Here is a 72,089-nt window from a genome sequence, read left to right as displayed (position 1 = left end):
ATCTTGCATCATACTCCTAAGTAAGGTCTTTTGGGACAGAGTTATGACAAAAGCTTACAGATTGTTGCTGCTCAACCCACTTGTAGAAGAAATAGGAACACCCTCTCCCCATTACAACATGCAACTCAGTCTATAGGAACACCCTCTACCCAAGTAAGTTCAAAGAAAATATTAACTTGGGGTCAAGATAAGCATCTCAAAAAATAAGTATAATTGAATTTAGTGGACTTTGTAATAAACGATGTTAAGTGGCATTTTCCAGAATGAGACTAAATAATATTAACTGTAATTTAGTTATATGAGAGTACTTTCAAAAGTTCATGGAAATGTATTTAAATAATAAAAAAAACAGCTGAGCACAGATTTTTTTTAAATTTTTGAATACAATTCTCCTTTTAACCCAAATTCCATGAACTTTTAAAATTATCATTGTATGTATGTATGTTATAGAAATATATTTCTTATTAGTTTAAGATGAAAAAATCTGAGAATTTCAAGTTAAATCTATTAGAATGCTTGGAAATATTAAGTATTTAATATACTAGGTTGAAGTCTAAGACAAAACTTTCCTTCTCAGTTTCTGCAAAAGCTAATCATTTATCCAAATTCAGTTTACATATCAAAACTATGTCACTGGGGGCCGGAACTGTGGCATGGTGGGCTAATCCTTTGCCTGTGGTGCAGTCATCCCATGTGGTTGCTGTTTCTAGTCCCCGCTGCTCCTCTTTTGATCCAGCTCTCTACTATGTCCTGGGAAAGCATTAGAAGATGGCCCAGATACTTAGGCCCCTCCACCTGCGTGGGAGACCCAGAGGAGGTTCCTGTCTCCTGGCTTTGGATCAGCCCAGCTCCTGACATTGTTGCCATTCGAGGAGTGAACTAGTGGATGGAAGACCTTCCTCTGTTTCTCCCTCTCTATGTAGCTCTACCTCTCAAATAAATAAAATCTTAAAAAAATAATTTTTCAGCACTATGTTACTTAATATATTTGATATGTGTAAAAAATTAATTATGAATAAGGCATATAAACTGAAATGTTATTGAACATTTTCATATTTAATTTCTTATTGTCCAGCATTGAGAAGGAACTACATTAGCAAACGACAAAAAAAAAAATGTGGCTTGTACCAATGGAGTCCACAATCTATTAGGAGAAGGAATATGAAGATAGATGGCTGCTGTTTATGCAGGAGGATATGTAAATGAGGTACATATCTTGCATCTCCAGATGACAAAGATGAAAGGAGTTAACATAAGGTGGAAATTAAAAATCAGAGATGCATTTAAGGACAAACAGGATTTTTTCCCTTCAATTCACCAATCATAACTCTACCAGTAGAGATGTGCAAAGGGAAAAGTACATACAAAAGCAGGGAAGCATGTAAAGGCAGATCATATTTGAGGATTGCAAAACAATTACTCTAGTTAGATTACTGAGTGTTGGTTGTGACAAATGAGAAGAGATGTGGCTAGAATTTGAATGTAATGCATAATGGACTATAATGTAAAAATTCAAATAAAATATATTTTCAAGCGTAATTTATACTCTACCTTAGACATAAGGTGAAGTATCAAAGTGAACATGAAATTGGGCAGACACTACAGTCTTTTTTTTTTAAATTAAACTTTTATTTAATGAATATAAATTTCCAAAGTACAGCTTATGGGTTACAATGGCTTCCCCCTCCCGAAACTTCCCTCCCACCTGCAACCCTCCCCTTTCCTGCTCCCTCTCCCCTTCCAATCACATCATGATTCATTTTCAATTCTCTTTATATACAGAAGATCAGTTTAGTATATATTAGGTAATGATTTCAACAGTCTGCCCCCATATAGCAACACAAAGTGAAAAAAAATACTGTTGGAGTACTAGTTATAGCATTAAATAAGACTGTACAGCACTTTTTTTTTTTTTTTGACAGGCAGAGTGGATAGTGAGAGAGAGAGAGAGAGACAGAGAGAAAGGTCTTCCTTTTTACCATTGGTTCACCCTCCAATGGCAGCTGCGGCCCACGCATCGCGCTGATCCGATGGCAGGAGCCAGGTGCTTCTCCTGGTCTCCCATGCGGGTGCAGGGCCCAAAGACTTGGGCCATCCTCCACTGCACTCCCGGGCCATAGCAGAGAGCTGGCCTGGAAGAGGGGCAACCGGGATAGAATCTGGCGCCCCAACTGGGACTAGAACCCAGTGTGCCGGCGCCGCAAGGCGGAGGATTAGCCTGTTAAGCCATGGCGCTGGCTATGTACAGCACTTTAAAGACAGAGATCCTACATAATATTTTTTTAAAAAAATTAATTAATTTTCTATGCCATTTCCAATTTAACACCGGGTTTTTTTTTTTTTTTCATTTCCAATTATCTTTATATACAGAAGATCGATTCAGTATGTAATTAGTAAAGATCACATCAGTTTGTACCCACACAGAAACACAAAGTGTAAATATACTGTTTCAGTACTAGTTATAGCATCACTGCACATTAGACAACACATTAAGGACAGATCACACATGGGATGTAAGCACACAGTGACTCCTGTTGCTGACTTAACAATTTGACACTCCTGTTCATGGCGTCAGTAATCTCCCTAGGCTCTAGTCATGAGTTGCCAAGGCTATGGAAGCCTTTAGAGTTCACCGACTTTGATCTTTTTCCAACAGGGTCATAATCAAAGTGGAAGTTCTCTCCTCCCTACAGAGAAAGGTACCTCCTTCTTTGATGTCCCCGTTCTTTCCACTGGGATCTCACTCGCAGAGATCTTTCATTTAGGTCTTCTTCCTTTTTTTTTTTTTTCTTTTCCATGGTATCTTGGCTTTCCATGCCTACAATACTCTCATGGGCTCTTCAGCCAGATCCAAATGCCTTAAGGGCTGATTCTGAGGCCAGAGTGTAGTTTAAGACGTCTGCCATTCTATGAGTCTGCTGTGTATCCCACTTCCCATGTTGGATCTTTCTCTACCTTTTTGATTCTATCAGTTAGTATTAGCAGACATTAGTCTTGTTTGTGTGATCCCTTTGACTCTTAGACCTATCAGAGCCATCGGTTGTGAACTGAAATTGATCACTTGGACTAGTGAGATGCATTGGTACATGCCACCTTGATGGGATTGTATTGGAATCCCCTGGTACATTTCTAACGCCACCATTTAGGGCAAGTCTGATTGAGCATGTCCCAAACTGTACATCTCCTCCCTCTCTTTTTCCACTCTGAAATTTAACAGGGATCACTTTTCAGTTAAAATTTAAACACCTAAGAATAATTGTGTGTTAATTACAGAGTTCAACCACTAGTACTAGAACAACAACAACAACAACAACAAATACTAAAAAGGATAAAGTATTACATTGTACATCTAGAGTCAGGACAAGAGCTGATCAGGTCACTGTTTCTTATAGTATCCATTTCACTTCAACAGGTTTCCCCTTTGGTGCTCAGTTGTTGCCGATCAGGGAAAACAAATGATATTTGTGTCTTTGGGACTGGCTTAATTCACTCAGCATGATGTTTTCCAGATTCCTCCATCTTGTTGCAAATGACCGGGTTTCATTGTTCCTTACTGCTGTATAGTATTCTATGGAGTACATGTCCCATAATTTCTTTATCCAGTCTACTGTTGATGGGCATTTGGGTTGGTTCCAGGTCTTAGCTATTGTGAATTGAGCTGCAATAAACATTAATGTGCAGATGGCTTTTTTATTTGCCAAATTAATTTCCTTTGGGTAAATTCCAAGGAGTGGGATGGCTGGGTTGTATGGTAGGGTTATGTTCAGGTTTCTGAGGAATCTCCAGACTGACTTCCATAGTGGCTTAACCAGTTTGCATTCCCACCAACAGTGGGTTAGTGTCCCTTTTTCCCCACATCCTCTCCAGCATCTATTGTTGGTAGATTTCTGGATGTGAGCCATTCTCACCGGGGTGAGGTGAAACCTCATTGTGGTTTTGATTTGCATTTCTCTGATTGCTAGTGATCTTGAACATTTTTTCATGTTCCTGTTGGCCACTTGGATTTCCTCTTTTGAAAAATGTCTGTTGAGGCCCTTGGCCCATCTCTTAAGTGGGTTGTTTGTTTTGTTGTTGTTGAGTTTCTTGATTTCTTTGTAGATTCTGGTTATCAACCCTTTATCTGTAGTATAGTTTGCAAATATTTTTTCCCATTCTGTTGGTTGCCTCTTCACTTTCCTGACTGTTTCTTTTGAAGTACAGAAACTTCTCAATTTGATGCAATCCCAAATGTTAATTTTGGTTTTGACTGCCTGTGCTCCTGGGGTCTTTTCCAAGAAGTCTTTGCCTGTACCTATATCTTGCAGGGTTTCTCCAAAGCTCTCTAATAATTTGATGGTTTCGGGTCATAGATTTAAGTCTTTAATCCATGTTGAGTGAATATTGGTCTGTAATTCTCTTTCAGTGCTGCATCTTTTCCGGCTTAGGAATTAAGGTGATGCTGGCTTCATAGAAAGAATTTGGGAGGATTCCCTCTTTTTTGATTGCTCTGAATAGTTTGAGAAGAATTGGAGTTAGTTCTTCTCTAAATGTCTGGTAGAACTCAGCAGTGAATCCATCTGGTCCTGGGCTTTTCTTTGTTGGGAGGGCCTTTATTGTTGTTTCAATTTCTGTGTCAGTTATGGGTCTGTTTAGGTTTTCTATGTCTTCCTGGCTCAATTTAGGTAGGTTGTATGTGTCCAAGAATCTGACCATTTCTGATATATTTCCCTGTTTGCTGGCATACAAGTCCTTGTAGTAATTTCTGATGATTCTTTTTATTTCTGTGGTGTCTGTTGTTATGTTTCCATTTTCATCTCTGATCCTATTGATTCGGGTCTTTTCTCTTCTTTTTTTAGTTAGTTGGGCCAATGTGGTGTCAATTTTTTTACTTTTTCAAAAACCAGCTCCTCGTTTGGTTGATTTTTTGTAATGTTTTCTTTGGATTCAATCCTGTTGATTTCTTCTTTGATTTTAATTATTTCTCTTCTCCTACTGGGTTTGGATTTGGTTTGCTGCAGATTTTCTAGATCTTTGAGATGACTTGAAAGCTCATCTATTTGGTGCCTTTCCAATTTCTTGATGTAGGCACCTATTGATATAAAATTTCCTCTTAACACTGCTTTTATTGTATCCCATAAGTTTTGGTATGTTGTGCTGTTATCCTCATTTACTTCCATAGAATTTTTGATTTCTCTTTTAATTTCTTCTATGACCCATTGTTCATTCAGGAGCATGTTGTTCAATCTCCATGTGTTTGCACGTGTTCTAGGGATTCCCGAGTTGCTAATTTCCAATTTCATTCCTTTGTGGTCTGAGAAGCTGCATGGTATGATTCTAATTCTTTTGAATTTGCTGAGACTTGCTTTATGGCCTAGTATGTGGTCAATCCTAGAGAAGGTTCCATGTACTGCTGAGAAGAATGTATAGTCCTTAGATGTAGGATGAAATGTTCTGTAGATATCTGTTAGATCCATTTGGGCTATAGTGTCATTTAAATCTACTGCCTCCTTGTTGATCTTCTGTCCTGTTGATCTGTCTATCTCTGAGAGTGGAGTATTGCAGTCCCCCAGTACTATTGTATTGGGGTCTAAGTCTCCCTTTAAGTCCCTTAACAAGTCTTTTAAATAAGCTGGTGCCCTGTAATTAGGTGCATATACATTGATAATCGTTATATCTTCCTGTTGAATGGATCCCTTAATCATTATATAGTGCCCCTCTTTGTCTCTCCTAACAGTTTTTGTGGTAAAATTTATGTTATCTGATATTAAGATGGCTACTCCCGCTCTTTTTTTCATTTCTGTTGGCATGGTATATATTTTTTCCAGCCTTTCACTTTCAGTCTGTATGGATCATTGTTGGAAAGATGAGTTTCTTGTAAGCAGCAAAAAGATGGGTTTTGTTCCTTAACCCAATCTGCCAATCGGTGTCTTTTAACTGGACAGTTCAGGCCATTAACATTCAATGTGACTATTGAGAAGGAGTAACTTTGCCCTGTCATTTGCCAAAGATTTTTTCTAATATATGGTTTGAGATTCCTGTGATCTTTTGGTGTGAGGTTTCCTTCCTTTATCTTCTTTCATATTGGTTACCGTATTTCTGTGTTTCTGTGTGTAACACATCTTTAAGCATCTTTTGCAGGGCTGGACGAGTGGTGACAAATTCTTTCAATTTCTGTTTGCTGTGAAAGGTCTTTATTTCACCTTCATTCACAAATGAGAGCTTTGCAGGATATAATATTCTGGGCTGGCAGTTTTTCTCTCTTAGTACCTGGGCAATATCTCGCCATTCTCTCCTAGCTTGTAGGGTTTCTGATGAGAAGTCAGCTGTGAGTCTAATTGGAGATCCTCTGAGAGTAATCTGGAGTTTCTCTCCTGCACATTTTAGGATCTTTTCTTTGTGTTTCACTGTGGTGAGTATGATTACGACGTGTCGTGGTGAGGATCTCTTTTGATCATGTTTATTAGGGGTTCTATGAGCTTCCTGTACTAGGATGCCTCTGTTCTTCTCCAAACCTGGGAAATTTTCTGCTAGTATCTCACTAAAAAGGCCTTCTAATCCTTTCTCCCTCTCCATGCCTTCAGGAACTCCTAGAACCCGAATGTTGGGTTTTTTAATAATATCCTGTAGATTCCTGACAGTATTTTTTAGATTTCTGATTTCTTCTTCTTTTCTTTGATTTGACTGTTTCCTTTCCTGTCCTCTGTCTTCTAAGTCCCATATTCTCTCTTCTGCTTCACCCATTCTGTTTTTAAGGCTCTCTAATGTGTTTGCCATTTGATCTATTGCGTTTTTCATTTCATTGTGGTTTTTTTGTCACTATCACAGTTTCCTTTTCTACTAGTTGTTTCATTTCATTTTGATTCCTCCTTAATATTTCATTTTCACGAGAGAGATTTTCTATCTTGTCCATTAAGGATTTCTGTAGTTCAAGAATTTGTTTTTGAGAACTTCTTAATGTTCTTATCAATTTTTTGAGATCTGCTTCTTGCATTTCCTCTATCTCTTCATCTTCATAATCTTGGATTGGGGTGTCTTGTTCATTTGGGGGCATCATAGAGTCTTCCTTGCTCTTGTTACCTCGGTTTCTATGTTTGTTGTTTGGCATGTTGGAGATAATTTATGGGTTTTTTTGTTTGTTTGTTTTGTTTTTTGGCTGTGGTGTTTTTTTCTCTTATACTATGCCTCTAAGTGTGCTGTCTGCTTTGATGGATCCTTAGGGGCTGTGATGGGTGTGGCCAGAGAGCTATGCTTGATTCTTCATGTTTAAGGCTGTGCAAAAATTGACTCACCCAGATTGTTCACTCCCTTGCTCCTTGCTGGATCGCTCTCTCTCTCCAGACACTGCAGTCTTACCTGGTGACTCCAGATTTAAAGATCAAATTTCCAGCTTAAGAGATGTCTAGTTATTTCAAAAGGGAATTTGTATATTTATAGAAACACCAACAAAGATTTTAAAAAGCTAATATAATAATAAGTAGCAGTAGTGACTAATATAATCAGTGGTTGTCTTCAATTTAAAAAGTTGTAAACATATGTTTATGTATGTATTGGGAAAATGATAGAAAATATACATATACTCAGAAAAACTGTCTTTGGTTTCTGTGTTTAGGCTTTGCAAAGAATATGACTTTTGACGCATTCTTGTAAGATTTATCTCCCCATTTGTAAATATAACAAGAAATGTGGTAAACAACTATAAGGCATATTATTATATTGATATAAAATTATCCATTTCCAGCATTTTCATTATTGTAACCAAATGTAAAGATTGTATGCAATGCTATAATGATTTAACTGATACAATTCATGAACCTAGAGTCAAAGAATAAAAACTTCTAAGTATATCATCATTGCAGCGATGTGCATCATTATTTCGCACAGGTATGGTGACAGTTCTGTTAGAAATACATCACTGTAGAACAGTATTTTATTCGTGCTAACATTTATCAGTAAAAGTAGTTTTAAATATTTGAAAATTAATGCTAAATTTACATAGTGTAATACACACAGCTTTGAACAATTTGAAGACTGAGGACAAATGAGTTATGTGTATCCTAATAGCTCAACTTTATAAATGAAATTTTGGTTGGGGGAAATGTGTGTTTTTCATATAATACTTCCTTTGGCTCTTCATCTCATCCCCCTACACCAAGTGAAGTAATAACTAATATTACATTAACACTTTCAGATTAAAACTAAAGTTTCTTTTCAAGATAATAAGATATCAAAGTCATATATGGAAATGTTAAACTTGACCGACCTCTCTCTTTTTCCAGACTTGCTGAAAACAAATGGATCAGAAAAATTGTACTCAGGTGACAGAGTTTGTACTCGTGGGTCTCACGGATCGTCAGGTGTTGAAGATGCCCCTCTTTGTGGTATTCTTATCCATCTACCTTTTCACAGTGGTGGGCAACCTGGGCTTGATCCTAGTCATTAGAACAGATGCAAGACTCAATACACCGATGTATTTCTTCCTTAGCAACCTGGCTTTTGTTGATTTCTGTTATTCTTCTGTAATTACCCCCAAAATGCTTGGAAATTTCTTATACAAGCAAAATATTATATCCTTCAACGCATGTGCTGCTCAACTAGGCTGCTTTCTGGCCTTCATGACAGCTGAGTGCTTGCTCCTGGCTTCCATGGCCTATGATAGATACGTGGCTATATGCAACCCTCTCCTCTATATGGTTGTAATGTCTCCAGCAATCTGCATTCAGCTTGTAGCTGCCCCCTATACCTATAGCTTCCTGGTCGCACTATTTCATGCCATGCTAACCTTCCACCTCTGCTACTGCCAGTCCAACGTTGTCAATCATTTCTACTGTGATGACATGCCCCTCCTGAGGCTAACTTGCTCAGACACTCACTCCAAACAGCTCTGGATCTTTGCCTGTGCTGGTATCATGTTCATTTCCTCCCTTCTGATTGTCTTTGTCTCCTACGTGTTCATTATTTCTGCCATCTTGAAGATGCGCTCGGCTGAGGGCAGGCGCAAGGCCTTCTCCACATGTGGCTCCCACATGCTGGCGGTCACCATATTCTACGGAACCTTGATCTTCATGTACTTACAGCCCAGCTCTAACCATTCTCTTGACACGGATAAGATGGCCTCTGTCTTCTACACAGTGATCATCCCCATGTTAAACCCCTTGATCTACAGTCTCCGGAACAAGGAAGTGAAAGAAGCTGTGAAGAAAGTGGTCCTCCATAGAAACTGGGCTTTTATGTTCATTAAATTAAGAAAATGATTTGAATATTGATAGACTACTCTTTATGTTCTGATTTTTCCCCTCTATAAAACTGTTAGCAATGGCTGTTTCTAATATGTGATCTTACACAGATCTGATCCATATAGACAAATTTTCTGGAGATTTCTACTCAGGATGTGATTTCAGATTGAAAGCATTTGTAAGAATTTACACATCTTCTCTCAGTTTTCAAGTAAGAAGAGCATGGAAAGTAATTGTGTAGTCCACAAAAACATATAGCAATTTTTCTACTTCTCAAATGAAAAAAAAATTACAAAACCATCGTTAGGTACATTATTATCAGGATATATAAGTAATTACAGGCAGAGTGCAGACACCAGTTCACGCGGTCTTCCTCCTTTAATCCTCATTTCGGAATATAAATCTATATTAATAATAATCCATGTGAAAACCCTAGTTATATATTCTAAAATTTTTCCTGATTTCCTAACTTCTTGCAGAGAAGGTGTGGCAATATAAACTGCCTCATATTGATACATTTAGCAGATTATCTTTATTACAGAGGGCAGTGCTGCATGTTACCCTCATCTATGTCATTGACCAAAGCCTGCTACAGTCCTGGAAGTCCCATTTGATATCTAAATACCAACTCTAAATGAGGTGATTTCTTATGTCTATGAGACAGCATAGCATTACTTTCCAGATCATCTATTTTTTTTCTTTTTCTTTTTCTTTTTTTTTTTTTTTTTTTGACAGGCAGAGTGGACGGTGAGAGAGAGAGAGAGACAGAGAGAAAGGTCTTCCTTTGCCGTTGGTTCACCCTCCAATGGCCGCTGCGGCCAGCGCATCGTGCTGATCTGAAGCCAGGAGCCAGGTGCTTCTCCTGGTCTCCCATGTGGGTGCAGGGCCCAAGCACTTGGGCCATCCTCCACTGCACTCCCAGGCCACAGCAGAGAGCTGGCCTGGAAGGGTGGCAACCGGGACAGAATCCGGCGCCCCGACCGGAGCTAGAACCCGGTGTGCCGGTGCCTCTAGACGGAGGATTAGCCTGTTGAGCCTCTGCGCCAGCCCAGATTATCTTTTTAAAGATTTAGTTCATGGATAGGAACCTTGGGAGTGGAGCAGCAAATTCCAAACAAATTAACAAATTAACAAATGCAAGTTAATTGAAACCCCATAGAGCATTTCATCAATAACAGAGATTGTATGCAGAGTTGGCCTGGCTATTACAATACCCCTGGGATGACTGCATCACACATCACAGCACCTGCTTTTGGGTTCATAATCCACTCTTCAGATTCTGTGTTCCTCCTAAAGACTGCTTTTCTGGTTCCTACTCCAAAGCTCCAACTGTTGCAGACATTTGGGTAGTAAATCTGTGGATGGGAGTTCTCTGTGTCTCTTTATCTCTGTTTCACTGTCTCTCTCTCTTTTACTCTCTTTAAGAAAAATATTTTTAAAAGGATTATATGCAACCATGTGGGACAAAACATTTATAAAATGGTCATTATTTATTAAGGTATAGCATATAACACAATGAACCCATCAGACAAGTAGTCTAGTGAAAAGCAGATTTCAACTTCTAGTCAGACAGTGTGGTTAGAACCCAAACACAGCATTGTACTTTCTCAATGCTCTTATCAGTCTATTTCAGTTAAACTATACTAATGTTACTCAATTTATAGTCTTAAGATTAAACCACATGAAAAAGCATAAGTGTTCATTGTAGGTACTTGTATATCATCTCTCTTCCTTCTTTGAGCCTTAAGATCGGAATTCTGATCATAAACAATCTAATTGTAAGCTATGTGAACAGGAAGGAGCAACTGATAAATGAAGATTATCACAACTGATAAGACAAAGGGTTAGTGTGATAAATTTTTCTTAAAATGCATTTCACCTTTTTTTCATTAAGCATGTTTGATACTTCCTGTTTTCTGAGAGTAGGACAAACCTCTTCTAACATGTTTTGAGTTTGTAACCTATACACAGAAAAGTGATACTTAACTTTCAAGGTCATTTCAGATTTTGCCACATTAGTTCCCTGAGGTTAACATGGCAAGATACAGATTTATTTTTAATTTTAGTATACTCTTTTAACTTAACATCTTTTTTAACCTATTCTGCTTCTTCATATAAATTGTGTAAAGCATATGAGCTTTTCATTCAAATAGAAATTATGATACTTATTCTGTCCTGTGTTATTTAGTTGCTTATTCCTTGAAATAAGTGCTTGTTAAGGCATAAAAAACTGCTAGTATAAAGATAAAAAATTGATTTTCTTATAATTTTAAGAAATTTCATATTTTTTTTAAAAATTATAATAAAATCCAAAACTTAATAAACAAATATCTTAAATAGGTATTTTCCTATCTGATGACATCAGATAATGTCCAAATCTGATCATCTGCATATCTGGTAATAAGAGAAATGGATATAATTTTAACTAAAATAAGTTGATCACTTATACATTTCATCAATGAGATTAATAAACTTTACCTTTCTTTTTAGAGTTACTTATTTATTTGAAAGGCATAGCTACAAAAAACAGGGAGAGACAGAGACATAAGTCTTCCATTCGCTGGTTCATTATGTAAATGGCTGTAATAGAAGGGCTGGGCCAGGTGGAAACCAGGAAACTGGAACTGTATCCATGTCTCCCACAAAGATGCAGGTGCCAAAGGACCTGGATCATCTTCCACTGCTTTCTGAGGGCACATTAGCAGGAAGCTAAATCAGAAGCTGAACAGCCAGCAAGACTCAAACCCACATCCATACAGGATAATGGCATCACAGTCAGTAGCGTAACCTGCAATGCCACAATGCTGGCCCCAAAACGTATTTGATTTTGAAAGTTATATTTTCGGCCGGCACCGTGGCTTAACAGGCTAATCCTCCGCCTTGCGGCGCCGGCACACCAGGTTCTAGTCCCAGTTGGGGCGCCGGATTCTATCCCTGTTGCTCCTCTTCCAGGCCAGCTCTCTGCTATGGCCCGGGAGGGCAGTGGAGGATGGCCCAAGTGCTTGGGCCCTGCACCCGCATGGGAGACCAGGAGAAGCACCTGGCTCCTGGCTTCGGATCAGCATGATGCGCTGGCCGCATCAGCCATTGGAGGGCGAACCAACGGCAAAAAGGAAGACCTTTCTTTCTGTCTCTCTCTCACTATCCACTCCGCCTGTCAAAAAAAAAAAAAAAAAAATTATGTTTTCAAGAGTAACTGCTTACTTAAACTTTCACAAATAATGAAATGAACATTTACTGACTGTTTATTATGTCTCAGAAATTTGGTGATTTAAAACAATACTTGATAATTTGCACACTAGTACTATAACAGGTATGACAGACTACTTTATAAGGGAGAGAAGTAGGACTGTGGACATAGCTTATGTACACACACACACACACACACCTCTATGATTAACCCAATGTTTGAATCTTGCTTTACTTGATCCTAGAGTTAAATTTCACAGTTACTTTAGCACACTTCCAAATATGGAATAAACAGAAAGATTTCAGTTTAAAATCCAATGACTCCCAATATGCCACCCAAGAGTAGATAATTTTAAAATGTTTTATAGTTCCCTAAATCACTACAAGGCATAGATGCAAGGGAGCCTCAGCATGTAGCATACAATTGCATTCAGACATGGTACTTCCTGTCCTTGGAAAGGAAGTGACCACCAATGACAAGGCAGAGAACCATCTCCCAGGGTAGCCTTTGTAATTTGTTTGTTTGTTTGTTTTTCCATTTAAGCGATGTTAAGTTCAAACATCTCTTAAAATTTCATGACTTTTAATAGGACCCTGCCTTGACCATTCTAGTCAAGTGTAGGGATATATTCCAAAGCATCAATGTCACCTGGCATTTCCAATTTCCAATTTTGTTAATGGACAAATCTCTACATGGCACTTACCAACTCAGAGACCCATTTTTCTATCCCATGAAAGAAATATTTTCAGCATTTGATGATCTTTAAAGGTAACTCTGTCCTTTTTCTTATGTGAAACTCAGTATTAACCTGAGAATTTGCATTACAAGCAAAATTTAAGTAGCAAAGGTGACATAAAATCCATATTGTTAGCTCATATCTTTGGACCATGTGAAGTAGACTCTTGTAGAAACTCTGACTAATAACCCTAGGCCAAATCATTCTTGTAAGACTCTTCAATGATATTCTACTGAGTATTCATTACTACTAGAAACACAGATCTGTATACTTTGTGCTTTTTATTTATTTACTTAAAAGACAGAATAACAGAGTGTGTGAATGGGAGAAAGAGCAGGATACACACACACATACACGCACACACACGCACACTCAGAGAGAGAGAGAGGAAGAAAGAGAGATAGAGAGGGGGAGAGAAAGAGAGAGAGAGAGAGAGAGAGAGAGAGAGAGAGATTCTCCAACAATTGGTTCACTTGCCCAATGCTCAAAATACCCAAAGCTGAGTGAGGCCAAAACTAGGTCACAGGTACACAGTATCTGTATCCCCCACATAGATAGCAGGGAGCCAAAGTACTTGTGCTACCATCTGCTCCATTCTTAGGTTCTTTACCGGGTAGCTGGATGGGAAGCAGAGGAGGTGGGACTCAAAATGGCCCTCCAACATGGCATGTCTCTGACCCAAGAGGTAACTTAACCCATTGATCCAAATATCTGCTTACTACTAGTCTATCAGACTACGTCATCCACATTTCACACATTTTATTCTCTGCCAGGTTACTCATATCTTCCCAGGATTATGTATATATTTATATTTCTTTTTATGCTTGTTTTTTTCATGAAGAGGTTGTCAAATATTCTGCTCAAAGCTTTACTCACTGAATGATTAGATGTCAACAATGTCTTTCATGGTCACCAATGATGGTCTTGTATTGAATCAGTGTGAAGTCATTTCTGATTTATTGTTTTAGGGCACTCTTCTATACAGATTCCCCTTAAATATAACCAGCACTTTCCCTGGAATGACTGCTTCTGGATGGAAGGACTCAAACTTTACTACACATGGCACTTAAAAACCTATTACTACTGTAGATGTTTGGATTGATTTCTGGTGTTTCTATTCTGTTCCATTGGTCTATCCATCTGTTTCTGTACCAGTACCATGCTGTTTTGATAACAACTGCCCTGTAGTATGTCCTGAAATCTGGTATTGTGATGCCTCCGGCTTTGTTTTTGTTGTACAAGATTGCTTTAGCTATTCGAGGTCTCCTGTGTCTCCATATGAATTTCAGTATCATTTTTTTCCAGATCTGAGAAGAATGTCTTTGGTATCTTGATTGGTATTGCACTGAATGTATAAATTGCTTTTGGGAGAATGGACATTTTGATGATATTGATTCTTCCAATCCATGAGCATGGAAGATTTCTCCATTTTTTGGTATCCTCTTCTATTTCTTTCTTTAAGGTTTTGTAGTTTTCATCGTAGAGATCTTTAACGTCCTTGGTTAAGTTTATTCCAAGGTATTTGATTGTTTTTGTAGCTATTGTGAACGGGATTGATCTTAGAAGTTCTTCCTCAGCTGTGGCATTGCCTGTGTATACAAAGGCTGTTGATTTTTGTGCATTGATTTTACATCCTGCTACTTTGCCAAACTCTTCGATGAGTTCCAGTAGTCTCTTAGTAGAGTTCTTTGGGTCCCCTAAATAAAGAATCATATCATCTGCAAAGAGGGATAGTTTGAGTTCTTCCTTCCCAATTTGTATCCCTTTAATTTCTTTTTCTTGCCTAATAGCTCTGGCTAAAACTTCCAGAACTATATTGAATAGCAGTGGTGAGAGTGGGCATCCCTGTCTGGTACCAGATCTCAGTGGAAATGCTTCCAACTTTTCCCCATTCAATAGGATGTTGGCCATGGGTTTTTCATATATTGCTTTGATTGTATTGCGGAATGTTCCTTCCATACCCAGTTTGCTTAGAGTTTTCATCATGAAAGAGTGTTGTATTTTATCAAATGCTTTCTCTGCAACTATTGAGAGAATCCTATGGTATTTCTTCTGCATTCTGTTAATGTGGTGTATCACGTTGATTGGTTTTGCAAACTTTGAACCATCCCTGCATACCAGGGATAAACCCCACTTGGTCTGGGTGGATGATCTTTCTGATGTGTTGTTGTATTCTATTGGCCAGAATTTTATTGAGGATTTTTGCATCTATGTTTATCAGGGATATTGGTCTGCAATTCTCTTTCAATGCTGCATCTTTTTCCAGCTTAGCAATTAAGGTGATGGTGGCTTCATAGAAATAATTTGGGAGGATTCCCTCTTTGTCGATTGTTCTGAATAGTTTGAGAAAAATTGGAGTTAGTTCTTCTTTAAATGGTAGAACTCAGCAGTGAATTCATCTGGCCCTGGGCTTTTCTTTGTTGGGAGGGCCTTTATTACTGTTTCAATTTCTGTCTCAGTTATAGGGCTGTTTAGGTTTTCTATGTCTTCCTAGCTCAATCTAGGTAAGTTGTATGTGTCCAGGAATCTGTCCATTTCTGATAGATTTCCCTGTTTGCTGGCATACAAGTCCTTGTAGTAATTTCTGATGATTCTTTTTATTTCTGTGGTGTCTGTTGTTACGTTTCCATTTTCATCTCTGATCCTATTGATTTGGGTCTTTTCTTTTTTTAGTTAGTTGGGACATTGGGGAGTAAATTTTGTTTATTTTTTCAAAATAACAGCTGCTCATTTGGCTGATTTTTTGTAATGTTTTTTGGATTCAATCCTGTTGATTTCTTCTCTGATTTTAATTATTTCTCTTCTACTACTAGATTTTGGTCTCCTTTGCTGCAGATTTTCTAGATCCTTGAGATGAATTGAAAGCTCATCTATTTGGTGCCTTTCCAATTTGTAATAGTGGGAAGGGTCAATCCTACTCTACTTCTTAGTCTGCATACTCATTGATTTCATCAATGTTGTAAGATGTACTATTCCAATGAAAGAAATATCCTAAATTTCCTTAGGCACTGCATGTAGGAAAAGCAAATCTATAGCTAACCTTTAAATTTTTAAGCTACAATTTAATCACTATTTGCATGCATCTGAGCAGATGATTGCATTTCAGATGAAAAGCTAGATCTTCATGTAGTCCAAATCATGATTTGATAGCCTCTCAACGTTTGATAGCAAATTAATTTCTTTAATCCCATGCATACTGTAATACCTTAACTAAAACTGAAATGCTGAAATATAAAAGGCAAATAAAAACTTTTTAAATATTTTGTGAGTTAATCCATATATGTTAAAATGATTTTGCTGTTACATGTTAATTCTTTATTACACTTGAACTCAATTTCTAAGCAAATTGAGTCCCAAAAGATCAACCATAATATAATCACTCAGGCTTGTGATACATCATTATATTTTTGGTTCACAAATTATTTAAGGTGACTTAATTCAAGGAAAATAGTCCATGGGGACCAACAGATGATACAAAATATAATGACTCAAGTATTGCTAAGTATTATTGATGATCACGGGGTTTTCCTCAAGATATATTGTACCTTTTTGTATTCTATTGAGGACTAGTCATAAATAATATGTAGATATGAAAAAGAAAAGGTAATTGAGGTGCTATGAAGGGGTTTAAACTTCTTTCATTTAATCAATTATTCCACTAGTGTAATTAGAGTTGTTACAGATTGATGATTCCTGGTAAGTATTGGAGGAAGAAATAAAATGATCTTTGCTTACCAGTAATTTTAAAATGTAAGTAGGTTGCAAATACATTAGCAAGTGACTAAATTGTTGGATTTAACAATTGCTGGTTAAAGATAAACCTGCAGAAGGCTTACAAAAGAACACCCAAGTAACAGAGTTATGTAAAGCCTAAGCAAAAGAAACAAATACAGGAAAATGAAAGTCTACAGGAAGATGTGAAAATCCAGAGACTGTGGGAACTTGGACATGAGAAAATAAGGTAGTTTTATGATGAAAGTTGAGACATTTATGGTACCCAATGCTACAGAGATATCACCATTGGATTGGGAAGAGGGAGGTGTTGATGAACCTACAGAGAGTAATTGCATTGCAATGGTGAGATAAAATGTCAGCATCCAACAGAGGAGATATAAATCTGAATAAAAAAGTGAGCTTCAGTGAGTTCTTCAAGGCATCTGGTACCAAAGTAATGAAGAGTGGAATAGGAAAAATGAGTAAAGGTAGGGGAATAGAATTTGGAGGTCACCAGTGAGGATTTTTGTATATACTGTTTTTTACGTTTATGGGAGTGAATAAATTAGCATGGGAAAAAGATTTAGGAGCTAGAAGAAAAGCTAGAAGAGTGTAGAAACCAAAATATAAGTTTATATAATAGAAATAGGGTGTCCTCTACTCACCTCCTCCCAAGGTGCATATAGTAGATGTGGGAGCAGTTAATTTTGTGCAAATGGTTAAGAATTACTAGAGAAGTTATTCATTTTATTACTTTAAGTCTGTCTCTCTCTAATGTCCAGAAATGTTAGCATCCACAGATAGTGTAATTGGCAGGATATAATGAAGGAAACATGAGGGAATTTAAAGGATTTGAAATAAGTAGATAAATATTGGGAGACAGACCCATGGTTCAGGAGAAAGCAGGTCAAGCTATGTGCCTAGTTCATTGTGAAAGTGATAACTTCAGAATAATTTGCATTTGACTCGATGTCGTTCTTGGCATTTCAGATATAATCCAAAACAGGTAAGGAGTAATTAGTAGCTGTAAAAGATTAGTGATACGAGTGAATACATGCAGATTGATAGGATCATAACTGAAGTGAATAGGTAAGAACAAAAGCTTGTAACCCTAAAATAATGATTTAATTTTGTGTATTTAGTATGTGATCAATTTCTAGATAAAAGAATTGCGTGATGGAGCCTTGGGAGTGGAAAGCTCAAGTGGAAGGTTGGTGGTTAATATCAAGATCAAGAATCTGAGAAGCCATACATTCATGGTTATGCAAGCTGCACTAACATGAGGATATCTACTTGAATGTGTTCAGCAGGAGACTGTGGTGGATCAGAACCATCTCCTAACATCTGCTTGGTCATTGCAAACAGGAACCATTGCTCAGAACATGTACTCTGAAAACTTTTACACTTACTTCATGGCTAAAAGCAATCACTCAGTAGTGTCAGAGTTTATCCTCTTGGGGCTTACAGATAATACAGAGCTTGAAGCCATTCTCTTTGGTGTATTCCTAGTAATCTATTTAGCTAGTGTCATTGGTAATCTCGGCTTGATTGTGTTAATCCAAATCAGTCCTCAGCTTCACACGCCCATGTATTTTTTCCTCAGCCATCTGGCTTTTGTTGATTTTTGTTATACCTCCTCTGTCACCCCAAACACTCTGGTGAATTTTTTGCGTGAAGTTAAAAGTATAATGTTTTATGCTTGTGCTATTCAGGTATGCTGTTTCATAACATTTGTTGTTTGTGAAATGTATCTGCTCTCAATCATGGCATATGATAGGTACGTTGCCATCTGCAACCCTTTGCTTTATGTCATTCTCATGCCTAAGACACTCTGTACTCAAATGGTTGCTAGCACATACATGTATGGATTCACCGTGGGTCTTGCACAGACCGCGGTGACATTCAATTTGTCCTTTTGTGGCTTCAATGTGGTCAACCACTTCTACTGTGATGATGTTCCCTTAGTCGCTCTGGCCTGTTCCGACACTCACATCAAAGAGTTGATGCTGTTAATCATTGCTGGGTTCAATACTCTTTGCTCTCTGGTGATTGTGATAATTTCTTATGTCTTCATCCTTTTCGCCATCCTGAGGATTCATTCTGCAGAAGGAAGACAGAAAGCGTTTTCTACATGTGCTTCCCACCTGGTCTCCATTACAATATTTTATGGTACAATAATTTTTATGTATCTGCAGCCCAAGTCAAGCCATTCTCTGAACACAGATAAGTTTGCTTCTGTGTTTTATGTAGTAGTGATTCCCATGTTGAATCCATTGATTTACAGCTTGAGAAACCAGGAGGTTAAAAATGCACTAAAGAGAATTACTGAAAAGTTGTGTTTGGCTGTCAAATAAGTTAAGAATCATTGAACAAAGAAAAGAGGACTCTGAATTGTGTCTTATAGAGTCAAAATTCTGGTAAGTAATAGAATAGAACCAAATTCCTAACTTTGAGAGTTTGAACTCACTGAAGATGTGTCTCATCCACTATTCCATTCTCAGTGGTAATTACCACCTTAAATTTTATAAATTTATAATTATTAATTTTCATTGTTGAATAAGGAAGATAGGAGAGAGAGAAAGGAGTGGGGAATCAGCATTTTTAACTACATCACTTTTGTCAGTAATTAAAGAAACAGTATTGTTAGGTAGAAGCAAGATCTGAACTCTATTATGCTGAGAAATTTTATTTATACTAAAATAGACCAACTTCTACTATTTCAAATTTGCTGCATAATCAGGAAAAGATATCAAAATTCAAAACTAGAATTTTGTTTTTAATATTCTTCATAATTTCCCTAGCTCTCCACATCCTTTGCATTCTGCTTGAAAGGGTAATACTAACATTGACCTTGATTTCATCATTTAATGACATTGATACTTTATCAGTTTAGATGGTGTCATTTCACATTTTAATTCACTGCCTGCTCTGAGTGTGTGGTTAGAAATTACTTTTCAAACACTTTGGCTGGTAATTTTAGCTTTTCCAATTAGTGAGTTGTTCTGGGTAAATTATTTCACATATTGGTACCTCAGTATCCTAATTTGCAAAATGCAGTAGCAATGATTCCTTTCTCCTTCACTGATTGGGAATATCAGTAAGGTTATAAATATGAAGGCCCTGCACAGTTCTTAGCACATTAGTTAGTGTGTCTCGAATGATGGGTATTATACTTAATTATCATTGTTATTGTATCATAATTACCTTTATAAGATCTACATAACAAGATAATAGCCCTTTTGAAAATAGGTAGCTACATTATATTCTTCATTTTAAAGTCAACAGAATGAAAGCATAAAAGTTAAGGGGTTATTTTATTGTAATCATTAAGGAATTTAATTATTTTAAATTTCCTTAGCGTTTGTTGAAGACTTTAAAATTATGTCTTTAGGTTCCTCTCTACATACTGATTAAAATATACATTTTCTTTAAAAATAAAAATGAATCCATTTTTGCTTTATGTTTCAGAGATTAGATTTCAATCTTATGAACTAATTAAAAGTAAAAATAACTTACTAATGTTGTTCTTGTGTCAAAAGCCTGGTAACATCTTTTAATTGAATTACCTTAGTTAATGTTCACAACCCCCAACTGAGATGGGTTCTTAATGAAAAAATACAAATCGATTTATGAAATTCACTATAATATATTTAGCTAATAACTAGAAGAACCAGGATGTTCATTAAATCTTTTGCAATCATAAGCTTAATTTTTAAATAACTATCTCATATTTCCAACTGCCATTATATAAAGTTACAATTTAAAAATAAACTGAATGGAGATTTGCAAAAACATTGTCTGAAAACAATATTTAAATTAAAATTCTTCAGAAGTTAAAAAATAAAAATAAAGGTTAAATGCACCTGAGACTGGCATAGAAAATATATACCCAATATTTCCCCTATGTTGGTCATCAACTCTGAGAAAGAAAGTTAAGGGAGATGTCACCCCATGTAGGACTCAGGACTCCTTGCCTTCATCATCCCATACGTCACTACTCTTAACTCCAGATGTTTCTGAGGGACTCTCCTGTGCCCTCAAAGCCAGATTCTTAGCTGACCCTGAAGCTTAGCCATATTTTACTGCAACATTTTAAATCAGTGAATCTTGTTTGTTAATATGTGACTTCATGGATTAGAACATAAGAAAAAGAATCTCGACAACTTAAAAAATGAAAGCTTTTAGGACAACTGATCTGAATTTTCTTGTCTCAAATTAAGACTTTTGGGAGCAATGATCTTCGATGGTCCTTAACCTGTGTGAATATATACCTAGAATATGATCAGGTCATTCCCTATACTAAATTACTTAAAACTTAAATCAAGTGTCAAAAGGAAGGCCTGAGGGAGCAAAATGTGTCATCCATGAATACATAAATACTAGTGGCTCTTCTTTATAGGAAGCAGGATAATATTACCTTGATGACATCAAAAACATTGAAGAATGTATGCAGACTTCTTTGAACTAATCCTTCAGAGATGAATTGAGGACATGCAAGAGAATGGTAAGCAGAGAGAGGCAGTTAGGAGGTCACTTGGGATGCTTACTTCCCATAACAGATTTCCAGGAATGAAGTCTTGGATCTGCTCCCAATGCCAGCTTCCTGCTAATGTACACCTGAGAGACAGTGATGACGGTTTAAGGAAATGGTTCCCAGCCACCCACGTGGAGACATGGATTGAAATCCTAGCTCCCAATGTTGACCTGGGCCAACTAATAATATATGTAAAAAATGATTATCTGGAATTTTAGTCAAGGTAGATCACTAATCAGTGCACATACAAAAAAAAAAAAAGAAAAGAAAAGAAATCTTTGCAAGAAGACGTATTAGGCATGGTTCCTGTGGCTAACACACACCACGTCTCCACCAGGTGCCAACCACTGTGCCAAGGTAATTAAACATCTGACTATCTAAATGTATTTGATCTAAATGATCAAATACAAGCTTGAAACATGAGCATTTTTCTTATTCTGTTAGTAATTGGAGCTTTATGTATCACAAAGCTATGAGTAATGAAATGCAAATTTGCGATCAAATGTTTCTTAAAACAGGTAGGTATGTTCTGGGGCCAGTGCTGTGGGGCAGCAGGTAAAGCTGTTATCTGCAGCACCTGGATCCCAAATGGGCACCAGTTGAAGTTCTGTCTGCTCCACTTTTGACCCAGCTCCTGGTGATACATCTAGGAAAGCAGAGGAAGATAGCCCAAGTTCCTGTATCCCTGTCACTCACATGTGAGATCAGAAGTTCCTAGCTCCTGGCTTCAGGCTGGCTCAGTACTGGCCATTGCAGCCAATTAGGGAGTGAATCACTGAATGGAAGATTCTCTCTCTCACCCTTTCTCTCCCCCCACCCAACTCTGCCATTCAAATAAATAATTTTATTTATTTATTTTTTTAACTTTTATTCAGTAAATATAAATTTCCAAAGTACAGTTTATGGATTACAATGGCTCCCCCCCCATAACTTCCCTCCCATTCACACCTCTCTCATCTCCTGCTCCCTCTCCCATTCCATTCACATCAAGATTCATTTTCAATTATCTTTATATACAGAAGATCGATTCAGTATATACTAAGTAAAGATTTCATCAGTTTGCACCCACACAGAACATAAACTGTAAAATACTGTTTGAGTACTAGTTATAGCATTAAATCACTATGTACAGCACATTAAGGAGAGAGATCCTACATGGGGAGTAAGTGCACAGTGACTCCTGTTGTTGACTTAACAAATGGATACTCTTGTTTATGGTGTCAGTAATCTCCCTAGTTGCCAAGGCTATAGAAGCCTCTTGAGTTCGCCGACTTCAATTTTATTCAGACAAGGTCATAGTCAAAGTAGAAGTTCTCTCCTCCCTTCAGAGAAAGGTACCTCCTTCTTTGATGGACCCATTCTTTCTACTGGGATCTCACTCGCAGAGATCTTTCATTTAGGTCTTTTTTTTTTTTTTTTCCAGAGTGTCTTGGCTTTCCATGCCTACGATACTCTCATGGGCTCTTCAGCCAGATCCAAATGCCTTAAGGGCTGATTCTGAGGCCAGAGTGTTATTTAGAACATCTGCCATTCTATGAGTCTGCTGTGTCTCCCACTTCCCATGTTGGATCGTTCTCTCCCTTTTTTATTCTATCAGTTAGTATTAGCAGACACTAGTCTTGGTTGTGTGATCCCTTTGACTCTTAGACCTATCAGTGTGATCAATTATGAACTGAAGATGATCACTTGGACTAGTGAGATGGCATTGGTACATGCCACCTTGATGGGATTGTATTGGAATCCCCTGGCACATTTCTAACTCCACCATTTGGAGCAAGTCAGATTGAGCATGTCCCAAATTGTACATCTCCTCCCTCTCTTATTCCACTCTTATATTTAACAGGGATCACTTTTCAGTTAACTTTAAACACCTAAGAATAATTGTGTGTTAATTACAGGGTTCAACCAATAGTATTCAAATAAATAATTTTAAAAATCCCAAACATGAATATTTTTATTAATCTGGACTACATATCTCTTTTTTCACTTTTTTTATCACCCTTTTGGCTTATATCCAGATACCAAAACATCATAGGTAGACCAGAGTGCCAGATGCTTTTATTTATATAAACCTGAGACAAATGAGCAGCACTGAACTTGGTGTTTTGACTGAAGAACTGGTTTCAAGAGATGAGCACAGCCACCAGGGACAATCCTTGGATCCGTTTGGAGGCTGCACTGAACATGGATTTTTCTGTTCCAGAAGAAGTAGGATGACTTGTTTATCCATACATTTGACTCTCTTAGCTGATGCTAAGAGAACAGTTTGCTTTACCTCGACAGGTAACCGATAGAAGGGAAAGGTATGAAGACATCCACACTTTAAGCATTGCTGCCATATTGATTTCCTGAAGCTGAAATGTGAATGAAAGGGCAAATGATGAGTGTCCTTCCAATGAGTCATTAAGATTTAATAGGCCTGAATTTCCTTTTTTTAAAAAGATTTAATTATTTATTTGAAAGGCACAGTTACAGACATGGAGACAGAAAGATAGAGAGAAATCTTTCATTCACTGCTTCACTCTCTCCAATGTCTGCAACTGCCAGAGCTGGGTCAATACAAAGCCAGGAGCCAGGAGCTTTATCAAGCTCTCCCAATGGGTGCAGGGGCCCAAGCACTTGGGCCATCTTCCACTGCTTTCCCAGGCCATAGTGGGGAACTGGATTGGAGGTAAAGCAGCCGGGACTCGACCTGGAGCCCACATGGGATGCCTGCACTGCTGGCAGTGGCTTTACCTGCTATGCCACAGCGCTGGCCCCAAGCCTGAATTTCTTGACCTGCACAGAGAGATGCTGTATCTGTTTTCCATGTCTGCATTGTGTGTATCTATCTACACAAATGTACACTCATTTACAAAGTATGGTAAATTGAAACAACAGCCTTCCCAGTTTAATCCAATAACCATAGAATTCACTCAATATAGACTCCAACAATACCTCATGGAGTATATCTGAGTCATTTACAAATCAAATGCAGAGGAAAAAAGAAACCCTTTGTTATGCAAACTTCAAACCATATTCTACATAACGACTGCAAGTTTCATAATCATCCAAAATGGAAAAATAATAGAGTATTATGAAATCACTGGTACAATTAATTTTTATGAAAAGTCAGAATAATTAAAGTATGTCAAATATTTATTTTAATTGCATTGTTATGATCAACAAAGATGATTGAATAAATAGTAGGAACAAATGACATAATGACAAGGTTATTTCCAACTGAACAAACATGCAAATACACTGAAGGAATTCATTTAAAAACACAATTCTTGAAAATAATGTTTTCCAATTATATTTTAAAATATGATATAGACACATTTAAATGCAATTATAAAAAATAAAAAAATGCAATTATAATACCTTCTATTCTTAATACTCATAAGGTTAAGAAAATAAAATTCAGGTGGACTTGAATTTGCAATTAGAATTTTCATGTTAGTAATTATGTGACCTTAGGAAATTTATAAATAATTGGGAGCTTGAGATGAAAACCTATATATCTCTGATGTTTGTTGATGACAATGAGAACTACTTGTTAAGTTTGTAACAAATAATAAAAAATCTATCCAGACTTTATACCTTTTACCAGGATAAGCCTTTGAGTGCACACTTAATTAATATTTAACCTTATATAATAAACATTTATGTAGCTAACACAAAGCACATTATTGAATATTGTTGTAAACATTTTTATAAATATGTAATTTTTCAACCAACCAGTTGAGTTCTATTAATTCCCAGAATTCCTAACAAACTAACACAGAGTTTAGGTCAAGTTTCTCAAGTTGCAGGGCAAGTAAATGAAAGAAATAGCATACATCCAAGTTGTCCAAATTGTCCTGTTCCGGAGTCCTGAGGCCTAGCAAAAACATGTGGCGGCCTTCACTCTGCACACCACATGAGTCAGTGTGTCTGAGTTTGTATTTCAACAAGACTTCAGTCATATCCCAAGGCTGCATGAGCCTCAATAGGACTCTTTAATCACACTGATTTGCCAGCATCTTCCCTGACCCTTGTAGAAAATGTCACAATCTAGGAAAATAACAGGCACATATACGGTTGGTTTAAAAAAATTATAATAAAAAGTTTTATTTGTTTCCCTGGTTGCATTTAAATAGACATTATTATTTTCTTAATTTTAATATCTTTAACATTTCACAACCTTTATCCAAGGCTTTCTTTGAGGCATCTTTCACCTCTTTGTTCCTTAGACTGTAGATTAGGGGGTTCAACATGGGGATGACCACTGTATAAAACACTGAGGCCATTTTGTCTGTGTCCAGGGAGTGGTTGGATTTGGGCTGTAGGTACATAAAGATCAGAGTGCCATAAAATATTGTAACAGCCACCATATGGGACCCACAAGTGGAAATAGCCTTGCGTCGCCCCTGGGTAGAGCGGATCCTCAGGATGGCAGCGATGATAAAGATGTAGGAGGTGAGTACAATGGAAGAGGAACAAATCATATCAAAGCCAGCAAAGGCAAAAATCAGAATTTCCTTCAGGCGTGTGTCTGAGCAAGCCAGAGCTAAGAGGGGGAGGTCATCACAATAGAAGTGGTTAATAACATTAGGGCCACAGTACGTCAGACGGAAGGTGATGATGGTATGGAATAGGGCAACGAGAAAGCTGTATATATATATGGAACCGCCACTAACTGAATGCAGACTCTTTTTGACATCAGTGTTGAATAATGCAAGGGACTACAGATAGCTGCATAACGGTCATAGGCCATGGAGGCTAGGAGGAAACATTCAGTGATCATGAAGGTGAGGAAACAGCCCAGCTGTGTTGCACAAGCAAGGAAAGGAATTGTGTTACGTTGCACCACAAAGTTCACCATCATCTTCGGTGTAATAGCAGAAGAGTAACAGAGATCAACAAAGGCCAAGTGGCTGAGGAAATAGTACATGGGCGTGTGGAGCCGAGCATCAATCCGGATTAATGTAATTAATCCAAAGTTGCCTACAACTGTGACCAGATAGACAACTAAAAACATCAGGAAGCATGGAACCTGAAGTTCTGGCCTATCTGTTATTCCTTGGAGAATAAATTCAGTGACATAAGTGATATTAAAGTCAGCCATTTATTACAGCGGAGTGTGTGGATTTTGCTGCAGTTGAGAAATAAAAATGATACTTCCCAGGATCCTAACAGAGTTAGGGAAGGTGATCACCGATGTCTTCCAGTTTTGAATTATGTCATCATGGGGCAGAACATACAGCTTACCTCTCTAACGATACACCATTCTTGCCCCAAAGAGGTGCTTATTTTCAGAACAGTCTTCTTGGGTGTTGCTTTGCTTTCTAATTTTAGAAAATAAGGGAGTAGGCTGTTAAAAATTGAGTATTATGAAACTTCTTAAGGCAACTAATATCAATTTCACTGTTTTGCTGGAACTATTTCTATGCATTATATAAATACAACAAAATATAATTTGTAATTTATGAGCAGAACTATAGTTATAGTTCCTTTTTTTGAAGATCTATTTATTTTACTTGAAAGGCAGAATTACACAGAAAGGGAGAGACAGAGATCTTCCATCTGCTGGTTCACTCCCCAAATGGCCACAATAAAGCACCAGGAGAGACTGAAGCCAAGAGCCAGTCAGGAATTTTTTCTGGATCTCCCACATGGATGACAGGGCCTCAAGTGCTTCCGCAGCACTCTCAGGCACGGTACCAGGCAGCTGGAGTAGAAGTGGGACAGTCAGGCCTTGAACAAGCACCATATGGGATACTGGTGTTGCAGGCGGCAGCTTAACCTGCTACAGCACAGATCTGGCCCAATTTTCCTTCATTTTTTCAATTCTGTGCATGCTCCCATAAAATATATCAAAATAATTTAACATACTTATGTATAAAAATAACTTATATCTACCAATATCTACTTCCTTTTTCTATATAAAATTCTCCTTTGTATTGAATAAGTAGTTTGTGCTATAAAAACTATAAGAACATTTATAAGAAGTGTGGTAAAGCATACAATTTTATTCACATAAAAAGTAAAAGGATTTGGGATATTTTCCATTATAAATTACACTGAAGTTTTAAGTTTTTATCCAGGGGTCCAAAGAGTTAACAGTTTATCAAATTGATCATTATTATAAGTTATATGTGGATACATATATTTTACCATACATATGTGTTAATATATTTCAAGAGTTCAAAATATCTAAGGTCACTACTCTAGTTGGTTGTACTTCTAGCAACTTATATAAGGAAATATTCAGTTATAAACAGTTTTATGAAAATGTATAAAAACTAGTGCTATTTTATGTATATTTCAGAATAATTATAATTATTTATATTTCTACAAGCCCTGAAAAATATTAGTTTCATTAAGCACAATATTAGCCAACCTAAATTTTATTTTTGCTCCTGACTTTATAGTCTACAAAGTAGAACCATAAAATATTAAAAAGAAGGAGGTCTTATAAAACTATACTGTATAAACTCTTTATATATTAATTTTAATTTATTAGTACTGTTATTATTTAATCTGTCGTAATTGAGCACTGTCCCTATGAGACAAATACTGGTACATACATTAACTTGAGATAGTCTCCTGCATAGCCTATGACAAAGGTTGTTTCTTATCACCCTTGATTAACAGTTGAGAAAATCCAGGCTTATAGCCATGGTCATGGAGAGTGGACAGTGTCGGAAGGATATGATTGGGTAGGTTTAACTATAGAGCCTGTATTTCTAAACATCACTATGTTGTCCAAAGTGCAGTGGCTTTCTCCTTCACCTTAATCGCTGCGTTGTAGGAACAGGTTAGAAATGGTCCATTTTCCTACAGTGTCAGGCTTAATGTTTAGCACAGAGAAAATAAGACAGCTGCCATTTACTGAATCTTGTAAAATTTTTCATTTTACTCAGTCGAGGTAAAATTGCTAACTCTTGGATTTTTTAAAAAAAATTAAGCGTGTAGTGCTTTCCTTCACAGCAAAAGCTGTTTCATTCCAGCCTGTTATGAATTAAGGATTCTCAGCCTTGCATATAGGACTTGAAGATACATGACATTTCTCACACAATCTTTTATTTCAACTCCAGCTATGAAGTTATGATTTCAACCCTAATTTAGGGTTATTTTAAGTTACTATACAATGTAAAAGTGATTTCAACCCTAATTTAGGGTTATTTTAAGTTACTATACAATGTAAAAGTAAAAATAAAGTAGACCAGCATACACAAAAATGATGTAAGGAAGGTTTTTTTTTTAAGAATTCATTTTTTCTTTTTATTTAATAAAGGCCACTTGCATGTTAGAAATTTTCATGTTACTCATTTTGTACAACTTAAAAATTTGTTGTGCAAGGTACATGTGCAATCTGACAAGTTAAATTGATCAATGGTAACAATAACTATGGTTGATATTTACTATTTAAGTATAATATTGAAGTACTACAAATAAAATATTTTTAAAAAATCAGCCATGTGTAAACACCAGTACCTTGAGAAATAATCCCAATGATCGCATTGGCAAGCAGAATTCAGCCCTACTGTCCAGGTTATTTGTTTCTCTTTTGATATTGTTGGCCTAACCTTTGGTTGAATTCTTTGAGTACAAGATTCCCCCAGCTAGAGGAATTCAAATTTTATTATGGAAAAACTAACCAAGAGGCATTTCCACAAGAATAGTCTTAACAAATGCAGCTTTCAGTTCTTTATTTCCATGGATTTCTTTTCTAAAAATGATTGGTCTGAGAGTATGCAAATGTTTTGGTTCCTTTTTTGTCTCCCCTCTTTAAAATCTACCCTTCTCCCATTGTACAAATGAAAGGCATACTTTCCATCTATCTGAAGTCTTACTAGGATTTATTGCTTCAAAGTAAGCAAGTATTCTAGTTTCCAAATAATTTAAGGTATTCAGATTATTATTTCTGTTAAGACATTATAACATGGCTCCCATCATATCAGAAGATACATTTTAAATACAAGGCAAATTTAGGTTTTATCATTATTAATCAAAATTGAGAAAATAGAGGCTATTTTAATCATTTTGTGATATAATATATTTACCTTCAGGTGTAAATTTAGCGTCACATAGAATATATATACACTTAGGTGTATATACAATATATCTTAAAATCCCAATGTTTATTACATGAAAATAACAACTGTACACCCATTAAAATGGTGGAAAGTTTTTAATACTAACTTAACCATGTAACTTGAGGAAAATATCTTTTCTAATTATTTTAAGGATGTCAAAATTAATCAGTAATGATCACTTTGGTCCTTTATGTTAGTTGGTTAATTCTTTAACACTAAGCAGTTTCATTCATTTGCTTCTATTATTTACTCCTTAGAGTCTATTTTGCCCATCTAGATTCTCAATACATAATTGAAGAACAAATTGAATCCCTGTTTTGAAGGCTTTACCTTAGTTCTTAAGAGCTAGGGATTTGCCTATGATGTTTTAAACATGTAGGTTTCAAATATTATACCAATGCTTTGCACAGAAAAATTATTCAATAACAGAGAAAAGAAAATGATCATTAAGAAACCTCCTCTCATCTTTCCACTGATTTATTGATACAAAAAGTTCCTATTTTCCTCACTGCCTACAATTATCTAGATCCTACCTTGTCCCTTATCAGTGTTTATTGGGCTTTTCCAAGTCAAGCATCCTTCTTCCCGGGACTCCATTAAGACTGATTTCTAAACCAAAGCTCAATACAGGGTTGAGGCATTCTGCGCACCACCGCTGTGTGCCAGGCACTCAGACATAGACATTCCAGCCGTCAGATACCACCTCTACATGTCCCAAAACACATCAAAATGACACAATATGGCATGAGAAAAAGGTTGGGAAGAAGCGGTTTCAATCTGATTGCCTTGGGACCCCGGTTAGTGCCAAACACTTTTTCTGAGAAGCAATATAGAGTAAATATTTTACCAGTATTCTATTTCATGTAAGTATTAAACAATTACATTGTGTATCCATTCCTTATTTAAGAGGGAAAATTTTATCTTATATTCACTGTTGTTAAAGGCCAAGGATAATTTTTTATGAAGACCAGCTCTTCTTATAAGAGAAGTTTAGATGGAAAATTTCACCAGTCCCTGTATCTCTTCTCCATCATCCTATTTGTGGGCAACACTGTACTGCAAGAGAGAATACACATTCTAACTTTCATGTTAATGTATCATGAGTGCGTGTGTGTGTTTTAAGAGACAGAAGGAAATGAGGAATAATAAAGTGGCATTTAAAGATGTAAATATCCCTTGAAAGCTCTGAAAAGAAGAAATATGAAGCTATCAAATTACTTTAGGATGCATTCTGATGCCACTTAATGCCATAGTTCTCCAAGGAAGAGTTTCTGATGAAGAAGTAGGGTGCAAGTGTAGGTTTGGCTCTTGGGCCCATATGCAGACTCCATCTGACTCACCTGCTTAGCAATGATCCTGGCTCCCAGTGAGCTTACCCTGAGGTTATTTTGGCTATTTATTGTAACCTAGGTCCCTTTGGATCTAAACTTGAATCCCCTGGGGTATCTGGAAGCTGTATTATTAACTCAAACATTTCTCTAAATGTAACATTAGTTGGGTAAATTATATTGGGAATTTTAAAATTCTTTTTAATTCTCAGTGTTTGTGAGGACTCATACTTCAAATATACCAATTTAATTTCACAAAGGCAGAGGTGGGTTCTAGTAATAAAACAAAATATGAAACCAAAATATTTAGATCCTTTTTGATTAAGAATGCAAGCTCTGTGAGGTGATAACATCAGCACTTAAATTCTGAGTAGTTTGTTCATGACATATTGAATAAAATCTATATTTAGTTTAAGGCTTGATTTCCCCAATTTTAAAATTAAGGAAAATTATATTTTCTTTGTAATTTTCCTAAGTTAGAATGAGTTAATGTATGTAAAACTCTAGCAAATAGTAAGTGTTCAAGAGATGCCTACTTTCACCATTACTGTTAAATGTTGTTCTGGAAGTTTTATCCAGAATCATTAGAGAAGAAAAAGAAATAAAACAGATACAATTTCAAAGAAGGAAGTCAAATTATCCATGTTTGCAGATGATATGATCCTATATATAGGGGAACCAAATAAGAGAACATTGGAACTCATGAGTCTGGCAAATTTTCAGGATATAAAATCAACACAAAAACTCAATAGCAGTACCATGCATAAGCAATGCCATTACTGAGAAAGAACTTGTAAGATCAGTCCCATCACAATAGCTACAGAAAAATGAAATACCTTTGAACAAAAAAAGAAACAAGGATATGCAAGATCTCTACATGGAAGATTATAAAACATTAAGGAAATAAATAAAAGACACACAAAAAATGGAAAAATATTTCATGTTCATTGGTTGGAAGAATTAGTATCATCAAAATGTCCATATTACCCTAATCAATCTACAGATTCACTACAATTCCAATTGAAATATCAAGGACATTCTTCTCAGATCTAGAAAAAACAATCCTAAAATTCATATGGAAACACAAGAGGACCCCAATAGCTAAAGCAATCAAACAAAAAAATTAAAGGTGGGGACATCACAAAACCAGATTTCAAGACATTCTACAGGGCACTTAAAATCAAACAGCCTTGTACTGGTACAAATATAGACATGTGGACCAATGGAGCAGATTTGAAACCCCAGAAATTAATACACACATCTTCCACTAACTAATCTTTAGCTAACAATCTAAAATCACCCCTTACAGAAAGGATCATGTCTTCAAAAATTATTTTTTTTTGGAAATTTAGATCTCTAAGAACATCAGTATGAAACAAGACCCCTTCCTTACACACTGTACAACCACCAATTCACAATCAATCATGGATCTGAATCTATGACTGACACCATCAAATTACCAGAGAAAAACATAGAGGAAACACTGCAAGACATGAACCACAATGCTGGTCCCATGTTTGTTTATAGCCACATTTCTACTATCACTGAGTCTTAAGTTTATTCCTCTATCTTAGATATCACCTCTTGGTTTTAGAGCTCTATACCCAAATACCTACTAATGTCTAATATCTAATTGCATGACTCAAATGCTGGACAAATTCTACATGCCCAAGACTAAGTTTTCATTGTTTACCACCAAATATGGTCATTTTCTGTGTGCTTTTTCTTTCTTTTTTTTTTTTTTTTTGAAATTTTGGTGAATTGCATTATTCTCCCTCCTACTGTTCAAGTCAAATATCTGTATTCATCCTTCACCCATTTGTCTTCCTTACTTCCCATATGTTATTTCTAATGTCCTGTTGGATATTCTCCTTATCTATCCTTTCTAGACATCTCTTTTGTGATCTATATAATTAGTTGTTAATGCATTTCTTGAAACACAAATCCACAAACATAGAGACCTTCAGTGACCTTCAAACATTCTTAGAACTGAGGTCCAGTGTCACACGATTGTCTTCATGATCCTTCATGATCTGACAGGTTTTCCTCTCTATTTTGTTCTTGCTCCAACTGACTTTTGTTTGAGCCATCTTAGCTTCTTTTGCTTTTTCCGATATCCTAAATTTCCTCCTGTCCTAAAATTTGGTTTATTTTTCTTTCTGTATAAATGCTATTCTTGTCTTCATCCTTGCTTTTATCATTTGCTTTGGAACTCAAATTAAGCACCATTTACCAAGATTCTTTCACTGAAATCTGATCTAAGTCAGGTTTTACTCTTTATTCTCTCAGCACTGTACTTGGAAAGAATAATTATAACTTATGATCATATGGTCCTGAAACAGACTGTAAGACTCATGAAGCCAGAGATGATATCTATTTGCTCAGTGCTGTTCCCTGACTCATACTACTGATCCTATTATAAAAACATTAAGTTAATGCTTAAATTAATTTATGTATCATTAAATCTAAAAACTACTGTAGGGAATAAGTTATAAACACACGCTAACAGGTCCAAATGAAATAATAAGCTACTCCCTAAGCCACACCGACATTTCTCCTATTTTACATGTTGGGTAATTTCATTCTTTAAAACAAGTAACCGTAGTAACATAATGTTCCTTCTGGATATGAAATGCTGTGAAGTCTGAGATTGACTTCAAAACAGCATTTGTGGGCCAGCACCGCAGCTCAATAGGCTAATCCTCTGCCTTGCAGCACCAGCGCACCGGGTTTTAGTTCCCGTCGGGGCACCGGATTCTGTCCTGGCTGCCCCTCTTCCAGTCCAGCTCTCTGCTGTGGCCCTGGAGTGCAGAGGAGGATGGCCCACGTCCTTGGGCCCTGCACCCGCATGGGAGACCAGGAGAAGCACCTGGCTCCTGGCTTCGGATTAGCGCAGTGCGCAGCAAGCCGGCCGCAGTGGCCATTGGAGGGTGAACCAACAGTAAAGGAAGACCTTTCTCTCTGTCTCTCTCTCTCTCTCACTGTCCACTCTGCCTGTCAAAAAAAAAAATAGCATTTGTGGTGTAGTGGATTACTTTATGAGTATGGAAGGATCAAATATAACTCTGGATTCAGACTTTATTGTGGGGCAATTGTTATGAGAGTTCTTTATATCAATTCATCTAATTTTATACCTGAAATGTTTCATAAGAAGTATTTAAAAGGTGTATTATGAAATAACTTAGTAAAAACAAAAAAAATTGAAAACATTAAAATGTTAAATAATTTATTAATTTGAGGCTTGAAATATTAGTATGTATCTATGAAAAGTTATCATGGAGGCTTATAAAGTTGTACAAAATAAAAACAAGCACAGCTTTTTTAAAAGAAAAAATAGAAACTTGTCTCCTAACATGATTGGTAATATCCAAGGAAACCATTGAATCAGAATACTGGCAGTTAACCAAAAACAAAAATCCTTTATATACTACAAATAGTAATTTTTGAAAGACACAGTGGAAAATAAGTTAACAATAATGTAATATCTATTAAGTAATGTATATATTGAACTAAAGCATACATAAAAATAGTCTAATAATGACATTAAAGAAGCAAAATATTTCGGCATATATATCTAATGAAAGTGGCAATATTGTATCATTCTGATGCTTTTCTTTTGAGTTGATTTCAAATTAGTCTACTATTTGGTGTAAGGTCACTCTAATCTGCCATAAAGGAGATGTAAGAGCTAATTTTGTAGTATAATTGGTTTATCTTCTGTATATATGAAGTGTAGCTACGGTCAATGAAGGAGAGGAAATTCTGTGGCAGGTGGGGAGGAAACAGTAGGGGAAGAAGCTTCAAAGAATCGTTGTCACAGTGAGACTCCTTATTCACACTCATGAGGTTAGAGTTTCTCTATTGAACAATAGCTTCTTTACCATAGAGAAAAACAATAGAAGTGTTTTACATACAAGACTGATATAATCAGAAGTAGCACAAATGCCATTGAACAAAATAGTGGCTTTCTATAATGGAATGTTATGCAGTGAATTTGAAAGTGACTGAAACGTAGGAAAATTAATAGAGAAAGAATGAAGTTCTAACTGGAAAAAAATCATACATTACAGCCTATATACATGAACCTCAAAAATTAAAAGAATTGGAAGAGAAATTAGAGATTTATGTATGTAGTTCATTATTCATTCATAGTATTAATGCATTCATAGGCAGATGAACAGGATTCCTGATTGAGAGATATTAAGAGTTGTTTTGGTTAAGATAGCTCAAATACTTCAGTCATGTGTGTATGCATATGTGTGTGGTGTGTTAAAGAGAAAATATATCCAATGATATTTTTGAAAGAAAAGTGAGGAAGGCCGGCGCCATGGCTCAATAGGCTAATCTTCCACCTGCGGCGCCGGCACACGAGGTTCTAGTCCCAGTAGGGGCACTGAATTCTATCCTGGTTGCCCCTCTTCCAGGCCAGCTCTCTGCTGTGGCCCAGGAGTGCAGTGGAGGATGGCCCAAGTGCTTGGACCCTGCACCCGCATGGGAGACCAGGAGAAGCACCTGGCTCCTGGCTTTGGATCAGCGTGGTGCGCCAGCTGCAGCAGCCATTGGAGGGTGAATCGATGGTAAAGGAAGATCTTTCTGCCTGTCTCTCTCTCTCTCACTGTCCACTCTGCCTGTCAAAAAAATAAATAAATAAATAAAATTAAACTAAATTAAAAACTAAAAAAAAATTAAAAAGTAAGGAAAACTTTAATCAGAATATTTGTGCTTAAATATCTCCACTGCAACAGAACCTTGCAGTGAAGAAGAGATTATCTTCAACTCCAAGAACAGAATGGGCAAGTGGGAATTTAGTGCCAACAAGCGTGTGTGGGTTAATGTATGGAAAATGACAAAAAGGAAGAATCACAAGAAAGGGCAATTCTTTCTTAATGGACCTAGCAGGTTCTTGCTGAAGATAAGCATCAGTTAGCAGGTGTGCCTGGGGGTTGCAGAGGATATGGAACCTGGTCAGATATTGAAGATGATGAGATGTGCGGTGGGGAGAGGGCCGAGAAGTTCTTGGCAAACTGATTTAGCAGAGTTTTTTGCTAAAATAGATTTGTAAGCAATTACATGGATGGGCCTAGGACAAAGCTCAGAGTCTGGCTGAAGTTATACCCAGGAAAGGTTTTTTATCTAACTATCTACCAAAATATATCTATCCCTATCTATATTAATATTCATTCTATTTTTATTACAAATATCATCAGCCGACTCAATTTTGTTGCAGTCACTAAAAGAGACCCTATCATAATGTGTTCTGGAGTATCTTACAATTGATTCTGAAAAAAAAAAATAGAGAAGAGAAAGAGAGAACATAGAAGTTAAGAGCATGCATTCTACAACTACCTTGAGTATGGATTCTAGCTAACCCATCTATCAGCTGTACCTTAAAGCAAGTTATTTAAATTAGCCGAGCTTCTCCTTCCTTACTTGAAACACAGAATCACTTTACATACATTATGGTTCTTGAAAGGATTAACAATATGTTGCTCATAGACATTATAGCACTTTTCCTTTGACATAATATGCAATTATAAATATTTGGCATTTCTACCATTATTGCTAGTATCATCATTTTATTTGTAACTCTTAAAGCATCATTCTTTTCAAGTTTGCAAATAATTTAATATATAAGTTTACTACTCAAAACAACCCTGCGTTGTTAGCAGTTTTTTCATGCTTTAATGGAATCTCGGAGGTTTTGACCGTCCCTAGAGTATATGGGGAAACAGAAGAGGAGTCTAGCTACAAACCTAGGTCTTGCTCCAAATTCTATTCTCTTTCCACTGTACCATCTTCTCCCCTGGAGGAAAGCCTACAAGATAGAAGGAATAACAATCCCTGAGGAACCATAATTATCTCTGCACATTCAAACTAACTTTCATATTCATTAATTTTAATGAAAAGTTGAAACTTTGTGTTTGTTGAGATTGGTTTCAATTAATAAGTTCCCATGAAAAAACTGAGGAATCAGTCACGTTAATAAGGCCCCAAGAAACTGATTAGCAAGCAAGCCCATTTTATAACCACCCAACTAGGGAATTCTGTGAAAGAGTTTTGTAATAAGATCCAAAGAGACAGTTTCATCATCAATACTTAATCAAACTCTAACTTCATTTTTATCACTTAATGTTTATCAATTATTTAATCAAAATCAATAGATAAAAGCATAGCAGTTACAGAAAATGGCATTTTCTTATGTTTTCCAAATATCCTGATTTTGAATTCTGGCTACAGATAGAATTGTTAATCTAATTAATACCTTTCATGTAGTGTGATGGGCAATAAAAGAAAGGATAGAAAGAAAAGAAGCAAGTGGGGTAACATCAAGAAGACACATAAGCAACTTAATTACTAGGAGAAAGGAAGGCAGAGCTCTCCTTGTTTATGAATAATCAAATAGAAGAGCCAATAAGAACTATTAAATTATTAAAATGTCATTAATGTGATCAGTTTAAAATGCATCTATACACATACTCATAAAAGCAGTTTAATCATGCATCATTGTTAATCACAAAAATACTACTGATCACAATTCAGGGGAAAAATCAGAAAACTTCTGTAATAAAACCACAGGACTGAGACAAGGACACCTGCAGCAGCACACTGGAGCCAGCATGTGTAGCCTAGTGATTTATTAATTAGCGTGGAGTCAGTTTCCACCTCCTCTCCTGACGCCAGCTTTGCATATCACTAACGCTGGTGCTGGCAAGCAGCAGCAATGACTCAAGTAATGGGCTCTCTGAGACCCCTGCAAGAAGCCATGATGGAAATCCCAGCTCTTGGCCTTGGTTTTGCCCCAATGGTTATGCACATTTGGGAAGTGAACTAGTGGGGTGGGAGCTCTCTATGTGTGTCTGCAGTATGTCTGACTCTCTTGGTCTCTGCATCTCTCAAGTATTTATTAAAAAGTTTACTGTAACTCATCTAAAATTCATAAATAATAAAATCATACTTTATCTAAAAGAGAATATTTACTATTACAAAAATGTCATTTTAAAAGTAAATTAATAAGGGCCTGCTGTTGTGGCACATTGCGTTAAGCTGCCATTTACATTGTAGGCATCCCATATGAGCACTGGTTCGAGGCCCAGCTGCTCCACTTCTAATCCAGTTTCCTGCTAATGCACCTGGGAAGGTGGCAGAAGATGACCCAAGTGCTTGGGCCTCTGCACCCACATAGCAGACACAGATGAAACTTCTGTCTCTTGGCTTCAACCCGGCCCAGCCCAGGCCATTGTGGTCATTTGGAGAGTGAGCCAGCGGATGGATTCTCTTTCTCTCTCTCTCCCTTTCTGTAACTCTGCCTTTCAAATAAATAAATAAACAAATCTTGAAACAGAAATTTAAAAAAATAAATTGTTTTTAAAAGTAAGTTAATAAGCAAAAGAATAATAATTCCATCAACAATATCTGTTCATTGATTTTCTGTTTGGACCAATAATCACTAGGTAGGAAGTGGGGAAAGTCCAGCTCATGGGCCTGACTGTTTAAAGTCAGCAAAATCATTTGACCTGGCCTGACCGACAAAACCACAGGTGGGCCTCAAAATTAAATAAATCTATAATAGGCTAATATTCAAGTTGATAATTTGTATGGCCTGCCAACAATATTACAAACCTCTGACCCTTAGCTGAAAAAGGTTCCCTGAGCACTCAAAAAATAAATGCCATGTGTTTTTGAAAAGTTAAATGTTAAAAAATTAATTGTAATCCCTGTTGTAAAAAGGTGATTTGTCATTTTTTTATTTCCATATGTAGAAAACAAAAAAAAAATAATAGAGAAGTCAGCTTATAAGCTGATAACTTCAAGGTATAAGTTACTTGCAGCTAGGAAATGGTAACAAATGATTAAGTCAGAATCCTCTCCTTTATATCAAAAATGGAAGAAACAAAGGTCAGTAATGATAACAATACATTAAAAGAGGTTGTGTGGGGTCGACCCTGTGGCATAGGGGGTTCAGCTTGTGCATGCAGCTCCTAGCATCCCATATGACCACTGATTCAAGACACAGCCACTCCACTTCCAATCCAGCTCCATGCTGGTGGCCTGGGAAGGCAGTGGAAGATGACCTATGTGCTTGGGCTTCTGCACCCATGTGGGAGGCCTGGAGGAGGCTCCTGGCTCCTTGCTTCAGATTAACCCAGCTCTGGCCATTGTGGCCAATGTGGGAAGTGAACTGGCAGATGGAAGACCTCTCTCTCTGTCTCTCCCTCTGTAACTTTGCCTCTCAAATGAGTAAATAAATCTGTTTTTTTTTTTTTTAAATGTGGTTGTGGGGCTGGCGCCGTGGCATACTAGGTTAATCCTCTGCCTGTGGCATCAGCATCCCATATGGGTGCTGAGTTCTAGTCCTGGTTGATCCTCTTGCAGTCCAGCTCTCTGTTGTGGCCCGGGAAGGCAGTGGAGGATGGCCCAAGTTTTTGGCCCCTGCACTTGCATGGGAGACCACGAGAAGGTGCCTGGCTCCTGGCTTCGGATAGGTGCAGCTCCAGCCCTTGTGGCCATCTTGGGGGTGAACCATCAGATGGAGGACCTTTCTCTCTGTCTCTCTCTCTCACTGTCTGTAACTCTGCCTGTCAAATAAATAAATAAGAAATCTTTAAAGAAAAAACATGTGGTTGTGGTATTTAAATTGTAGGGTGTTTTATTTTTGTTTTGTTTTGTGTTTTTTACACTTTCACAAACGTGGATAAAGTCTAGTGACTCCAAGGTAATGCAGTGCTAAATCCAATGGGATTTCCTTTTTTTTTTTTTTTTTCTTCAGAGACTAATTTTTTTTTTTTTTTTCTGATTAGAACTTTCCAGTGACAGTTGGACCTTAGAGGTTCAATGACCCTGGGGAACTAAAGTTGTGGAATATTAGGAATTAACTCTGAGAGGATAAAGACTCCACTAGTTAAAAGCACATATCACATAGTCACACACCCTCCTAACAGTTGTGTGAAAGGAGACTCTTACAGAACCATTCAGGGGAAGAGTTTTTCCACAACCAGGTAGGTTGACAGGTTGTATAGATGGTCATTTCCATCTGAACCTTCCCTTAAGTTTTCTCTTAGTTTCCCTATTAAGAAAATAGAAGACCCTGTGTAACTGTGATACAACAGAATGAAACCGATGTTCACAGACAGCAATTAAATAATCTTCCCCAAAATAAAATACTTAGGTTTCATTTGGAAGAAGAAAGTATTTGTTATTCATTGATGAAACTTGAGAAGTTAATTACTGTTGAACAAGGGCAGTTGTGAGAGTAAGGATTCTTAGATGAAAATTTTGGTGATTGAAAAAAAAATCTGTATGAAAGCAGAATTCTTGAGTGGAATTAATACCCTAAACCATAACTGATCTTTACAAAATTCAAGAGGTAGAATGGCTTCACACTTTTTCCTTTTACTGTGATTGTACTAGGAAGTGAGAAAGAGCCTGATTTTAATGTGTATTTGAAGAAAAATAACCAGGATCTGATCTCCTACTCATTACCTCTCAACATCCAAAGTGATGATTTTCACAGTAGACTAAAGTGAGACTAGAGTCAATATATTCCCAAATCTAAAAATGAACAAACATTAGCTGAATCAGCACTTCTCATTTTTTCCTTTTATTTCACACACAAAGTGATGAGCTGCAGTGTTAATAGTTGGGTTCAGTTCAGGGAGTCAAGTCACTTCAACAGTTTCATCCCTAACACTCCTCACAAGGTGGGCTTTGGCTCGCTCTACCAAGTAGAAAAGGAGTAATTGAAGGCAAAAATTACCTGTATGCCAAAGTTTATGCTTTTATACATGTATCCATATATACAGTTGTTTGGTTTCTAGAGAACATATTAAGCTAACATCTATTGAGGGTTGGTGCCAGAGCTCAATAGGCTAATCCTCTGCCTTGTGGCACCAGCACACCAAGTTCTAGTCCCGGTCGGGGCACTGGATTCTGTCCTGGTTGCTCCTCTTCCAGGCCAGCTCTCTGCTGTGGCCAGGGAGTGCAGTGGAGGATGGCCCAGGTGCTTGGGCCCTGCACCCGCATGGGAGACCAGGATAAGCACCTGGCTCCTGGCTTCAGATCACCGCGGTGCGCCGGCCGCAGCACACCGGCTGCGGCGGCCATTGGAGGGTGAACCAACAGTAAAGGAAGACCTTTCTCTCTGTCTCTCTCTCTCTCTCACTGTCCACTCTGCCTGTCAAAAAAAAAAAAAATCTATTGAGAAAGAAGAGAAAATTAAAAGGATAAATTTAATAAGTACTCACACCAAACTATCAGAAAAAAATTGCCCTTAGACAGTGTGTTTGGGGAGGAAAAAGCATTATTTTCAATTTTACAGAATTCACTTTTTGCTGGGAATTTAATAGGATGAAAATTTCTTATCTTTTACTTTCCTCCTAAAATTAAAGTTACTTTCCTCAGTCTCAGAGGTGGAAATTGGTGTGTTAACCCTCAACAACCATACCACGTAGGCAAAGACATTGAATAAATTAATTCTGGCTGTGAAGTGGAGGTGGAAGGCACTGAAGTCTGAGGCTCTAAGGAGACGAAGGAAGTGAAACCTGGAGGAGCACATGGCTCTGTGCTTCCTTGCATACGGAATCCAGATGAGAGGTGACTTTTAGCAACGGAAGGAAAACTGCCCTTGCTGGCTCTGCTGCTGTCCCTACTTCCTGCTCGTGACATTTGCTTAGGTTGCAGGACAACAAGCATGAAGTCTTGCATCCTTAAGCTCAAGCAAGCAGCAATACTCATGCATTATCAGTTGTGGACGAAAGCTCCCTGCTTTAACAATGACAGCTTTCTAAATCGCATGAGACAGGAAAATCACGTGATGAAAATTATCAGTCCTCTTTCAAAAAGGTTACATTTTAAAAGTAGACATTTACATTATTCTTTTGTTGAAAAATTAGACATTATTGAACACATATGATAAAGGTTTTTTAAATAATTAATATAGAATACCATAGTTTTTAAAAAATAAAATAATTGTATTTTTTTATTAAACTTTTATTTAATGAATATAAATTTCCAAAGTATAGCTTATGGGTTACAATGGCTTCCCCCCTCCCATAACTTCCCTCCCGCCCGCAACCCTCCCCTTTCCCGCTCCCTTTCCCCTTCCATTCATGTAAAGATTCATTTTCAATTCTCTTTGTATACAGAAGATCAGTTTAGTATAATTGTATTTTTTAACATAAAAGGAGCTTCTAAAATTTCAAGGAAAATTCAAATAAATGATAAGTTTACTTAGGTATAAAAATTTGAAATCTGTGCATAGACTTTACATAAGTTTTTTTTCATGAATTTGAAGATCCTTCATATATTTGCACCAAAATGAACTTATTTTCAAATTTCATGTCCTATAAATTTATATTTCTAGAAAGACAATTTTTGAAAATGAGCTGCATACACATCCAAAACTTCCTGATTCACAAGTAGAAACATTTAATGGTTCCTTTTTTTTCTCTCCCCATTAACTTTACCATCCATATACTATGGTAATATATATGTATTTATATATATTTACTATGGTAATATGTACATATATATTACCATAGTATATATTTTATGGTAATATATATGGTGTATATATATATATATATATATACCATAGTATATATTTTATGGTAATATATATACTATAGTATCTATTTTATGTACTATATACTCATTAAGATATATTAAAATAGAAAATACAGTAGCAGGAAACAGAAAATTATCTCCTCCTTATGCAATAGATTTTTATATCAATGAAAATATACGATAACTTTATAAACATAAGAATTTGTATTGTTTACTTTGTAGCCTTCCATTTATTTCTGTTTTGACTGATTTTTATTTTTTTGCCTTATAAAACTATAAACTGCCAGGAATCAGTGTTTGAGATAGTTTGTGTTTGTTTCTTTGGAAATTCTACTTCAGCGACAATGTCTTCTCACAAGCCAAAGCACATGAGAGTTGGTGTTTCATTACAGTGATTCAAACCCAATAATCTGTCTTTGGTTCTGTCTTGTCTTTTTTCAGCAGATGAGAGCCTGGAATAAATGGCTGAAAGGAACAACACAAAGGTGACAGAATTCATTCTTTTGGGCTTTTCCGTTGCTAGAGATATTGAAATTGTTCTCTTTCTGCTCATTTTAGCCATATACACTGTAACTTTGGTGGGGAATGTTGGGATGATTTCATTAATCCGCTTGGATTCCCGGCTTCACACACCCATGTACTTTTTCCTCAGTAACCTGGCGTTCGTAGACCTTTGCTACTCCTCATCAGTAGCCCCCAAGTTCCTGGAGATTCTCTTGACCAGACACAGGTCCATATCTTTCTACGCATGTGCAACGCAGCTGGGTTTGTTCTTGAACTTCTTGATTTCAGAGATGGTACTCCTTGCAGTAATGGCTTATGATCGCTATGTGGCCATTTGCAATCCACTTCTCTACATGGTGGTTATGTCTCCAAAGGTGTGTATGCAGCTGGTATTGGGCCCCTACTTATACAGCTTTTCTGTTGCATTGCTCCATACAATAGTTACTTTCCAATTGATATATTGTGGCCCCAATATAATCAATCACTTCTATTGTGATGATGTCCCTTTGATGGCCCTTGCCTGCTCAGATACCAACCTCAAAGAGATTCTGATATTTATCTTTGCTGGATTCAACATGATAAGTTCTTTGACCACTGTTCTTATCTCTTATGTATACATCGTGGCTGCCATCTTGAGAATACAGTCGTCAGAAGGGAGATGCAAAGCTTTCTCAACTTGTGCCTCTCATCTGACAGCTGTGACCATATTCTATGGGACTCTAATCTTCATGTACCTTCAGCCAAAATCAAACCATTCCCTCGACACAGACAAAATGGCCTCAGTTTTCTACACAATAGTCATCCCCATGCTCAACCCTATGATCTACAGCTTGAGAAATCAGGAGGTGAAGAATGCCTTGAGGAAAACCATTGAACAAGGTTACAACCTGCCTCTAAAACACCTTAAAAAAGGCATTTCCTGACTTGGAATACAACCATATGCAGACATATTGTTTTCAAAATCATTGTCTGGAGAACATTTATTTTTGTTTTACTTAATATGAATAAAATCCTTTTGTATATGAATTTGTTGTCCATATAATCTATAGTAAGACAAGCTGTTTTTTTTTTAAATAAGAATAGTTACAAATTTCTATTGCTTAGATAGATGAATCTGATGGAATTGCCCTAGAAGTCTCTATGAAACTGATAGTAATATATCTATAGTATAATATATATAGTAATATATAAGTCTTTTTTCTTATTTTGCATAATGGTAAAGAGCAAAAGAAGAAACAAGGAATGAATTTTTGTGTATTCCCATGAAATTTCATCTATTTGCCTTGTACCCTGGGTACTCTGTCTATCCAGCCACCACAATTTTCACTACTAGTAACTCCGTGAAATTACATAATGTGATTGTTAATTTTATTTGCCAACTTTAATGGGCTAAGGAATTCCAAGGTGATTGGTTAAAGTCATAGTAGTAGACTTAGTAGTAGACTAAATAAAAATCACCCTCATCATTATGGTCAGGCACTATCCAAACTGTTGAGGATCCAAATGGAAGAAAAAAAGGTGGAGGAAGGATACGGTATCTCTTGTTTCATTAGCTGAGACATCTGTTTTCTCCTACCCTTTTCCATCAGTTGGGCTTTCGGACTCTGGAACTGAATTAGCATCCCAAGCCCCAGTAAAGTTCTCAGGCCTTGAGACTGAATTCTACCATCAGCTTTCTCAGCCCTGCAGTTTTCAAACAGCTAAAGATATATTCTGCAGATCCTATCAGTTCTGTTTCTCTTAAGAAGCCTAACACACAGGATTACTATGTCTTTTGAACCTTTCACTATGAACATCTGAGAGATTCATTTCATTTGTTAGAAAAGCTGAGTTGCAGAGAGAAAGACAGACAGTGAGAGAGATCCTCCATCCATTAGTTCACTCCCCAAATCGCCGAAACTGCCTGAGCTGAGACAGAAGCCAGGAGCCAGGAGACTCTTCTGGGTCTCCCACACGGGTGCAGCAGCCCAAGCACTTGGGCCATCTTCCACTGCTTTCCTAGGCACATTAGCAGGGAGCTGGATCAGAAACAGAGCTGCCGGGAATCAAACCGGCACCCATATGGGATGTCAGCACTTGCAGGCAAAGGTTTTACCCACTACGCCACAGCACTGGCCTCTGTTAATGTGACATTAATACAAAGACAACAGATTCAATATAGTTTGTAGATAGAATTCTAAGAATATGATGATATTCCATTTGTCCTTTACTCTCTCTCTCTCTTAACCTAACTCTTCCTTCTTTTTTTATTTCTTCCTTTCCTTTCTATTCTTTTTTCTTTTAGTTTTAATTTTTGAGATAACATTTATATTCATTTAATTACAAAACAGTAAACAGCTTATGCCTCACCAATAAATACTTCAGCAAGTAAGAAAATCCCAGCTCAGCAAGAATATAAGCAAGAGCTATAAAAATAATCAAGTGGGAAGACGACCACTTCACCCATTCAAAGTAAAGGTTTTATAAACATTATAAACATTGCCAGCGTTCCATATACATGCTGCTGACTTCTGATCCAGCTCCCTGCTAATCTCCCTGGGAAAGAACTGGATGATGGCCTAAGTGCTTGTGTCCCTACACTCAGATGTGGGAAATCAAATGAAGCTTCTGGCTCCTGGCTCTGGCCTGGCACAGACCCAGCCATTGCAGCCATTTGGAACTGAGTCAGCAGATGGAAGATTTCTTTCCCTTTCTCCCTCTGTCTCTGTAATTCTGCATTTCAAATAAAATAAATAAATCTCTTTAAAATATCACAGCTCAATACCATAGTAATATAACATTTCTTACCATTAATTTGACAAAGATATAAAAACAAGTTTGACAAAATTATGTTTATACCAATACTGATATAAACAAGCATTTCTTTCTCTTTTTGTTTTTGTTTTTTGATTGTGTGTGTAGATGTGTGTGTGTCTGTGTGTGATTTTAGCTCCCTACTAGGGCCTAGTTCTTGGTTGCTAAGGAAGACAAAGAGGGTTGTCCCCTTGCTCCACTGGTTACCCTGTGTGATATGGGGTTTGTGTCACCAGTTGCTGCCCACCAGACTCCTGTGCAAACCTTTGACTGAGTGGTCAATCATAACAACCTGGGTTAGTTAAAATACACTTAGAGTTTTTAATCAGAGAAATTCAATGGGGAGAATTCTACAATTTTTCAATGTTGATATCTAATATGATCCTCACAACAGTTATGAATGATGATGGGAGAATGAGTCATTCTGTGAGTGAACAAATAAAATGAACACTGTAGGACAGTTTCTGCTCACAGTAGCTTCCTGCTGTGGAGAATCTCCCTGCTTCACAAGGGTAAACATGACAACCATCACTGTGTTAGTGGCCCTGCACAATATATTAGAGTGATCACATGACTTAAGATAAATTAATCAGGTGATTCTTGGGAGAAAGTATTCAGATAGAACAGAGAAATTAATCATTTTTAATGATTTATTTATTTTATTTGAAAGGCAGAGTGGCACACACATATACACACAGAGAGATAGAGATAGAGATAGAGATAGAGATAGAGATAGAGAGAGAGACATAGATCTTTCATCTTTTGGCTTACTCTCCAAAAGCCCACAGCAGCGATGTTAGGCCAGGCCAAGTCCAGGAATGAGGAAATACATCTAAGTATCCCACATGGGTGGCAGGGGCCCAAACACCTGAGCTATCATCCACTGCTTTCCGCCACATTAGCAGGAAACTGATCAGAAGTGTGGAGTACCTGGACTAGAGCTAACACTCCAATATGATATGTAGGCATCCCCAGCAATGCCTTACCTGTTGCACCACACACTGGCCTTGAGAAATGAATCTTGAAAGCTGTAACACCCCTCCCCAAAAGGAATGCACTCAAAAAGGAAATCATATAACTCTTGGTGTTTGTTTTGCAATTTCATGAACCTCATATTGACTAGTTCAGAATGCTAATAAGTCAGAGCTTATACACATAAATAAGAGAGTGAGAAAAAACATGATGAAAGGATGATTTTCCTAACCTCAGGCAAGAAGGACTGAACCTGAAATTATCAACGTTAATTGGATATAAAGTTATTGAATTTTTTAAAAGGTATCTTATTTCCCTACAACTGGTAGCTTTTTAGATTCAGTTGAAGAGTTATGACATCAATAACCAAAAATAAAAAAAGACTTTAAATAAAATATGAGAGCTCCCAGAGCAGAAAGGATAATGGCCCACTTCTCCAAGGTATAGGTAGGGAGACTAATAAAGGTGCATCGAAACTACTGTTGCAACATTACAACCGAACAGCAAAGTGAGAGACTGGTTTTCCCAAACTGTCATGACAAAATGCCACAATCTGAATGGCTTAAAACCGCACACAAAAAATCTATTTACTCACATGTCTTGACCCCCCCAGAACTGTAATTCAGATATTGGCAAAGTCATCCTCCTTGTGAAGATACTGAGAGGAGATCTCCTTTCTTCCTTTAGCTTTTGATGACTCTAAGCATTCCTCGGCTTGTGGCAGCATCATTTCCACTTCTGACTCCATCGTCAGGTGCCCATTTTTCCTCTATGCCTGTGTCCAAATATCTGTCTTCTTATAAGGACATCACTCACATTGACTTAAAAACCATAAATGCGACCTCATGCTAACTAATTTCATGTTTACTTACCCTATTCAAAGTCATCATAAGATACTGTGGGGAAGGACCTCAACATATTTTTTGGGGCACACACTGCAGGCCACAATAAGTAATACTCATAAAAGATGTAGGTTGGTTGAAATTTCTGATGGATGCCCTTCTAGTCTATACTTACATAGTGTGGAGAAAACAGGTGAGAATTTCTGAGATCAAGAAAGAAATAAGTATTTGAACAGCACAGTGGAGATAAATAATCTAGAAGTTGGACGAAGGAAATTAATAATCAACTAATGTGACTATTGGCTATCAAGGCATGTCCAAAGACTCAACAAGTGGAGAGATCAAAGGAGTACAAACTTATATCTATTTTATCCAGGAAGGTAATAACAAGTAGATATGAGGAACCAGATATAAAATATCTGGATGCTGTTAAATGTACAGCAGAGGCCAGCGCCGCAGCTCACTAGGCTAATCCTCCACCTACGGTGCCGTCACTCCAAGTTCTAGTCCCAACTGGGGCGCTGGTTCTGTCCCAGTTGCTCCTCTTCCAGTCCAGCTCTCTGCTGTGGCCTGGGAAGGCAGTGGAGGATGGCCCAAGTCCTTGGCCCCTGCACCTTCGTGGGAGACCAGGAGGAAGCAGCTGGCTCCTGGATTTGGAGCGGCGCAGCGTGCCGGCTGTAGCGGCCATTTAGGGGATGAACCAGTGGAAGGAAGACCTTTCTCTCTGTCTCTCTCTCTCACTGTCTAACTCTACCTGTCAAAAAAAAATGTACAGCATAAAAATTGGCTAGAGGAGTCAGCACTATGTTGTAGCAGGTAAAGCCACCTGCAGTGCCAGCATCCCTATAGGGGCTGGTTTGAATCCGGGCTGCTCCATTTCTGATCCAACTCTCTGCTGTGGCCTGGGAAAGCAGTGGAAAATGGCCAAGTCCATGGGTCCCTACATCCACATGGGAGACCCAGAAGAAGCTCCTGATTCCTGGCTTCAGATCAACCAAGCTACAGCTGTTGCAGCCACTTGAGGAGTTAACCAGCATATTGATGACCTCTCTCTCTCTCTCTCTCTCCCTCTTTTTGCTCTGCCTATCTCTAGCTCTGCCTTTCAAATAAATAAATCTTTGAAAAAAAAGTTAACTAGAGAACTGGCTAAATGCTCTAACTAATGAACCAGTAAAACACAACACAGTTCTCTATTACTTTCTCATGCAATAGTATGAGTTAGGCAATGGTGTTTGCAAACTAAATTCTCAACATGCAATTTCCATGACTTACTCCAGGGCAACCATTTCAGTGTCAACATTTTGGAATTTTAAGAAAGAATATAAAATTCAAGTCTAGTAGTAGCTTTGGCATAGAGGAGACGACCACTAAGTTTTACACATAACTTCATTGCTGCCATGTCATTGTTGAAACCTAATAACAGGCCGCGGCTCACTAGGCTAATCCTCCACCTTGCGGTGCCGGCACACTGAGTCTTGAACAGCACCCATATGGGATGCCGGCACTGCAGGCAGCAGCTTTACCTGATACTCCACAGCACTGACGCCTCATCTGCTGGTTTACTCTAACTCTCCAAATGACTTCAATGGCTGGGTTTCAGTCATGGCAAAACCAGGAGCCTGGAACTCTATTCAGGTCTTCAAAATGTGTGTGAGGGATCCAGGTACTTGAGCCATCCTCTGCTGCTTTCTCAGGCATGTTAACAGGCAGCTGGATCAGAAGTAAAGTATGTATGTGAACTGCTGGTCTGACTTGGATGCTGGTGCTGAAAGCTGCAGGTTAACCTGATATGGCACCATGCTGTCCCCAAAAGCAATTTCTTTTGGCAATCAGTACACATTCATCATTTTCATGAAACACATGGCATACTACCAAATTATTTGTTTTAGTAGTAAACTCCAAAAAATGGTTGGCAAATAATACAATTCAAAATATGATTGGGAAGCATTTTAATCTCTGTAGTCTGTTGGTAGGTGAACTTGGATCATCTTTATTCATTATTTTTTAGCACATTTAACTCTTTAGAGAACTAATTTAGTAGTTTAATGTTAAGTGAAGAACGATGATGTTAAGATGTGATTAAATCACGTTCATGGGAGCTGGCATCCCATATGGGTGCTGGTTCGAGTCCCAGTTACTCTACTTCCGATCCAGCTCTCTACTTGGCCTGGAAAAGCAATGGAGGATGACCCAAGTCCTTGGGCCCCTGCACCAGTGCTGTGAGCCTGGAGGAGGATGAAGGGTTCAAGTGAGGGTGGGAGAGAGGATAGGTTGGAAAACATCACTATGTTACTAAATCTGTATATATGAAACACATGAAACTTGTGAAACTTAAATAAAATTTTAAAAATAATTTTGAAATACCTATAAAATATTAGGGACTTTAATATACGCTATTAAGCTATCAAACACTAGAACTGATTCCTGCTATATGTTGTATTTTGGTACATATTTCCAAACCTCTTTTTGAGCCTCCTCCTTTTTACCATTTCCAGGAACACATTGCTACTCTTCTACTATCTACATCTGTGATATTAACATTTATAACTTCCTCGTGAGTATGAACATTTTTCTTTTGTGTCTCACTTATTTCACTTATTTCATTTATATAGTGTCCTCTAGTTCCATCCACTACAGTTGTTTTTTTATTAGCTTCTAGAATAAGAAAACTTTCCTTGGGGTTGTGCCACACTAAAACTGTTGATGGCTCTACTCAGCCAGCGTGTATCAACCCCATGCTCTCTACAGCAATTTATGCCATTTGGCTTGTCAAGTGACAGAAGTGTCAAGTATTTTTCCCTGTAACTAAAATTATGCAAATCACATAGAAAAATGTATTTACTTCAGCTCTATCATTCTTTTAAAAAGTAGTAAGGACAGGCCGGCACCGCGGCTCAATAGGCTAATCCTCTGCCTTAGGGCGCCGACACACCAGGTTCTACTCCCAGTCGGGGCACCGGATTTGTCCCAGTTGCCCTTCTTACACTAGGGAAGCCAATTCTGATGACGAATGAGACTCCTCTTCCATTGGGAAAAAAAAAATCATCAGGAGCAAGCTTTTGGCACAGTGGTTTATTCTAGAAAAACCAATGTGCCATATGGAAGAACCAGGGTTGAGTCCTGGCTTCACTCCCAATTCCAGTTTCTTGTTAATGCACATCCTTGGAGGCATCAGACGATGGCTATAATAACTGGGTCCCTGCCACTGACGTGGGAGACTAGGATTGAGTTTTGGGTTCCTGGCTTTGGCTTTGCCCAGCCTCAGCTGTTGTGGGCATTTTGGGAGTGAACAAGCAGATGGAAACTAGATCTCTATCTTCTCTTTCTCTATGCCTTTCAGATAAATAAAAGCACAAAGCTAATCAGAACTCAAGGGTTTGGTGGTCTCAGATTCCTCAGGGTCTTCCTGCACATCTGTATCTGAATACTCAATAACCCATCTTGTCATTCTGTAATTATTGGTACAGAAGATAAGGGTCTCCTTTAGGGCACATTTAGAAGCTCCAAGGCTTGAGCTGGGAACAAAATCCCTAAGTTCATCCTTTTTTTCTCCACTTTGTCTGGTGACATTAGGAACAACCCATCAACATCATTATATTTCCTAGTTTTTTAAAACCATTCTGTAGAATTATATGCAGATACTTAGATCATCGTGTGTTATAAGTGGCTGATGAGGAGAATCCAATACAGATGGTTTGTGCATCTCTATAACAGTACATGCCAAGGACTACCAATGTTTATTCAATACTGGAAACAGAGTCATTATCACTCTTAAATATAATCACTTTAGACAGCCAATTCTAGAAATGTCAGAACCAATTCAGAAAAAAATACTGTTAAAATTATGTTCCTCTGCATAAAATATGTTCCTCTTCTGTATATAAAGAGAATTGAAAATGAATCTTGATGTGAATGGATGGGGAGAGGGAACGGGAGAGGGGAGGGTTTTCTGGTGAGAGGGAAGTTATGGGAGGGGGGAAGCCATTGTAATCCATAAGCTGTACTTTGGAAATTTATATTCATTAAATAAAAGTTTTAAAAAAATATGTTCCTCTGCAACTATTCTCAACAACAAAATCTGTATTAGTCAAAGTTCTCCAGAGAAATACAGTCAAGGAGATACAGATATATATTTTATGGGAATTACCTTATGCAACTACAAAAAACAAGAATTACCCAGGATCCTTCATCTGCTTTCTGGAAATCAGGAAATCAAGAGTATAATTTAGCCTCAGTTGTAGGAAACATCGCTTCTGCCCAAGCACTCTCAGTGAGGACACATGCTCCTGGACACAGGGTGCGGCTGCAGGAACTGATTAAGGATAGTAAATGACCTATTATAAAGGAGAGCATTGAGTTCTCACAGGAAAGCTGGATCCCACAAGGACATGAAGCTGCTTTCCCAGACCTACTTGTCTAGTAAACCAAGTCACAAGGTGTCCTACCAATGTCTTGAAAATCATGTCCTGAAGATTATCTAGCAATGTGACAAGTAATCCAAGAGTTATATGAGCATGCACATGCACTGTACAAATGGTTGATGTAAACCTTGTCCATAAAAGAAGCACACTGGGGCGGCATTGATCATTCGGGCAGCATTCTTCAGTAGAAGAGTTCCCGTGTCCTATCCCTCCTTCCACTTGCTACACCCCAACACTTAGTCTGAATGCCTGAGACTCAAGAGCACTGATGTCTAAGGGCGAAGAAAATTGATGCCCCAGCTTGAACAAGGAGAAAAACAATTCCCCATTTCCTTTGCCTTTACATTGTGTGCATTCCTTCAATGGGTCAGATGATGCTGGCCCACAGTGGAGAGGACCATCTTCTTTACTAACTCTACTAATTCCATTGGCAATCATTTGCAGAAGCACTTTCTTAGATACACCCTGAAATAAGGCTTTACCTGGGTAGCCCATCACCCTTTGAAGTCCATACATAAAATAACCACTATTGTCATGTTTTTAAAGATTATATTATTTCCATTATATTTATTTAGAGATTCAAAAGAGAATCACAAACAGGTAAGAAAGATGTTATTTTAATTTTGCTACTGATTATATTAATAAAATGCAATTTCCTAGTCATATTTACAGGATAGGATGTAAAAATAGACACGTTATCTGTCTTACAAAATATATAAAGAGCCCTAATTTGTTGGCAAAATGTACCTTTTTGACTTCACTTACTCCTAAGCACATTCTGGGAGTCCAATCAGGTGGATAGAAAACCTGATTAAGATGGCCAGAGGTGATGATCTTCTACTTTGTTGTTTCTGGAGAATAACAACTGTGATATTAAATAGAACTACAAATGCAGGCAACTGCAGTTTAATAAGTGTGGAGCACTTTAGATACAATATTGTATGGATATGGAAGGCAGAAGACCATGTAGATTAGATTGCCACAGATGGCAGCAGGAACAAAACATCAAATTAACAGGATTTTACAATGTTCTACTGCACACATAAATTGGCCTTTTCAAGTCAGAAGTTAAGCACATTCTGTGGGATTCCCAGATTGGTTAGGAGACAAAATAAAAGGATGATCTGCAGAGGCAAACCCAAGTTCTGCAAAGGAAAGGGGATGGATATTACTAGAAGCAAGACAAAGAATACAGGCAAAGAGACAAGACAAAGAATACAAAGAAAAAGTTAGTAGTGCTAACTCTGGGAAGCAAGAATGGAAGATCTTGGTGGAGGAAACAAAAAGTAAATATTTTACACTTTTATTTCATATCCTTCTATGCAGACTGAATGTCTTACTACAAAAACATATCCTTAATAATGCAAACATAATTTGAAGATACTTCACAAATTTGTGGGAAAATGAAGTTTATTTTGATTAAAATATGAAATCCATTCATAATTCTATAACATTTTCTACAATCTTTTTGAAGTGTCATCATATGTAAAGTTAGAAATATAAAATTATATAAAAATAATTTCCCACATCTATAGATGCACATTCCCATCCATCACACAGACATTGGCACCAAATGCCACAAAACTACAAATCTTCTGTACCTGTGTCTTTTATGTTGTGTCATTAGATCATTTTTCATCACAGATTTTAAAACAACTTTACTGCAAATGTTATTGAAGTTGGTTAAAATTCTCATAAATAGATGTCTATTCAATTCATAAAGAAAGGTACCCGATATTACTTGGAGAGCACGTTTCTTCTGATTAGTTTCCGAAAAGCTTGTTTCACATCATTGTTCCTCAGGCTATAGATGATGGGGTTCAACATAGGGCTCACAAACGTATAGAAGACAGCAATGATTTTGGACTGTTCCACTGACTTGTCCGTGGGACGTCTAACATACATGCAGAACAGGGTCCCATAAAACACAGTCACTGCCACCAGGTGAGATCCACAGGTGGAGAATGCTTTGTGCCTGCCTTCGGCAGAACGCATCCTCAGGATGGCAACGAGAATGAACGTGTAGGAGATGAGGATTATGAGGAGAGAGTTGGAGAGGTTAAATCCTGCTACCACAAACATGGACGTTTCCTTAATGAAAGTGTCAGAGCAGGAGAGTCGGATGAGGGGCGGGTCAGCGCAATAGAAGTGGTTAATGACATTGGAGCCACAGAAGGTCAGCTGGTATGTCCACATGGTTTCCATCAGGCCACTAAGGAACCCATAGACATAAGGGCCAGCAATCAGGCGAATACAGACACCTGTGGACATCTTGCTGCTGTAAAGCAAAGTGTTACAGATGGCCATGCACCTATCATAGGCCATTACAGCTAGCATATAATATTCAGTGATCACCATGGCAATGAAAAAATAACACTGGACTAAACAAGCAGCAAAGGAAATGGTTTTCTTTTCGGACAAGAAGTTCACCAGCATTTTGGGACTTACATTAGTGGAATAGCACAAATCCAAGCAGGACAAACTGGCAAGAAAGAAATACATGGGTGTGTGGAGACGTGAATCTATCCTAATCAACACAATCATCCCAAGGTTCCCTCCCACGGTAATCAAGTAGATCACCAGGAACAGCACGAAGAGGATGGGCTGTAGCTCTGGACGATCCGTTAATCCCAGGAGAATAAATTCAGTCACCAAGGTGGAATTTCTTCTGACCATTTTCTTGGGTGCCAGCATTGCTCACTTAGAGGAATTAAAATAAATTTAAAAGGTCAATGAAAAGTACATCATTTCCTTTCTCTCTCTCTTATTCTCCTTATCTCTTTTTCTTTGTCACATTATCCTCACATAGTCTGAGATAGTCTGAGAATGTAGGGATTGGTAGACTTAAAAAAAACCAAAGCCTCAATTGACTAGGTACTTAACATGCAGATGATTCCTGAAGATAATACGCCACCTTGCTTTTGAATAGAAGAATTATGACCCAAAGTTTGTCTAGAAATGGGTGGAACCACCACAATTTGCCATTAAATCTTGGACTTCTCCTAAAATCTGTATCCAGGACTGGTCCTAGATAAAATGGCAATAGGCATTGGGAAAACGCTGTTCAGTCACTAGCAGTGTGCATATTCAAAAGCTTCACCTTTAGAATTTCATGACTTGTGTGCAGCATCAGGAAGCTTCGAATTAGAGGGGTCTGAAGAAAATGTGGGGTCTGGTTTCAGGATATATTCATGAAAGACAGAGCATGTCATCTCTGCATGAATAGACCAAAGATAAGGTTCATAAATTTAGAATATCAAAAGCCTACATGGACTGATGAAAGACTTTTCATTCATAATTTACATGGATAAAGCTAGTGAGACCTGGGTAGAGGAAGAGAATCATCAAACTGGATCATATTTTTAAATGTTTATTTTTTCCAGGAAACATATAAGAGGTTCACAGCATATAACAAAAATTGGCCAGACATACTGCTGATGGGACACAAATTCTACTCTCACTAACTCTTAGCATTCAAGTACCATGTGTAAATAATTCAACCTTCTTCTTTATGATATTTGTGAGGTTCAAAATTATAAAACAAAAATATTCATCAAGAGCGATTGGGTTGTTCTAAGACCAGAGCCCAGACATTGTTAATTTTCACAGATTATACTTTCAGATAGTGTGAATCATAATGGAAGAATAAAGAGAGGGATTACCATGTTGGAATTCCAGAGTTTTAAGATCTCAAGAGTTTCCAATTTAAAAATCTGAATTTACGGAGCCAGCACTGTGGCACAGCGGGTTAAAGCCCTGGCCTGAAGTGCCAGCATCCCATAAGGACACCAGTTCTAGTCCTGGCTGCTCCTCTTCCAATCCAGCTCTTCTGGGATAGCAGTGGAAGATGCCCAAGTTCTTGGGCCCTGCACCCACGTGGGAGACCCAGAGGAAGCTCCTGGCTCCTGGCTTTGGATTGGCCCAGCTCCAGCTGTTGTGGCCATCTGGGGAGTGAACCATCAGATGGAAGACCTCTCTCTCTGTCTCTACCTCTCTCTGTAACTCTGTATTTCAAATAAATAAAACAAATCCTTAAAAAAATCTAAATTTATTATTTTAATATAAAATATAGCAAAGATAGTGTTAGTAACTAATTCGACTTCTAAAATTTATATATTTCATTTATTTAAAGGGGAGAGGAAGAGAGAGGGGCTCATCCCCTCTTTCAGTCTCCAAAGCCCTCAAGAGCTAGGGCTGAGCCAGGAACTGGTCTTCTGCGTAGTTGACAGAGACCCTACCTGAGCCACCAGCAGCTGCCTCCCAGCAGGTGCGTTAGCAGGAAGCTGGAATTAGAAGCAGAACCAGGACTCCATCCCTGACTCTCCTTACTGGCTGCAAACATCCCAAGATATTTTAACAGCTTTGAAAAATGCCTTCCTTAATTTGACTTTAAAATAAATATTTTAAAATAAGCACAGAAGCTGGGGTTGTGATATAGCTGGTAAAGCCGCCACTGCAATGCCGTCATCACATACAGGTGCAGGTTCTCGTCCCAGCTGCTCCACTTCCTGTCCAGCTCCCTGCTAATGCACCTGGAGGGAGAGTGGAACATGGCCCAAGTGCTTGGGCCCCTGCACCCACCCACACAGCAGACCCAGAAGAAGTTGCTCATTCCCAGCTTCAAACTGGCCAAGCCCTGGCTGTTGTAGCCATTTGGGGAGTTAACCAGCAGATGGAAGATATCTCTCTCTCCCTTTCTCTCTCTCTCTCTCTCTCTCTCTCTCTCTAACTGTGACTTTCAAATAATAAATAAAAATTAAATAAATAAAAACTAAAAAATCTTTTTTAAAGGCAGCACAAAATCTCATAGACTTGATTTGTTGAGATCCCAATGAGAATTCCATGCAATGCCAATATCACCAACTATATACTTACAGAATCAACTGTTCCTGTAAATTCAATCAAGTCTCCTTGCAATTTAGCTACTTTGACTCTATGATGTTTCCAGGATATTTTATGATTTAATCATTGCAGTAGGATATCCTTCTACACAAACAATGTTGAATGCTTCCCACAAGCAACCCGCTTTGCTGGGAAAACAAAGACCACTGATAATATTGTTTGTCTTTAAAGACTGGTTCATGTTTTCATGTTAAAGGAGATAAAAATTAAGATTAATTGTCCAATAACAAATATTTTAACAAAATAAGTAATTGTTTTCAAGAATCAGAATAGACATCTAAGAACAAGACATTTACCTGGAACTTGAAGAATAGCTAGAAATTTTCTAAAAGAACAAGAGTGGAGCATGCGCTAAGGTATTTTTCTCGAGAGGCTCTCAAGAGAAATCAAACTCCACAAAGAAGCACAGATTAGTTTTTATTGTTTCAAATAAACTGATTAGAAATTGAAAGCAGCTAAACTCAAGGTCCCCATCACAGGCCAAGATTTGCGATCAGGCCTGAAAACTACAGGGTAATATATCAAAAAACTATTCTTGGATACTGTTTTGGAGTGAGTGTGCATGTGTGTATGTGTTACACCCAAGTGACTGTGGTGAATTAGAACTGATTTTCTTTGCTGTTTTCAAAAGAAATGATTTGTAGCCTTAAGTCTACAGTTTTGACCTTTGGGATGTAAGTGCAATAGTAAATCAGGATTTGTATAAGTAGTAAAAGCACCCTTTCCTCACTCCTCAAAAGGAAGCATTATTTTGGAAAATAGTCATCTTGCTGCATATAAATTTTCTGTAAAATATTATAAATGTACTGATATAATCTTTTAATTTGTGTAATGTACCTTAAACACTATCATCCATTTACTGACTTCTTTAACAAATAATAAAGACAAAGACAATATTAAAGACAAAATATTGTAGCGTAATTCTCTAATACTTTCTACTTTAAATAGATGCAAAACTCACCTTCTACAATTTAAGAAGGAAAAATACATATTTTAACAGGGTGCCTCCCCCCATGCGCATAGGCACTCCAGGTTTATAAGGGAAATGCATTGCTTCTATTTTCTTTTACCTGCAGAGAAGACTTGGGACTGAGAGTAAATAGCACTAGGAATGAGCAAAATAGGGCAAAAGTCAGCATGAAGCTTTCTATTATGTGAGGTTTTAGGTTGGTACAGATGTTCTGTGACTTTCAACTGAGTCACATTTCAGCAAATCCGTCACAAATTGAAAATATCCTAAGTAGAAATGTTTTTAATATACCTAACCTACCTAACCTAACCTATACCTCAATCCTGGTCTCCCATGTTAGGCACAGGGTCCCAAATTCTTGAAATATCATGTGCTACATGCCACAGTGCACATTAGCAGGAAGCTGGAATGGTGAGCAGAGCTGAGATGCAATCCCAGGCCCTCCAGTCTGGGATAAGGATGTCTGTCCCAAGTCACAGCTTGACGGCTGTGCCAGGCACCTGCCTAACACATAGGAAATATTTAACTGAGTTTCCTATTCTCTCAACTCAAAATAAAGAAATAAATACATTAGATCAGCAAAAATATAAAATTCACGTCCGCAGATGTCTCTACTACTGGTATACTACTTGTTGAAGTGTTTTCTTTTTTCCCCCTGTGGATAAATTTACAGTTTTCAGGCTTTATTTAAAATGTAGAAGTCTGAGGTGATAGGCTAACATTAAACACTGTCACAGTTACTAATCAATATACATTAAGATCAGCATCATGTAGACTAGCAAGATTGATTAGCAGCCTTGGAAAGTTTGACACCAAGGAAAAGAAACAGAAAATAAAAACACATGTTATGGAAGTTTAGTGTTAGTCATCAAGCCCAGAAACTACCTCAACTGGGTATTTAGATGCAAATAAGATGAGCAAAAAAAAAAAAAAAAAAAGGATATTTTGAGGTAAGAATTGAAGACAAAGGGGAATAAGTCACTTAGCTGATGGAGACAAGCCTCCATGTGAATATCAGTTTCCCTTCCTTGCCTACTCTGTTATTTTTTGTTTTTGTTTTACTTTTTGACAGGCAGAGTGGCTAGTGAGAGAGAGAGGCAGAGAGAAAGGTTTTCCTTTTGCCATTGGTTCACCCTCCAATGGCCGCCGCGCACGGCGCACTGCACTGTTCCGAAGGCAGGAGCCAGGTGCTTATCCTGGTCTCCCATGGGGTGCAAGACCCAACCACTTGGGCCATCCTCCACTGCACTCCTGGGCCACAGCAGAGAGCTGGCCTGGAAGAGTGGCAACCGGGACAGAATCCGGCGCCCCAACCAGGACTAGAACCCGGTGTGCCGGCGCCACTAGGCGGAGGATTAGCCTGTTGAGCCACGGCGCCGGCCGTGCCTACTCTGTTATAATGGACTCCAGCATACCTCCTCTCATTCAGTGTCTTACTGTGACAACAGCAGGGAAATTACCCGATTACCATGCATGAGCCTAATTTCTAGATGATGACTCGCACTGTGGATTTGTACTTGTTTAGGATGTCAGTAAAAGCTCTTGTAAGTCTTTTAGAAAACACTTCACCTTGATGTAATGACTTAATCTCTAGGAGCCTCAGAGTCCTGATCTATTCCCTATCAGATTATTTCTAAATAATCTCTTAAATTCCTATCATTTCTAACATTGCAATCTTGCACTGATGTTTTTACCATTCCTCACTCATTAGTAGTCATGTGCCTCTTAGTTAATGTGTATTTTTAAGAGCTTTATCTTTGCTAGAATGAGTATCCTTCATGCTTAATCTGTCCCCCGTTTTTGAGTCTTTGAACAAGTTCTTTTTAAGGAGCAGGATGTGCTTTCAACAAACATGATTTGAAAAATAATAATGAGATGATTTATTCAAGTTTTTACTCCAACGTAGCCATTCAAAATGCATTCAATACTTGAATGATTGCGAGAATGTTATTTGCAAAGTAAAATGATCATTGTAAATGCACACTTCCAATAAAATTCTAATGCTTTTTAGTGAATAAATAAGAAATATATGCTGCCTCATTCCAACTGGCTAAGAATCTAAGCTAACATTAAAGGCGCTTTTGTTTTCACCTGACTCTTACTGATGAAAACCCAAAACTGAAACAAGTAGAGTAAGTGAAGGCATAGAAGTCAGAATTTTCACTCCTACCTGACCCCAGGAAAGATTCACTCAGAGACACTGGCGGTCCAAGAGATAAGTTGCCAAGAATGATTTATACTCGACTTGTAGTTTGGATTTCTTATCCCTAAAGTATTTTTCAACATTCATTAAGGAAATAATTACATTGCTACCAGAAAAGATAACTCCAGAGAGGAAACAGTAATTGATATAGACTCACACTATCAGAGTCTTGGGATTTGAGCAACATGATTGTATCAATTTGTAAGTACTTTGAGGGGATTGTCTTGTGTTATCAGCAGCTACTTCGCATGGGAATGTTGCACTATGGATCCATTTATTCGAATAAGATGAATAGAATAAGTAGAATTTTTCTTACTTGGAAAATGAAAGAGAGAGATTTAACTAATTCGGAGAGAGGAAGAGACCTTACTGATAAAATCATTTTGTGTTCATCCTAATGTATATTTATGTACACATAATAGTTCACATCTGTACAGGCTATGTCTATCAAGAAAGGAATTATGAAATACTCTGCATTTGGGAGCAGTGACAATTCATTAACTATTTTGCTGAGTGTTTACCTTTTAAAAAAATGTACTTAAGCTCAAATCTGGAAGGCAAATTGATTTCACTTGCTGTTTTTTTAGATGACAGCATAATTTTATTTTCTCCCCCAGATCACATCCTCATCCTCACAGTGCTTATAAAAAGTCCATGAATTAAGAAAAAAATGAACATCACTAACCTAAACATAATTAGGACTAGAAATCATAGCCAAATCCATGTGGATACTTTATCTGGAATGAGCCATTGCTGCCTTATTTTACCCTTTAACTTTAATCTTTTATCACTTGATTTTAAATGTTCCAAATGCAAGTGATATGAAAAGTACGTTCCTTAGACTTGCCCTGAGCCTGTCTCTGGAGCTGTCTCTAGAGTGTGACTTCGGCTATAGGTCTCAATCACTCAGACGCCTGCACCACAAACTCACATGAAAGAAAATTATCATCACTCTATTTCCCTCTCCTTGCCACTCTCATCACTACACAACCACATTCACACAAACAGAAAAACGTTATCAGGACCCATAGTTTCTGGCTTTACTTAGTAAGGCAGGAAAGAAATAACAAGGATGTGTATCTTAAATACCTTTAATCAAATTTACATGAGAATAAAAACTGAATAAATTTGAGGAACTGTAATGAGGTATGGTTTATTTTGTTTACCATTGTAAACAATATGAGCACACCAATGCCCCAAGGCATATTGCTTGGAATTTTCACATTGGATAATGTTCATCAAAATTTAATGTGTCTACAAATCTGGGATTCTGTTACAATTAAGGCTGATATGGTTGGTCTGGAGTGCAGAATGTGAATTTGCATGTCTGAAAATCACTGGAGTAAATCCTATTGTGTTCATTTGTAGATGTACATTGAAGATCAAGGACCTAGAAAAGCAAGTACAGCTAATGTGTCCCCATACCTGAACTTTATAACAGAAACTTGAGAAATATAAAGGTATTTCAAAAAGTTCAGCAAAAAGCTGCATGCACATTTTTTATAATATGTATTTTTATGAATGTTTGAATACTCCTTAATGCACTGATTTTAAAAAAATTCTATACCAAACATATTTTAATTCAACTTTTCCACAAATCTTTTGAATTCAACATATATTTTCATGGAATACTAAAACTCACCTTCAAATTTCAATTGTATTTTAATTTGAAGAGTTTGCTTATTATATTATACATATCTTTATATTTGATATATGTTTAAATTGTGGAATGGCTAAATAAAACCAGTGATTTTTTTTTCTGGTGTAAACATTTAAAACTTGCTCTCTCCTCAATTTTAATGTATGCGATGTATTTTAACTTGTCATCATATGGTACATGTTCCATCTCCTGAACTTACTTCTGCCGTCTAATTGAAATTTCGTACTTCTCCTATTTCCACTCCCACTTCTCACCAGCCCCTGATGAATTTCATTATACACTCTACTTCTCTGAGTGCAACTTTTTAAAATTTTTCTTGAAGGTTTTTATTTAATGAATACAAATTTTATATGTACAGCTCTTAGGGATCCCACCTCCCACCCCCACTCACATCCCACCTCCCACTCCCTCTCTCATTCCATTTTCCATTAAGATTCATTTTTAATTGACTTTATATATAGAAGAACAACTCTATACTAAGAGATTTCAATAGTTAGCACCCACCCAGACACACAAAGTATGAAGTCCAGTTTGAAGATAAGTTTTACCATTAATTTTCATAGTATACCTCATTAAGCACAGAGGTCCAACATGGGGAGTAAGTGCACAGTAACTCCTGTTGTTGATTTAACAGTTAACACTCTTATTTTTGACATCAGTGAAACATTCGAGGCTCTTGTCATGAGCTGCCAAGGCTATGGAAACCTCTTGAGTCCACAAACTCTGTCAGTTTTTATACATACATATGCAAAGTGGAAGTTCTCTCCTCCCTTCAAAGAAAAGTACATCCTTCTTTGATGGCCCCTTCTTTCCACTGGGGTCTCCTGAGTGCAACTTTTTTTTTAATTAAACTTTTATTTAATGAATATAAATTTCCAAAGTATAGCTTATGGGTTACAATGGCTTCCCCCCTCCCATAACTTCCCTCCCGCCCGCAACCCTCCCCCCTCCCGCTCCCTTTCCCCTTCCATTCATGTAAAGATTCATTTTCAATTCTCTTTGTATACAGAAGATCAGTTTAGTATATATTAGGTAAAGATTTCAACATTTTGCCCATATAGCAACATCAAGTGAAAAAACTACCATTGGATTACTAATTATAGCATTAAATAGCAATGTACAGCACATTAAAGACAGAGATCCTACATAATTTTTTTTTTCAAAATAATTAATTTTCTATGCCATTTCCATTTTAACACCAGGTTGTTGTTTTTTTTTTTTTTTCATTTCCAATTCTCTTTATATAGATTCTACTACACAATGGAGACTTTGCAATATTTGCATTTCTATGCCTGAATTATTTCACTTAAGGCAACATCCTCCAATTCCAGCATGTTGTCATGAAATATGGATTTTCCTTCCTTTTCTATACTGAATAGAAACAACATTTTATTTCTCCATTAATCATCTGATGAACGCATGAGTTGATTTCATATCTTATCTATCATGAATAGTATTGCAATAAATGTGGGAGTGAGGATACACCTTCAAAATACTAATTTTATTTCCATTGAAAATACATATATATACATGTATGAAATGCTGCAACAGACACTAGTTCTATACTATTTTTGAATGTCCACAGTATTTCCTATAGTGGCTGTACTTATAAAAGAGTCTAAGAATATTTTGCATATTCACTTCAGCAACATGTTTAGAGTCATGGCTTATTGGAAAATGTAGACCACCACCTTGACCATGTATTTTTTAGGACATTCTTCAAGGCGTTCTTTACATCTTGGGTTCAGCACTAGGCTGACAAAGGTGTAGAAGACAGCTATGATTTTGGATTCCTCCACAGTCTTGTCCCATAAAACAAGATTACAACCATCATGTGAGAACCACAGATGGAAGATGCCTTTTGTTGACCCTCAGATGACTTGATCCAAAGGATGGCAACAATAATGAAGGCATAGGACACCAGGACAATGGTGAGGGAGTTGGTTAGGGTTGCAGATATCCAGTCATAGGCCATTGCAGCCCCCATGTAAAACTCTGTGAGGAGAAGAGCAATAAAAATGTAACACTGCGTGAAACAGCCAACAAAGGAGATGGTCTTCTTCTCTGATAAGAAATTGGTCAGCATCTGTGGTGTTGCATTTGAGGCATAGCACAAGTCCACAAAGGCTAGGTTGATGAGGAAGAAGTACATGGGGGTATGAAGGTGAGAGTCCATTCTAATTAACATGATCAAGCCCAGGTTGCCTAGAAGGGTGACAAGGTAAACAACCAGAAACAGCACAAAGAGGAGAGGCTGGAGTTCGGGGCCATCTGTGATCCCCAATAAAATGGATTCCATTACTGTACTGTTGTTCATGATGGATATTTCCTTAAAGTTCACATCTATTCTTGAAGCTAGGCAAACAAAGCAAAGATAAATGTACAAATCATGTTGATGACAGTTGAAATAACATTTCTCTAAACATCCTTCAAAATGAATGAAGGAAAATATGACTTTTTGTCTATATGTGCTCGTAAAGATGGAGATAAGCAGTATTAATGAGATGAACAAAATCATAAGTAATAAATCATAAAGAATAGTAAACATTCAATTTTTAAGAAGCAATGGTCAATGGGACTTAAAATGATTGTAATATAACTACTTCATTTTCTGGGAATGGAGAGATGCAGGAAAAAAATTAAGCAGTTTTATTTGTCTTCAAGGATATATAAAGCTGTACAATGATGGGAACTATAGTTAAAAATGAGCTGATCTCTATTTAAATGTGATTGCAAAATGATATTTTATGGAAGGAAAATTAATAGAATTATCTCCCTGTCCTTTTCTCTGCTTTTCCCACTTCTTCCAATAGTATTGATAAATTTTCTTGTAGATGGTGAAGTTGAGGAAATCATTGAAATGCAAGTGATAAGGATCTTGGAGAAATAAGAGCAATTCCCTGAGCATCTGCAAGAAGGAAAACCATGTAGGAAGATAGATATCAAGGACAATAGAATGTTTTGTGTTTAGGCTGACATGCCATCCTGATAAGAGTCAGCCTTTCTTACAACTACCACAAGTCACTAACTCATCTACAGGACACATCAAATGATCAGATCTGGGCAAAATCCAGTGGTACACCAAACACTACTCCTTGAGCTTTGCTGGAATAGCCAGATGTTCAATCAGACAAACAAAAATTTGGAATGAAACCAGAAACTAAACTAAACACAACCCTGCCACCAATTTTCCTGGTGAACTTAAGTAAGAGTTCATTTGCACCCTTTGCAAAAGAAATGAATTGGCTTAACTGTTAGGCCTGGTCTGCCATCCCAGTGTATCCAAGTCAGTACTTTAGTTTTTACAAACACATATTTTATGTTTAATTTCAATTAGTGATTCTAATTTTAGATCCATTTATCATGAACTCAACTCATATTAGTGGCAAGTTTAGCAAAATCTGTCTGGCCTTTATTTTCTAAGCTATAATATGTGAGACTGACAGGAGGATGAATAAGTTAGTTCCTTTAAAGTAATTTTTCAGCCGGCGATGTGGCTCATCAGGCTAATCCTCTGCCTAGTGGCGCCAGCACACCAGGTTCTAGTCCCTGTTGGGGCGCCGGATTCTGTCCCGGTTGCCCCTCTTCCAGGCCAGCTCTCTGCTGTGGCCCAGAAGTGCAGTGGAGGATGGCCCAAGTGCTTGGGCCCTGCACCCCATGGGAGACCAGGAGAAGCACCTGGCTCCTGCTTTCAGATCAAGTGTGGTGCGCTGGCCATTGGAGGGTGAACCAACAGCAAAAGGAAGACCTTTCTCTCTGTCTCTCTCTCTCTCTCACTGTCTACTCTGCCTGTCAAAAAAATAAATAAATAAATAAAGTAATTTTTCATTCCCAAATGATTATTGTTTCATTCTGATGCTTTCCTAAAAGCTTTTGCAGGTAGCTGTGGTGCATAATTGTAAGAAACTCATGGGAAAGACTATGACAAAAACAAATATCTGATAACCTTGAACCAGGATGTCCTGGGCTTTAAAACCCTACAAACTAAAGTTGGATCACTTGATAGGGACCCAGGAGAATTAATCACAACACTTATATCCATGCTTCTTTCTTTGTGAGCCATGCAAAAAGTTCACCAGAATAATTGATGACATCACACAGGCATCGAAACTGCAACCTAGGAAAATCTCATAAACTGGATCTATTATATCAGAGAATGCAATTTTTATGTCAAATAGTCAAGAAATGTAGTCCAAAATCTTAGAGACATGAAAGTGCAGACCCAGGTATTCATAAGATAAAGAAAGAACAATGGATCTATCTATTCAGTTGGCTCAGTCTTGGCTCTTGGGAACCACAGCTTCAGCATGGTTTTCAAATCCTTGGTATGATCTTTCTGGTAGTTATTTTAATTGTCTCCATTGGGAGTTGTATTCTCTCAAGATTCTTAAATGTTTGTCACCACTTAGTCAACAATGATCTCCATGAGGATTCAACAACAAAACTTACAGAGAAGAGAATCATTGAAAGAACTTGCTGAGGTTCTAGTTTTGTAACCTATGCTGTCTACAGAAAGAGGAGCAGAATGAGGTGTCTAAGAGTAGTGCTAAATACTTGAAATAGTCCAGCAGAGAGCTGGATTGATCACACTTAGTCCAACTGAGAGAATGACCAAGAGGGAAGAATTTTTCTGGGAATTTTGAAAAAAGCAAGATATTTCTTCCATGAAGCTTTGTAAATTGTGCTGCAGCCAGCTGTGCTGGTTCAAAGTCTCACAGTTTAAGAACTCTCCTTTGTAAGCACAATAAACATGTAAAGCTGTCTAACTTGGTCTGCTTTTATTTTTATTGTGATAATTGTCTAACAATATTTTATTATTATTATACTACCCATTATTATGAAAGTGGCACCAAAAGTCTCTGATTTCAGAGTAAATAAATATAAAGGGTCAGTAGAAGAAATATCATGGCTTAATATATCTCTGGAATCATAAACTAAACATATTATTGTATAAGTGGGCCATACTGAAAATCTACCTGAAATCATTTTGTTGAAATAATATTTAATTATACCCCAGAATCAAAAAGTAATTCCTCGAACCTTGCATTTTAATTCAAGAGAATAAATTATCTTAAATCACCAGTTAAAATGAGAAAATAGCTCTTTAATAGAAAGGCCACTTAGTCACATGATTTACCCAGTATGCCATTAGCTGTTCTTTAAAAACACAGTCACTTAATATTAACTTACCCTCTGAAACTTTGTGTAGGTATCTACAAGGTTTTTAAAACTTAAATCCATAATAATTCCTTTTACAAAGCACCTACAATCTCTGAGTTAGAAACAGATGAAATAGAAAGTTAAGTGAAGTAAAGAAACACTGTAAAGAAGGCAGAGAAAATCACCATGGACATTCAGAAAAGAAGTCGGCTTTGAATATGGTAATTAGAGTTATGGAAATGGCTTTGTGATGATGAACAGGATAACATTTCTAAACTTCTCTATAATTATTATTAACACTAAAATTGGTATTGTTTTCACATATTTTGTGTTTTTCACTCTTATTTGATTTCTGATCACAGCACTGAATATAGTATAAGATGCATTAAAACTTCTAGTTATAAAATAAAGACACAATGTCCTCTACCTAAAATAATTCTATCAAGATAACTTACATACGTGGTAACTTTCTTTTTTTTTTTTTAATTTATTTGACAGGTAGAGTTATAGACAGTAAGAGAGACAGAGAGAAAGATCTCCCTTCCATTGGTTCACTCCCCAAATGGCTGCCAACGCCGGAGCTATGCCAATCCGAAGCCAGGAGCCAGGTGATTTCTCCTGGTCTCCCATGCAGGTGCAGAGCCCAAGCACTTGAGCCATCTTCTGCTGCCCTCCTGGGCCACAGCAGAGAGCTGGACCGGAAGAGGAGCAACCTGGACTAGAACCCGGCATATGGGATGCTGGCACCGCAGGTGGAAGATTAACCAAGTGAGCCATGGCGCCGGCCCCAATATGGCTTTTCTAAACATAATTAAGACAACATGAGAATTGTCCAAGCAAAGTAGATACTCCATTAGATATGGTCCATTGCTTATTCAGTGTTTATTTCCATGTTTAGTCTTAGTCCTAACTCTCAGATCACCAAGTATTAATTTTTCAAAAGCAAATGAAACAAAATGTGATCCTCCTGGGCTGGTACTCAGAAAGTCACATCCACAAACTAAAGTGTAGGAACACTAAAAACAATGTTACCTTCTTTTCTGATTGTTACCCCCCTAGTGTACAAAAACACTCATAAAAAACAGAAAACAAGTATCATGATGCACGTTTATGATGTTACTTAGTGAGTCAAGACAGGAGTGCAGAAGAAGGATATGTTTCGTGAATATTCTTCAATTAAAAAGACAGGAGGTAAAGGTAAGAATATAAAAATTAACTGAGTTGAGAGTGTGTTTATCATGTGTGCTGTTATAAAAATATCCCAGGGTATTTCAATTGGAAATCTTAACTAAACCAGTACTTCTCAAAAGTTACTGTGCTTACTAATCAATTGAAGATTTGGTTAAAATACTGATCTGGGTTGGGGAGGACAGCACATGATTCTGCATGTGTTGGAAACTCAGGGATAATGCCTGTGCTGCTGATTTATAGGTCATTATGTGGAGAGGCAAAGACAGAAATATAAATGTAACTAATTTCCCCAGAAGTGATCTTTTTTGCTGAGGCACTCAAAACATATACACAGAGAATACCAAAACTCATCAACAAAATGCAAATACATTTCAGATAACCTTCCAGAGTTACGACTTATTGGAAAGTGTAAACACGGATACCATCATGACCCTTTTTCGAGTGAGGACGTTCAGCAAAGCCTGCTTGACATCTTTGTTCCTGAGACTATAGATCAAAGGATTCAGCACTGGACTGACAAAGGTGTAGAAGATAGCTATTATTTTGGATTCCTCCACAGTCTTGTCTGTTGGGGGTCTGACATACATGCAGAACAGTGTCCCATAAAACAGGGTTACAGCCATCATGTGAGAACCACAGGTTGAAAACGCCTTGCGTCGACCCTCAGATGACTTGATCCGAAGGATGGCAGCAATAATGAAGGCATAGGACACCAGGATGATGCTGAGAGAGTTGGAGAGGTTGAAGCCAGCTGATATGAGCATGGCGTGCTCCTTGACGTAAGTATCAGAGCAAGAGAGCTTGATGAGTGGTGGGTCAGCACAGTAGAAGTGGTTGATGACGTTGGATCTACAGAAAGTCAGGCGGAAGGTCAGGATGGCCTGAAACAGCCCATCTGAGAAGCCATAGACATAAGGAATTGTAGCCAAGCAAATGCAGACTCGCCTGGACATTTTCATGTTGTAGCGCAAAGGGTTGCAGATGGCCACATAGCGGTCATAGGCCATTGCAGCCAGCATGTAAAACTCTGTGAGGAGAAGAGCAATAAAAATGTAACACTGTGTGAAACAGCCAACAAAGGAGATGGTCTTCTTCTCTGATAAGAAATTGGTCAGCATCTGTGGTGTTGCATTTGAGGCATAGCACAAGTCCACAAAGGCTAGGTTGGTGAGGAAGAAGTACATGGGGGTGTGAAGGCGAGAGTCCATTCTAATTAACATGATCAAGCCCAGGTTGCCTAGAAGGGTTGCAAGATATACAACCAGAAACAGCACAAAGAGGAGAGGCTGGAGTTCGGGGCAATCTGTGAGCCCCAGTAAAATGAATTCCGTTACTGTACTGCTGTTTGTGATGGACATTTCCTGAGAGTCTGTGCCTGAACTTGAAGCTAGGCAAACAAAGCAAACATAAATGTACAAATCATGTTGATGATAGTTGAGATATTTTTTCTCTATAACTATGTCATTCATAACTATTTGTACTAGAATCTAATGTTGTATTTCCACTGACATTATTTCATTTGCCTTTGTATAAATTATTGTTTTGTTTCTATACCTTTTTTCAGACCTCTAGCTGTACTATGATTAAACCAATATTTATGCATATATAAATGCACGTAATGGAGCTACATCTACCCTATCTCTCTGGGTTACCTCTTTCCTCTACTTATTCTACAAATCTCGGTCTAAAACTACTGTTTGTATGCATTTCTCACCTGATTGTCTTCATATAAGTGGTTGAATTAATCTGCACAACCTACATAGTTCCAATTTATTCTTTAGCACATTGTATCATAATAGCATATCTAGTTCCTACTTCTCCTAGAGTAATTCTTCAAAGGTAGAGACAAAGTCCAGTGTATCATTGTGTCATGACTATTGAGCATACATTTATATACTGAGCTGTGCTAAAAGAAAGACACAGCAGTGGTAGCAGGAAAGATTGAATTATTTACAACGTTTTACTCATCTCTACCTCCTTAACCTTTTTTGCTTTTTGATATTCTGGGTACAAAGCAATTGTTTGGAAAGCTTGTTAATCAAGTGAATTTGGAGGTCATTTCAGAAAATCTAATGTGGGAAACTGGAATCTAAGTATTAAATAATTATTCATAGGACTACAGTATTCATAGCCCACTCCTTAGAAAGGCACAGATACCATGCATTTTAAGCACATATTAAATAAATGAGAAAAATTGTCAGATAAACAAAGTCTCACATAGTATTTTGATGACGGTTACTGTAATGATTGAAAGTGTTTATAAAATATTAATAAAATATTGTTTTATGTTACTAGTACTTAAGCTGTTTAACATAACTTGTATCAGAAGAGGTATTAAGGGCAGATTTTTAATCCACAGTTAAGATGCTGATTAAAATGCCTGTATTATACATTACAGTTCCTGGGTTTAATTCTTGGCTCCATTTCTCAATTTCAGCTTCTTGCAAATATGCACCCTGGTAGGGAACAGATAAAAATAGCTCAAGTAGTTGAGTCTCTGCCAACCATATGGAAGACCAGGATTGAGTTACTGCTTGACTTTGCTTGACCCTGGTGATAAAGTCATTTGGGGAGTGAATCAGAGGATAAGGGTGATCTGGATTGGAGCAATCTCTCTCTCATTCTCTCTCACTCCCTCCCTCATTTCTTTCCTCTCTCCCTCTTAAATAATAAATAGTTTTTTTAAAGAAGTATTAGGATCCCCCTTTTGAAAAATTTATCTTCATATCCCAACCAATGCTGAATGAATTCTTCTTTCTTTCTCTCTGATTTTTTTTTCAATCTGTCCAGTTCATGTCTCATTTCAAAATTAGTTGCTGCACTTGTTTTACTGAAACTTTTAGGAGGTCAGTAATCCTCTTTTTGCTACCATATCTCTTTTTCCCAGAGTTGTAGGTACTTTAGAAATATTTTTCAAATACAGGTGATAACAGTTATTGACAGCCTATACAGATCATTAACCACATACTAAGTTGCAGTTCTATTGCTTTGCGTGTAATCACAAACTTCATACCTGAAAACCTATATATGACAGCTACTACTATTAACTGCACTGTACAGTTGAGAAAGAAATGTATTTAAAAAAAAGTTTAATTGAACAGGACAAAACCACACAGTTAGTGAATACTGGGTTTGAAATATTGATCTAATCTTAGACCTCCTTTATTATCTGCAATGCATTGCCTTCTTAAATGTGGAATTTACTTTGAAATTCCAATCTAGACAAGGAAGACCTTGAGCTCAGTGATGGTAATCAATAGCTGGGAATAGGAACAACCATGGCACCCTTGCATAGTGCAGCATTAGAACAGACCTGTGCAACTCACTTTTCCCTTACACAGTCATGATCTACCATGTGGCTGATTCATGCCTTGCAAGTACCTGCATCTGATTTACCCAGGAAATATCACATGTAGAGGTGATGACATATCTTGATGCTAGGAGTTACTTGGGAGCCCAGGATGTTCCTTCTGCAGTCTAAAAGCTTTGCATCTGATTGAGTTACTACATTTTCCAATTGAAAATGATGATAATACTGTCTGCTCTGCCTTTCTCTCAGGTCACTGTGGACAACAAATTCTAGCATCATAAACAACACTTTTCATTACTTGCTATGCTGTGGAGTTAATCAGTGTAGATGCAGAAATGATATCTTCAAAAATATCTGCCCTTCTGCATTCACTTTAGTGGACAGAAACTAATATAACTCTAAGTAAATAAATGTTGCTTAACGACTAAACAGGAAATTCAATTAGACTTCAATTTAAAGGCTTCTTTTTTTAGCAACAAACTAAAGGAGGACGAGAACAAGGTATAAGGTCATTTATATTTATTGTTAAGATATTCCAGGAAGAATGAGGAGCAGATACAGATACCCAGTGCAATCTGCTTTAGGGTCTGCTTTAGTGACTGAACAGAGTTAATGCAGAAAAGTGAAAAATCTAACTTTAAAGTTCCCTAAAATACAGAGGGAGAGAGAGACGGGGGGGGGGGGGGAGACAGCCCATCTAATGGCTCACTCCTTAATATCCATGGGCTGAGGTCAAAGCTGGAAACCAGGAATTCAACCCACATCTCCTACATGGGTGGCAAGAACACAATCATTGAGCCATCACCACTGCCTCCCAGGGTC

General features: G+C 37.5%; 6 protein-coding genes across 6 annotated transcripts; 3 read left to right on the top strand and 3 right to left on the bottom strand.

Moving 5' to 3' along the window:
* Nucleotides 1-8,270: 8,270 nt before the first annotated feature.
* Nucleotides 8,271-9,230, top strand: LOC133764251 (olfactory receptor 8U9). The gene has a single exon (XM_062197924.1). The coding sequence runs from the start codon at nt 8,271-8,273 to the stop codon at nt 9,228-9,230; it is 960 nt and encodes a 319-aa protein (XP_062053908.1).
* A 9,019-nt stretch (nt 9,231-18,249) lies between these two features.
* On the top strand, nt 18,250-19,206 carry LOC133764250 (olfactory receptor 5AL1-like). Its single transcript, XM_062197923.1, has one exon. The coding sequence runs from the start codon at nt 18,265-18,267 to the stop codon at nt 19,204-19,206; it is 942 nt and encodes a 313-aa protein (XP_062053907.1). The 5' UTR covers nt 18,250-18,264.
* Nucleotides 19,207-25,513: 6,307 nt separating this feature from the next.
* Nucleotides 25,514-26,475, bottom strand: LOC133764249 (olfactory receptor 8U3-like). Its single transcript, XM_062197922.1, is given in 2 exon segments — nt 25,514-26,029; nt 26,032-26,475. Coding segments are annotated over 2 exon segments (960 nt in total).
* Nucleotides 26,476-42,800: 16,325 nt separating this feature from the next.
* Nucleotides 42,801-43,766, top strand: LOC133764248 (olfactory receptor 8U3-like). Its single transcript, XM_062197921.1, has one exon. The coding sequence runs from the start codon at nt 42,801-42,803 to the stop codon at nt 43,764-43,766; it is 966 nt and encodes a 321-aa protein (XP_062053905.1).
* Nucleotides 43,767-53,608: 9,842 nt separating this feature from the next.
* Nucleotides 53,609-54,565, bottom strand: LOC133764247 (olfactory receptor 5M5). The gene has a single exon (XM_062197920.1). It carries the CDS (start codon nt 54,563-54,565, stop codon nt 53,609-53,611), a length of 957 nt encoding a protein of 318 aa, XP_062053904.1.
* Nucleotides 54,566-68,346: 13,781 nt separating this feature from the next.
* LOC133763635 (olfactory receptor 5M11) lies at nt 68,347-69,315 on the bottom strand. Its single transcript, XM_062197432.1, has one exon. It carries the CDS (start codon nt 69,313-69,315, stop codon nt 68,347-68,349), a length of 969 nt encoding a protein of 322 aa, XP_062053416.1.
* Nucleotides 69,316-72,089: the final 2,774 nt, after the last annotated feature.

The sequence above is a fragment of the Lepus europaeus genome, chromosome 7 (assembly GCF_033115175.1).
Source record: "Lepus europaeus isolate LE1 chromosome 7, mLepTim1.pri, whole genome shotgun sequence".
Taxonomy (NCBI): Eukaryota; Metazoa; Chordata; class Mammalia; order Lagomorpha; family Leporidae; genus Lepus; species Lepus europaeus.
The sequence above is the reverse complement of the archived record's forward strand: the minus strand, read 5'-3'. Positions and strand labels throughout refer to the sequence as shown.

What these genes read in the sequence shown, in the direction of transcription:
- LOC133764251 (XM_062197924.1), top strand. Translation starts at nt 8,271, where the DNA reads ATGGATCAGAAAAATTGTACTCAGGTGACAGAGTTTGTACTCGTGGGT.
- LOC133764248 (XM_062197921.1), top strand. Translation starts at nt 42,801, where the DNA reads ATGGCTGAAAGGAACAACACAAAGGTGACAGAATTCATTCTTTTGGGC.
- LOC133764250 (XM_062197923.1), top strand. Translation starts at nt 18,265, where the DNA reads ATGGCTAAAAGCAATCACTCAGTAGTGTCAGAGTTTATCCTCTTGGGG.
- LOC133763635 (XM_062197432.1), bottom strand. Translation starts at nt 69,315, where the DNA reads ATGTCCATCACAAACAGCAGTACAGTAACGGAATTCATTTTACTGGGG.
- LOC133764247 (XM_062197920.1), bottom strand. Translation starts at nt 54,565, where the DNA reads ATGCTGGCACCCAAGAAAATGGTCAGAAGAAATTCCACCTTGGTGACT.